Here is a 72,089-nt window from a genome sequence, read left to right as displayed (position 1 = left end):
ATCACCGATGCTGTTTAACCTGGCTCTAATTGGATTACCAACAAAACTACAGGAAATCGATGGCCTCAATCATACCATTTACGCTGACGACATCACCCTCTGGGTGAGCGATGGCAACGATGGACAGGTTGAAAACACATTACAACGTGCAATAGAAGCAGTTGAACAATACCTAGCAGGAACCGGACTGGCGTGTTCGGCTGAGAAATCTGAGCTCCTCATTTATATACCATCGCGACGTGGCCGAAAACCACGCAACTACGAGGAACGAAACAATCCGGAAATTCGCCTAACTACCGCGGATGGTATGCCCATACCCAAGGTTGACAAGATCAGAGTATTGGGGCTCAATATTGAAAGTAACGGCTACAATGGAGAGACCATACGTAAATTAGACAATATAACACCTCAAATCATGCGACTACTGAAGCGAATGGCCAACAAACACAGTGGAATGAAAGAAGGCAATCTGCTTAGGCTAGTCCAAGTGTTTGTAATAAGCAGAATAGTATACGTCGCATCGTACCTACGATGGTACTCGTCAGAAAGATACAAATTAGACTGCTTAATCGGAAAATCTACAAGCAAGCAATCGGACTCTCCATCACCACCAGCAACGATAAAGTACTGCAGCTAGGCCTTCACAATACACTGCATGAGCTAATCGAGGCACAACGCATAGCACGATATGAACGCCTGTCCAAAACTAAAACAGGTAGGCAAATATTGGATCGCCTGGGTATAGGGTATCATGCCCAACATGGTGTCAAAGTAGATATGCCCAGACACATCAGAGGCATGATAACCGTCCCTCCAATGCCCAAGAATATGCATCCCACCCACCATCAGGGTAGTCGGGAAAGCAGAGCACGCGATATACAAAAGAAATTCGGTAACAGCAAGGACACCATATTTGTAGACGCAGCTAGGTACAGACACAAGCGCGCCTACACAGCAGTGGTGATAAATTACGAGGGAAAATGCACGACGAGCGCTACAGTCAACACGCCACACGTAGAAACCGCAGAGGAAATAGCTATCGCGTTAGCCATAGCACAAACACAAGCTGATATAATCATCAGTGATCCCAGACGGCAATACGAAACTTCGCCAATGGTCGAATCTCCCCAGAGGCACTACGACTCCTAAAATTAGGTAACAACCACGACAGAAGTGTCAATCTCATCTGGACACCCGTTCACACACTACCAGACGGTAGCAATGAGGTGGCGCACCGCGTGGCTCGAGAGCTTACGGACCGAGCCTCGGTTATTCCCGCTTCAGCGACTACGGACGCGTGGGAGTGGGAAGATCGAATGACCAAATTTCATGAAATTACACAACACCATAGATTGCAGAGGCGCACATTCCCGCCGCCTCATCCAAAATTAAACAAAAAACAGTCTCTCGAAATGCGGCTGTTACAAACCAGATCCTATCCGAGTCCAGCTATCATGCACATAATACACCCATATTTATACACGACTGACAAGTGCAGACATTGCGACTCTAGAGCCGCCCTAGAGCATCTCCTATGGGAATGTGCGGGTATAACACACGATAACAGTGATGCAGCCTCAAACAGCGACAGCCTCCGCGCGCGCTGGGAGTCTGCGTTGCTCAGCTCGGACCTGCAGCACCAACTCTGGGCCGTCCAGCGAGCCGAGGAAGCCGCCAAGGGCCAACAACCCTTGACCGAAGCCTAGGCGGGGTCTAGGCCCACCCCACCAAATCGCAGGGCACTCAATAAAGTTATTTGAATGAATGAACCTCCAAAAGTATCTCCAAGCGACGGCAAACAACATTACCTTGGTTTTATCCAGCTACGAGGCATCGGCCTATTCTTAAATCTTGGTGCATTATAGTTGACACCCCCTTTATACAGGAAGGTTGAAGGAAGTTCTCATAAATTTGTAGTTTCGTGCTTCATTTTAAAACGGTCACGTTAACCGAAATAATCTGCCTGCAATTGTTTGCCGAAATTACCTGATTACCCACGCAACACTGGGAAGCGCGTTTCGTGGTATAGCCCTCTTGCGACGTAACAGGGTGGCAAAAAATAAAGCTGCGCTATACGGCGCGATAGAGTGGTCCGTCCCGTCTACGCTGCTAAAGGGACTATGCAGATTATTGGGAGTTGCGCACAGTGCCAATCGGAATAACGTCGCGGGAAGAAGGAAGTGCGACGGCAGCTTCATTTTGCGCCACCCTGCAACGTCGCAGGAGGAATGCACCTTAAGCTGCGCTTAGCAGTGCTGCCCATGTAAGCAGTTAAGTTCAACAAAAAATAAGAAAGATTTACCAGACCAACTCCCATTTTCGTATTCAAGCACATGTAAAACGCAGAAATGCTTTCATGAGACAACCACGACAACAGTGTGAATGAAATTTTCTGCATTTCATTGAGAAAGGTTCTAGCAACTACACCAAGCCGAATTTTTATTTAAGCCCCGTACGCATTTACATAAGCTGCCGAATATCAGTAAAAAAAAATAAGGAATACGAAAGATTCAGGCATCAAATTTGCAAATCTGTAACGCTCCACCTAAAAACCTATATTTCAGTTATGTAAACGGTGCCTCTAAGAGCATCTAATACGGAGAAATTTGATATATAAATTGACAGCTTAAATGAAGTTATTGCATTGGTCCAGAGGGTCTCGCAAAAGTCGTGCTCACAATATAGTGCTATATTACAAAGTGGTGTATAATGCTTCAATTTTGTCGGCTTTTAGATGCTTCAATCGAATGCGTTTACAGAATTGTGATATGGTTATCTCTTGCATAGTTACACTCGGCACTTTAGTTCCATATTGTTTTGCAAATTGAGCAATTTTTGTAAAACAATTACGCCTAAAAGGAAACACCTGCTTGCTAGATTTACTAGATTTAAACTTTCTTACTTTCAAATGCTGCAAACCTGATCAAGTTCAGCGCAGCGAATTTTTGTCCAGCAAAAAGTACTTTTCAATTTGACGTATTTATAGGGGAGCAACGAGGAAAACCTTCCGTTAAAGTACGAAAGATACGAGAAATGACAAATATATTATTTACACTGGACCCCATTATTAGTCTTGGATACATCAGCTTGCAACATTTTATTACCGTAATGATTTAGTTTGTTAAAGAAGACATTTTACTTTCCAAGCATTGATGTCACGTTGAAAGGGCTCCCCACAAACCATCATAGAGCACGGGGTGAAAAGAAATAGAGAACTTGAAGGATTCGCTATTCAGGTCTGTGTTAAAAAAATCACCGACCATTACAATACTCCCTAATGCTAAATTTGAGCGCAGCTCTATACGTGTTTTCATTTCGTGATATATTGGCTGGCGCTGACAATATGTCCCGTGCAGCTCGTTGTAAACGGAGCGAAGTGTGGCGTGACTTCCTCGCGAATCGGGAGATCGCGAGAGCCAGCGCGAGGGTGACGCGTGGGCATGGTTCACAACAGCAAGCGGAGACAGACCTCCCAGGCAACGTGTGCTGCTCTGGCGCCATCTATACAGTAGCCATCGTCACCGCAGTGCGCGTCTTGCGCGGCACTACGGCGCAAGACATAGTGCCGCGCAAGGTTAGGTTAGGTTAGATTAGGTTAAGTTTTCTCCTCACGATTTCGTCATATGCGCCTCCTAAGTTTTAGAATTCATGCTATCGCTACACCCACCTCCTCCACCTTCCTCCTCGCGCTTTCTTCGTTCTCGCCGCGCCATACCCTCCTCCTCCACATTCCGCCTCATGCTTCCGCTGCACCTTCCTCCTCTGCTTTCCTCCTCTCACGCTCCTCGCTCTCGCTACTTTTTTCATCCCCACCTACGTTTTGCGCTCGTTCTTTGATGCACTGTGCTCGTTCGCTCGGCTACGCCGACGCTAGCCGCAGGAACGGGCGCCTAAAACCTGTTTCACATCCAAGCGATTGAGCGAATGGAGTGAACAGCTGCGCGGCGCTGCGAAGCTTTTTGCGAGCTTTCGTTTCACATGCATTGCCGCCGCGCATTTTCCATCGCTGCGAATATACTCCTATGCGCAGGCTTTCCCGCACTAGTCGTCTAGTGGTCACGTGGCGAGGCGGGCCGTCATTGGTTCGGAAGCCTTGCAGCCGCACCTGCCCCCGCGATGAAATTCCAACTTGCTCGAACCTCGCAGCTCCAACCGCTAGTGCCGCCGCCGCCGCTCAAAACAGGTTTCTGCGCCGCGGCGGCAGGAGTCGTGAGCGTTTTCGCTTGCATGTGAAACATGTTTAAGAGCTGCGCTGTAAAAACTTCGTATCATCGTGTTTTGGATTTTATTGCAACAGTGTTCAAATATCTCATGAACGATATGCATTGGCGAATTGGTCAACGCTGCTGACAGAGCCATTTCTAAGTGTTAGCGGACTATCGCGATTACGGAATTTCGAAGATGTAACGATACCGAACTAGTAACTTCTGCGGTGCATCAAAAGGAGGATTGTAATGTACCCTACTGTAGTACAATGCTACAAAGGAAACCGATACGGTTTTCTCATATCAAAGCTTCGTAGTTGAAAAATCCGTCCTGGTCCAGGGATTGAACCCGGGATTAACGTCTTTCCGGAGTGGTCGTTCTACTATATGAGATCACAAGGGTGCAAGCATATCGCAGAGACACGACGAATTATCCAACAACTCGAAGCACAAGCTCACTGAATATGACAAATCTGTTATGCAGCAGACCGCAAGGTGGAGGAAAGTTCATGAATCTTCCCCCACTTTTCGGGCTTTCGCAGAACTGATTTGCCAAACTTGTTCGGTACTTTATTGGCATCAATACAAACAAGACTAAGATGGAGGCGTCACGTGATGACCAGTGGGCGAAGAAAGAATATCGCTTCAGCCAACGCATCGACAAGGAGAGTTGTTGAAAGGTCGGCTCGAAACTGCAACATATCTATTCTGTGACCTCTGTCCCCGGGTATTAGGTTTTCCTACAAGAAAGACAAGAATTGCAGATGTTCTGACAAACTCGCCGCACTGGTGGGGTTGCTATCAAACTTGCGCGCAACAAAAACAAGTTAATATCTCTAGCAATCAAATACATTTATTAGTAGTTTAGTAATTAACTGATTACTTTTTGACTTAGTCTCACTGTAATTCAATTGCCATTTTAAGTAACTAATCTATGTAACTTGTTACTTTATTGACCATATATGCTTGATGAAGCCCGAGCGTTGAGTATGCATTCCCTTGTGTTACCGTTACAGCACATGTCGGCCGACAAATTGAACTGGGAGTGCAGTGACTCGTTAGCGATGGCCACTTCGTAGGTTGATGCCAGGACACCAGGTAGGGACCATTTGTTCAGCTTTTCATTCGCCCTACCGGGAGCGCTCTCTCCGAACTCCAGCACGAACGATGCTCTCAGCTTCATGGAGCACTTGTCGTGGACATAGGGGCAATCCCACAATCATGTGCGCAAGGGGTTCGTAGGGTAAAACACCACTCTTCCCTTCATCACGCACATCGAGTGTGATTTCAGTCTTACTGCTGGTGTTTTCAGTAGGCAAACAAATGTAGGTGACTGAAGACATTTTGCAGGAACCAACTGCCAGTGAACATAAACAAATTCGAAATGGCTTCAGAGGAAGCACTGAAAGGGACAGATCAGTGCGGAAGTTGTACGGACAGATAGAGACAGCGCAAGAAAGACGCGCTCTCCTGTCCTGTCCCTTCCTTTTCATACCACTTCCGCTCTCGCCTTTGCAAGATGTTTCTAACCCAACAATTTACTATTATTATAGCATTTTATTAACGGCTTCATGGCAGTTTTGCTTCACATAGATTGTAAAATGTGCTTTGGATCTGTATATTTTATTTTAGTGATTTCCCAATAATGTTTGTGAGTCGCTAATTGGTAAGTACCAACTGCATTTTAAATGAAGTAATTGTAATCAGTTTTTTTCCTGCAACCGGTACAAGTCAAGTGGCGATGGCGTCGTACTGCTGCGCACGAGAATGTGGGAACAATTGCCAGTCGCGGTCGCCGAATTCCCACGGAAGCGTTACGCAAAAACAGTCATGCACCATGCTTTGGGTACGAGTTAAAGAACCCAGGTGGTTAAAATTATTCCGGGACCATTCACTACGGTGTTGCTCATATCTGAATGCGCTGTTTCAGGACGGCAACCCCTACATTCTCATTTTAACAGCCCTATAAGAAATGAAAGCAAAAGAGAAAACACGTTCGTCCTTATACAATCTGCTAAGAAACTTTGTAGTTTGCTTCGAACGTCCTGGAAATACGTGGATCTCATTTCTCCGAAAATATATCTTTACTGCAAGCGAAAGACTGCTCGGTAATAGCTCTCCTCTGGCGGCGAGATGCTGCGCTGGGACCCACACCTGAGCCACCACGTGCGGCTCAATGAACTGGAAAATAGAGCACACCGGCGAACGCCTGGCTCTAAGGCGAAGCACTCAGAATGACGAAATAAGACAAGGAAGAAAATTCTGTATAGATTGCTCTTAAAAACATGATATTAGAGAAACGTGAAAAGCGACCTATTTCACAGATGGCCTCGTGTCATATTCCCAGGAAGTGAATAAAAAAAGAATCAGTGAATAATAAGTAAAGTGAAATGCGGCAGCTCTAATACGAGCGATAGCCAGCCTACGAGACATCCTGCACGCAAGGTTCTATGGTCCGTTGCAATGTAAAACAATTTAGGTACACGCGAACTGTTTTTTTTTTCATCGTAAAGAGGTCCCTGAGCGAAGAAACGAATATCAGTAGAACTTAACCTGCCATAAGGAACATACATTTTGCAGTAATAGTTACATTTCTCCAGTAGTTTGCCAATCGTAGGTACTTCCACAAGCGAGATGGCTGAACTTACACAAGCAGCCGCAACAGTAGTATAGGTTTGGGCGTGAATAAGTATTCCATAAGGTTTGAGGAGGGTCGATGACTCGTGCAGCTCATTCTGAAAATGGCCTCCATTATTTGTGCTGTAAAGGACATCCCCAGATGCAAATATCATCAGCGTATCACGAGACATTAGCCGTCTGTGGTAGCGTTTCGGCGAGCCCCACTAGAGCGAGGTTGAAAAGTGTCGGGGTCAATACACCGCCTTGTCGGACACCACGACTAGAGATACATTTGGCGGGCCGTCTTCCGCAAGGAAAAACACAGATATCCGTGTGAGATAGCTCCTAATCCACCTAAAGACGCGCCTTCCAAGTTCTGGAGTCTCAAGATCTAGGAGAACGGCTTCGTCAGTTACGTTATTGCAGGCACCTTTCTGATCTCACAGCTAAGACGGCCACAGAGAGGCGCTTCATAGCTTTTTGTTGCTGCACGGAGGTTACAATATCAATGAGGCTGTGTATTGAAGACCGCCCATGTCGGAAACCAGCCATAGCCTCAGTGTAATTGTTATAGTATTCGAGGTACCATTCCATACGTGTCAGCAACACCTCCTCCATGACCTTACCGCTGCAACTCGCAATTGCAATCTGCCGGTAGGACGCAAAGTCCATCGGAGACTTCCCAGGCTTCAGTAGAGACACCAGTCGGCTACACTTCCAATCGTTTCGGACTATGCCGTCATGCCAAGATTGATCGAAGATATCCAGAAGACAGCATTGTGCTGTTGAACCTAGGTACCATAAGGTAGCGTAGGTCATCCCATTGGGACCGGCTGATGGCACAGTCTGCATGCAGCCAAAGCCTCTTGCAGTTGTTCCATAGAGAAAGGCACTTCCATGCTTTGAGCCCTCGCGACAGGAATGTCATGTAGTGAAAATTCAGCCAGCACAACGAAGTCGCCAGCAACTTTCGCGCAAAAATCTCCCGCGACCTCAAGATCTGTACGACTTTGATATAGAACCAGCGTTGTGAAAGGACGACGTTGTTGTGGAAGTGAGCGAACAGCGTGAAGAGTTCTCCACACGGGGGATAGACTGGCGAGCCTACCAAATTTTGATCGAGGACAAGTGCTCACTTGAACATCCCGAGCTTCATGAAGCCATGATCACACAAGCGCCGTAGGCATCTACGCGGTAGTATGCAACATCTACATGACACACATATTTCGAGCAAGAGTTGGAGAGTCTTCGGATGATCCTCCCGCGGGCCGAGAGGCGCTATAGGCGTACTAAGTCCATTTATATGACCTGAAGGAAGCCCGACGCATTCAGAAGAAAGTTCAGCCTCAGATGAACAAACTTTAGGACAAGCGATGGAAGAGCTTCTGCGATAAGGTGAAAAATGTTAAGCATGCTCAGGGTCTCATAGAATGCAAATAGAGTGGCAGCAGCCATTTCATTCATATATGAATTTTTAATAATCGCACACGTTTCGTATAAAAAATTGAAACGTACCGGATGGTTCATGTACAGGGTAGTTAATCATTCGATGATGGCACGTTCAGGCCATTAAATTACAATAAGGCGCCGGATAGCCGCCGACATGTGTCTCAGTAATAAAAATATGATTTGCTCCTGCAAGTAAGTGGGTATGGCAATGCGCGGTTGAGCACTAGGTCGTAGGTTTCCTTTTGGGACATGGCGGCTGCATTTCGATGGGTGTGGAATACGGCCAGACTCTAATTATGAGTCCCGTCAAACACAACATGTTGTTTAGCAGGTGAAGCTCCAAAATATTGTTAACAATTTTGTGTTTAGGAATAACTTTGATTATGTGGGAAATCACCGTTCAAGACTGTGCCTGTAATGGTCCCTGTCTAATTTAAATTTTACGCACGAATAAGGTTCAATGTAATGTACGAAGATGAGAAAAATTACCATGTTCATCCGGTTAAATTAGTAACCACAAAAAGGAAAATCAAACAGCACGTTGAGAAACACTTTTGATACCTTTAGAATGAGAAAGGTTAACGTGAAGTGCTCCAACAGGTCAACGCCCGGATAAGGGCGACGCATGTCACTCTGACACTAAGCGGGCCGCATCTGCTCATTCTGAACGAAACTAGCCTGCCCAATACGCTCCCAGGTTTTAGCACATGTGACGCGAGGCTCCAACACCACGACGGTAGACGTTAGACGCCTTGCGTAATGTTCTCTTCCAAGTGCGCTAGATTGCCATAATACAGTGCACGCTAAAAAAAGCAACCAAGCTTTCTATATATTGCGTTTCGGCGAATGAGCTGACATCTTTAAGGCTGCTAAGAATTTTAATTTCCGCCGTATTTAAATATTTAGTGTCATATTTCTTTAGCCACACCCTTGTTTGAGGTTATTTGAGTATATGATATGCCGTATTTATGAGTCCGATCCTCCCTTAACAAGTTCCTATTTATATTTCGTTTTCATGAAGCTGTTCTCATTTCTGTACCCGTGTGCGTGTAGTGAAATTTGGAACATATTTAGAGTTACAGAAAATAAATAAATAAATGTCTTCCTCAGTTAGGAATAACCGCGCTGAAACATGAGCCTATTGACTGCTCGGACCTGCCGCTCAAATATTTCAGGACTTCCTCTTAGGCGTCATCTATCGGCGTTTTCGGGAACCGGCACGAGAAGCGCTTGCCCACGTAGACGCGAGATGGCACGCAGGAAGAAGTAGTGTGATGAACGTGGGCGGGTGTTTTGTGAAATGGACTTCTGTAATGCTTTCTTTGGAATTCGAGAAGGTTATGCTAATAAAGGGTGTGAAAGGGTAATTCTGGTGATTATGATTATATGGCTTTGCTTTTTATGCGATACTCAACGGGCCATATTTTAATTACACAGCGTTGCATCAAGACCGAAATATCGTTCCGATAATTTGTTTCATACTGATTTTGCAATATAAAGGCTGTTTTTTACATAAGTATAGCTGGTCTCGCTTCCCTAACTGTTTTTACAGGCGTTGCTATATACTGTTTGAAAGTGTTTTGATACAGAGTAACTTAATTTCCAATTTTCTACGATCCAGTAAGCAATTAGTCTTCTATTTGTAGGAATTAGCTCGTTAAATAAGTAAGTCAGGAGCGCCTAGGTTTTTTGTTTTCGCTGCCGGCGTCCAGTCATCCAGGCGTCGTTTGCCTGGACTTACTTTAAAATGGACTTCTCTCCTCTCAGAGCTGATCGAGAAGCCACATGAGCTACAGCCACAACAAAAAGGCCTATTTGGCATTTCGTAGTTTAGGAGCACACTCCAAAAAGTATTGCGTCCTTGTTGTGGCATTCGCTGATAGGTGTTCCATTCATGACGTTTATTTGTAGCTTCTTGTTTTAGTCTATTGCATGGCGAACCAAATTTATGGTGTTTTGAATAATATTTGAGAGAGTGTATTGTTTGGTGTATCGCAATAATCTTGATAGTACTGGATCCCGTGTTTTCTTCTTAAAATTGCAAAACAAATATTTTGTGTTTACCGCTGCTCTGTTCTTGCTCAAACTTCGCAGAAAGATGGAATAGCACGATCCGGATTGTTCATTGCAAGAGAACAAGTCTGTACCTGGTTTTTAAGAAAATGCGAAATTCTATTGGTATATAAGTAAGCTAGCTGCAGCCACGGCGGCGCGAGCATAAAGTTGTGTCGCCGATTGTTGGCAGCGGCGAAAGAGCTGTTCTGAGAGGGTTCCCACTTGCTATAGAATCAGCGGTAACGCTGTCAGAACGGCGGCTTGCTGCAGCTGCCGTTGACAGAAGTATGTGCTTGCGCAGCCTTGGCAGCCGCTAGCTGCCCCATAACCCCCCCCGAATGTAACTTCGCATATCTACTTTCAAACCAGGCAAGTAACCATGCCAAGTGTTACATTGAACGGTCCGGACTATACAATGCGATTTTTCTGCGATACTAGAGTAAGAACAGAGCAACAGTCAGCATAGAACCTGCAGGCTGATTTTCAGCGCATTACGCACGTTCCTTTAGTGTGCTTTCCCCAATGCCTTTCGTTTCCTTCACCGCGCTTTAATTAAACTAGAATTCAGTGATGGTATGCTTGGCTTAAACTATAGAATGTGGAAATGCGTGCGTTTTCTTTTTTTGATGTAACACGTACTACGTTCCTGGTAAAATCCTGTTCTGGAATAACAAGCTTGAAAATAACATGAATAACGCAGCAACGTAAACGGCAGTTTGTCAATTTATTTGTTTAATTACTTATTTATTTTGTTATTCTGCATACCTCTAACGCCAGACGGCATTACAGGAAGTAGTGCTAAATAACAAAAGTTTGCAGAGTAAAAAAAGTACAGTTATAGTAAGTAAAGAATGGGCTGTAGGGGGCGGTTCGTTACGCCCGAAATAGAGGAGGAGTTCGCACCGCTTCTCCTCTTTTTTGGGCGTAACGAACATCTTCGGACGACCCATGCGCACTGCGCAAACTCACGAGGCAAAGTGTGTCTCCGCGCGTCAGCGGCGCGGAGCTATATACTCTGTAGTGACGTCATTGCGTAGCTTCGCGACCGCGCGGCTGTAAGGAGCTACGGCTAGGCAGAGCTACGGCCGAGGAACGAGCGGCGCTGCTGCGGAGGTTAGGCAAGGCATCGCTAGTTGGCGATGCGGCGGGAGTGGCGGCGGGGCGAGGAGGTGGCGCTCTGTTGCTAGGCGACGCCCGTCACGTCATCGCCAGGCTGAGGAGTTTTCTGCGTGCACCGCCGGATTACGTCCATCATAAACAGCTTCGCTGCTAAAACATGTTAATAATAGGTTTCATGACTGGCAATCTTGAATCTGTCAGTGTCGGTGATGGGGGAAAAAGAAGTGGGAAAGAGGTTCCATTCATTACTTGTCTTCGGAAGTAAAGATTCGCTGTAGGGATTAGTCCAGCCGGATGCCTCACAAGAACTTTGTAGCTATGTTCTGAACTCCATGTTACATAGACAGGAGCGGAAAAAAAGAACTTCTTTTATAATAGGATTATAATGATGAATTTAGAACAACGATGAAAGGCGAAAGCATTTGTGGCACCAAGACAGATCAGGTAATTAAGGCACGTATTGCTTTCATTGATGATAAGCGGGCATGTCTAGAGTATTTGATAGAGCGGAACGAGCAGCGTGATTCTGAATGGACTCTATAATAATTATGCTGACGTATTCTAATTTAGTTTGTATAGATTGTATAGATGTAGTTTATATAAATTGGGTTTCACTAACGAAGGTGATCTGAAAGACATTGCGTTGTAGGTCACCCAGCATGCGGTTAACGTTGTTAGTCATATATTCGACATGTATGCGCCAACAAAGATTGCAACTGATGTGGATGACGAGGTACTCGGATGTCACAGGAACTAGTAGGATGCCCTCATGAAAATATGCGTGGCTAATAATGTGGCCAATTCCAGTTATTCGCATGCTTTACCACTTGATATTTAACCGCATCATTCATTGATTCATCCACCATGAAAAGACACGCACACGCACACGCGCGCACACACACAGACACACGCACGGGTAAGCAATAGCTGAAAATCGGTATGTTTCTTTTTCTTGCCTCATTTATGCCAACGCCCTGGTGCTTTTCTTGACTGTTTTAATTCTGCTGTAACGTGAAGGCTTCGGTACGGCAAATGAATTCGAAGTTTGAAAATGTAGAATGAGCAGAGCAATGTCAAGATATCAAACTATGTGACATTTTATTCGCCGCCTTAGTGAGAAGTAAAGTCTGTTGTTTAGTGTACAATGTTTATCCTGTGCAATAAAGGCTCTCCGTGGGAAACATTCCCAGTCCTCTTCTAAAGTGATATCCGCCTTGTCACCACCAACCGTGACTTCCGTAGGCACCGGTGTGGCCACCACCAAATCCATGTCCGTATCCGCCTCCGGGTACGATCACATATCCTCCGGGGTAGCCTTTAAAGCCTTTTTTCCCATACAGGTGGCTGATAATTTTGATCTTCTTTCCGTAGCCATGACCTCCATATCCACCGCCACCGTAGCCGTGCTTCCAATGACCGACTCCACCGCATCCAGCAGCACCTCCACCGAGCAGCTTGTAGCGGTAGCTAGCGCTTGCATGAGCAAGCGCTACTACCAGAATCATTGTGAGCTGCACGAAGGGAAGCGTAAACATCATTCACCTGACACAGAGACCAATCATCACGATAACCGATTGGCGTTGTGTAGGGGTACTTCGAAAAGAAAGCATTAACATGCACGATGCGCGCAGGGCCAAATTGTTGCGCTGTTTGATGGCTGGTGGCCTCATTGAACACTGGCTGTGCGAAAGTACACCAAGCACATAGCAATGGTTCATATGGCGCACGGGATAGGCAGGCCTTCTGACTGAAACAATGTCTTCATTATTTTGCTTGTGCACACAGATTCGAAGCTATTGTGTATTAACAGCCAACAAAAGACCGATTGCTGGTTTCACCGATGGATTACTTGAACAGATATTCCAGTTTACATATATTGAAGGGTGATTCGCGTGTTTTCAAACCACTGTATACAAGTCTGGCAAATAACTGTTTCTTGATTTTTTTTTATTAAACACACATTTAATAGAGAAACTGTTTCTTGATTTGGGCTGAGAAGAAACCGCTATGAACTGGGACTAAACCCTCCTGACACCCGAACAAAACTATGTGATGTACTCACTCTTTAATGCGGTTTTATTGTCTACCGTTATGTTACGAACTTGAAAAACAATTTTTAAAATTTAAGTACCGCGGTTAGATGCCGAAAAGTGCGTCTCCATGTACGGGAACATCTCCTCATCTCCTCATGTTTCCTTTGGTAAAAACTGCATTTGATTGCTTAAGCGCAGAGATGAAAATTGAACTACGTGTCACATGGTATGGCAACATACATGGCAACATACATGTCACATGGCATGGACACATACATGGTAGTTGCCATGTCACGTGACATGGTAACTACCATGTAGCTGACATGTCCAGTATTTTCACGCTACCTCAGTAATTTATAAACACACCTTAAGGTTGCTTTCCTCCGTCTGGGACGACACAGAGGTATACATGAATTTAGTGTCGAATTTCTCGAAAGCGGTTGATAGGAATATGAGTAAACCACTTCTTTACAGTTACACATGCACCTTACTTTATACCCACAGTGAATATTTTGCGTAATCACTTCCAAGTGAATTTACAAAAAAAAATGTAGACGACAATGCGCACTGTATTGTACAAGGAGTCTTAGGATGATATTTGCAGCCTTTACAATAGGGTGGGGATCATTGCAGCGTTGGCAGCCATTTACCTGCTACTGATTTTAATAGAACGTTCCCGAAGTGTACGCCGGGAATAATAATTTGTGGTGCAGGAAGACGGAAATCGTTTTATAACAAAGGCCTGTACGAGCTGAATTACAGTTTTTCGAAGTGTGGCTACAGATCACATGATCTCTCAACAGCCGCTCATAAACATACCAGTGTAGCGCCCACCGACGCTGCTATATATGCGGGGACGCTAAGGTCGGCGTTCTCGGCCGGCGCTTTGGGGCCGGCCGCGGATGGCGAGGAGAAAAATTGCCGCGTATCTGCGTGCTTCGCTGCAAATGTCGTCGAAAGACGATAGTCTTCTGGCGGCCGTACTACATGAGTGCTGGTCTGATCCGCGGCCACCCGTGATGCTGTTCTCGTACCATTTACGTCCTGGCATGATAAATGCAATGGAGGTTTGTTTGAACAGATTTCATTTTACCGCATTATTTCATCAAGCGGCCATTTATGTTTTGCCCTGCCTCAGACAGCGCTTCCTTTATGTTGAATCGGCCGCATCTGGCTGGCATTGATAAAATTGAGGAGGCGCTGCGTGAGACATGGACGCCATCTGGCAATACATCGGGAAACATGAGCTTGTGCAGAGGGTTTCCTTCCTCCATGGCAGAGGGTTTCCTTCCTCCATGGCAGAGGGCGCTCATCGGCGCGCAGTCGGGGAACGTCGTTCGTCGGCGCGCATAGCATGGCATTTTCAGCGCAGCTTAAGAAACTAGGGTCTTTAGAGTTACGTATCTATGTATTTTCTATTAAAGGAACACACCTCCTAATACTTACCTAGTGATGTTGCGCCTCAGATATGCGTAATATTTACTTTGTGATCGATAACGTTCACAAGTATGAACAGCCGTACCAGTTTAAGTAGTGTGGGCGGTAAGCAAGTGGTCCAACTTTGGCCGGGTGGCTGAATCGGGTGACAGACAGACAGACAGACAGACAGACAGACCAAATTTTCAGCGTTTAAGTTCCCCAAGAAAGACTATCGTCTTTAATAAAGTTGGGCAGCGCGTGCTAGCGGCGCAAGCACGGCACGCACCAGTCCGTTCTAAAAAGTCTGCTGAGCTGGTCCTCTTGGTCGTGCGCTCCGCGGCGACCCCTCGATTTCTTACATTGGTGACCCGGACGTGATCCTCAGAGTATCAACAAGGACCGATTCAGCATCGCCTGCTACCGAGCCCTGCCCGCGGCCATGGACCAGCTGGAAGAAGAGTGGCGCCCACCAACGCTCGACGACCCTTGGCGTTTGCAACTGTGGCCCTACCGTCCGCACAGCCCTATCGTGTGGTTCGCGCAGGTAGACGCACAGCTATACGTAAATGGCGTGTCGTCACAGCTCTGGCGGTACCTACTCCTCAAGCGAGAAATTCCCACCGACGTCTTCTCTCGTCTTGACCTTCCGTCATCAGACCAGAACATGTACGAGGGCCTCAAGACCGCCTTCTTTCAACACTTTGGCGTACCAGTTCCCGATTACTTACGCAGCACGACACAGTTTCCTTCAACGGCTGACGCTTGCTTGCTTGCTTGCTTGCTTGATCCTCATCCATGGCGCCTACCCACTACGGGGGATTGGCCAAGCCGGCGGTTAAAGGTTAAACGGAAGGGGGAGATGGAGAAAAAAAAAACTAGACGGAAAACTAAATCAGGGTGGAGTATAGTGTTTATGATAATTTGGAAAGAGATTTACAGGGCAGAGACAGAATTAAAATCATTGTAATTGTATAAAAACAGCACAAAAATTTTGGTGGTATTAGAATAATTTTGAAACACCAATTAGCGATTTAATGAGTTATCGAATTATTTATTTCGAGAATTAACTGGGTAGTCTTTTTGTGTCACAGATATAGTCACAGAGGGCCACGCAGATGTTCCTGTGGCTAAAGCCCAATGAAGAAGCCCCGAAGGAGAGGATATTTTCAGTAGTTAGTGAAATACCCAATTTACGGAATGAAAATTCGAATTTCTTCCTCTCATTCCTAAAGCGATGACAAAATAATAGAAAGTGGTCAATGTTTTCGGGTTCTTGGCAGGTAGGACACAGAGGGGACGGTGCCAGACCGGACCTGTGTAGGTAAACATTTAATGGTGGAATTCGGCAGCGTAATTTTGTTACGGAGATCTCTAATTTACGTGTGGGGCACCATTTGTTGTCCCACGAAAAGGACAAATGATTAAATTCCGACATTTGGATTTTCAGTTTTGTAGAATCTTATAATAGGGAAAATTTTCGAAACCTAGCCGCAGTGACATAAGCCGAACTAGGCATGACAGACATAACTGGTCCATCAAGAGATATCCGCGCAAGTGTGTCAGCCATTTCATTTAAGAATATACCACGATGGCCTGGAACCCATACCAATCGTACCAGACTTAAGTTAGGAGGGGTTAACAATTTAAATGTATTGGTTACAGTAGTGTCTGCAGATGAAGTGAGAGATGTACATACGGACAGTGAATCAGTCACTATAACCACTGTTGAGTAATTTGAAGGAAGTTTCCGCAGAGCTAAGATAATCGCTGCTAGTTCAGCCAAAAATATGGGTGTGAAATCCGGAAGGCGTACTGCATAAGACCAGGATAGTGATTCGGAGAAAATACCCACACCCGCTTTCTCTTCATTCATTGACGCGTCAGTCGCGATGACGTGATCTATTCCTAGTTGCGTTAAATGATCTTGTAACATGCCGTTTAAGTATGTAGTGGGCAGGAGTTTGGCATTCGATGGAAATATACTGTCAAATTCAATCATTATATTAGGTAAGGGTTTGTCTGAGCAAGCAATCTCACGTATATTAACATTTAATGGATCGAGCTCAGCTTGTACAAACAAAACTTGAGGTCGAAGTATGCGGGACCAATGCTCTTCGAAAAATGCCCTCATTTCCCTAATAAATACAAATTGTGATCTTCTCAAAGAAGATGCATAAATGTTTAAATATGTTTTTACCGTTAGAATGCGGAATCTGCAGGGAAGTGTAGGCAGTCGTGCTTCTTGATATAAAACATTGTTGGCTACAAATTTTGGCAAACCGAGACAATTCCGAATTGCCTCCCGCTCTAGAAGAACCAGGGGGTTAATTTTGTACGCTGGCCCACCAGAGAATAGCACGCATCCAAATTCCAATATCGGACGAACATACATACGATAAATCATCATTAAAGTGTCTCTGCGTAGCCCAGAGCGATGTCGGCCAAGTTTGCTTATCATGCCAATCGCGCGTGTCGCCCTAGATTTAACATGATCGATGTGATTTCGCCAGCTCAGGTTTGTGTCGTATATTACACCGAGATATTTGATAAAGTCAACTTGCGGAATAATTTCCTGATGATATTGGAGAGAGATATTAATTGGTACATTCAATGGAAACACAATCAAAGCGCTCTTGTTAACATTGAGCGACATTCGAATATTCGCAAACCAGGTTTCAAGTGTTCCCAAGTATGACTGTAGTGTACTCTGTAATGAGTGAATATCACTCGCAGACGCAAAGAATGCTATGTCATCTGCATAGACATATACTTGTACACTACCGCACAATGGGATTGAACTTAGTAAAATGTTAAACAAAATAGGAGAAAGGACAGATCCCTGGGGAACTCCTCTTGTTTGACTATATTTTTGTGTCACCAAGCCACGCTGAGAACAATAAAATTTTCTATCCTTTAAAAATTCATGTATCCAATTGATAATATATCTAGGGAAATCCATGCTATTTAAAACGTTTAGAAGTATAACATGTTCTACACTATCGTAGGCTTTAGCTAAATCAAGGGTCACTAAAGCTGCATACTGCCGCCTGTGCCGTGCAAGCTTAATGCGTTCCTCTAAATCGACATGGGCACACCATATCGAACATCCGGGTCTAAATCCAATCTGACATGGGCTCAATAATGTATTATCCGTTAAAATTTTCATAATACGAATGTGTAATACCCTTTCTATTAATTTCACAACATTTGAGGTTAATGCGATTGGTCTGATATTATCTTGGTCCAATCCTGCTCCTTGGTTTTTGAGCAGGGGGATTATTTTTGCGAGTTTCCAGTCAGGAGGAATCCATGCGTTCATGAGGGAGTAGTTAACGATATTGGAGAGGTCTCGTGGGGAGAGGTCAAACAATATTTTTAACATGCCTGATGTAATGCGATCTGGACCTGGAGCTGTGCCAGGGAGCAGCCGAATAACGTGCTGAAGTTCTTCCATTGATACCTCTATAAAGTCATCCCCTGATAGAACCCCTACGAAGTTTACTTGCAGCTGAGTTGTAAAACGCTCTTCTAAGGCTTTTGCGATCTTATTTAATGATTCTAATAATTCTTCTGGTGGCAAAACCACTGAATCAATATTTATGGGCACTGGAAAGGCCTTACGAGAGCGAAGAAACCTAAATAATGCTTTTTTATTATCACTTTTCGATAAAAAGTTGTACCGTTTTTCATCATAATTATCTTTCGCTAAGGAAACTGTTCTTTTAAACGTAGCAGCAGCATATTTATAATTACTCCAATTAGTAGGGCACTGATTGGAAATAAGTTTCTTCCATGCAGCTTTTCTGCGTCGATAATCTCGTGCGCAATCACTATTCCACCATGGACAATCAATGCGCTCTTTTGTTGATGATACTACAAATTCTGATTTTTTAATAGTACCCTTCAAAATTGCACTAAGACTCATCGCTTTAATATCTGTTTCCATATCTGTTCTAGAAGACAAGGTTGACTGTAAATTGTTTTCAAATTTTGAATAGTCCACGAAAGTATGCGTATGTGTATTTAAAGAAATGAGGGGGTTGTTAATTTCAATGACAATCGGGCGGTGGTCACTACTAGTGGCGGCATCCACCACAGTCCAAGAAGAAATGGAAATGCCTGAGCTAGAAAATGTCAAATCTAGGACAGATCGCGACTGCGAACGCACGAAAGTGGCAACTTTAGCATTTAAACATGTTAAATTTTTAACATTAGCCCAATCCCATAATCGTTTTCCAGATGAGTCTGTGCGGAAGCCCCATGACACATGATGTGAGTTGAAGTCACCCGCAAGCAATATGTTCTTTTTGCAGTATGTTACTGCGACATCAAGTGGGCGAACGCTTTGCACTCCAGCGGGAAAGTAGGAGTTAATTATAGAGAGCGGGGCGCAACCCGGAATAGTTATTTCTAATATTAAGATTTCACATTCGGATGATAGGGTATGATGCGAAATTTTTGCTTTATGACAGAATTTAGACGAAATGAAAAAAGCTAATCCGCCACCTCGTGAAGGCCTATCCAATCGAAAACACTTGTAATTGTTTAAATGAAAGTCTTGGTCAGCGGACAAACAAGTTTCTTGTAATAGTATAACGTCTGGTGATTGTTGGGAGATTAAATATAACAAATCTGTAGTTGCAGAAAGTATAGATCGGCAGTTCCACTGCAGTATCCTTAGGCACCCTATGTTGACGGTATACAAGCAGCCGCAACTGCTTGGTCCAGGATACTGTCTTTTTGAAAGTCAGTCCTCGTAAGTGATTCTTTCACACACTTTTTTGTTTTGGAGTTAGGAGAACGAGGCATTTTGTTGTTAGGCGATCTTGTGCGTTTAAGAACTCGAGTGTCCATATCTACATCTCGATTGCCTAGAGAGTCTGAATCGGAATGGCATTCATGATCAATCTGAGCGGAAGTCGAAGGACGTACTGAATCGTGACTGTTAGAAGGAAGAGGTGTCTGATATTTAGGTGATGTTGCAAGTAGGGCGGCCGTATTGTGTGCACTGTTTGTTAGTGTCTGAGATATACCAGCCAATTGCGTTGATATTACTGAAGCCAAAGATTCAGAGAGATTTAGTACAATTTTTTCTAACGCCTTTTCCATCGCTTTTTCTATTGCTGCTGTAATTGCCTGGGGCAGTGACTGATCCATGCCGAATGACTGACGGGCTGTTACACCGGCATAACCCTGGGTCCTGCTCTGAATTTCTTCAAGAGCTTCTCGACGAGAGCACCGTCTCCTCTCAATTATTTCAATCACCTGGATTTCTTTGGATCTGGCAGGGCAGTTGGAGTAGTCTGCAGCATGATTCGCATTGCATAAACAGCATGACTGCTCCTGAGACGTGCAATCGTTGGCATCATGGTCTTCTCCGCATAATCGGCATCGAGCAATTGAAGGACAGGCATTAGCGCTGTGTCCGTACCGCCAGCACTTGAGACATTGTAGTGGTCGTGGAGATAAGGGTTCAACCCTGTAGATTAACGGCCATGCCTTTATCTCTGATGGGCGAGCCGTCCCTGCAAATCTCGCTATGATTGTTTCTGTAGGGACCTTCTTATTATCTACAAGTCGGGTACAGCGGTACACGGAAACTACACCTGCTGCAGAAAATATCTCTAGGATTTCTTGTGGAGTTAAGCTTATGTCCACACCGCGGACTAGGCCTTTGCAGCAAGCTAGATGAGGAGGGATGAAAGATCTCACCGGCTGCGTGGCAAAGTTAGTGCACTTGAGTAGATCCTGTACACAGGTCTGGTCTGGTGAACAGCAAAGGATTCCCCCACGTCCAAACTGTCTGACCTCGGTGATCTGCTGAAAGTGGGATGAGATAGCTCGAAGTTCTGATTGAATAGCCTTGGGGTTCTTCATACGGATAATTCCTCCACTGTTAGGTACCAAAGCCACAGGAACGCTACTGGCTCCACTGCGAAGAAACCATTCCACCGGTAGATCCTGAGGGGGAATAGAAGCAGACCAGAGGGTAGCCCTCTGGCCTGGAGATGAGACAGACATCACCTTATCAATAACCACCACTGTCTCAAGGGGATTAGAACAAAACAAAAAAAGGTAAGAAAAGTAACCGCCGGCTACTTGTCAGCAAACCCGGATGAGGACCGGCTCAGGGCACACCAAGGCAGCGTCCTTGGAACTGGGCTGACGCTTCTGAAGGAATGGCTCAAACTACGTCGTCCTCTTCACCATCGGCGCCGGGTGAACGCTGCGCCACAGCTCGCGAATCTTGCGCCGCACATACACCACAGGAGCCACTGTGCCGAGACAAGACAACTGCGCCTCCCGCGTCTTGTTCGTTCCCCGACGACGAACAACCTCCCGCCACACTGCCCGCACCATCAACTACACAACTGGTGAGCCCGCTAGTCCTCAGCAACGACCACCTTGCATCCACGCCCGAGCATACTAAAGAGTCGGCATGCACTCCACCCCCACCCGAGTTGCATGACGTCGCCAGTCCAAGCCGTGGAGATGACTCAACAGCGAGCCGTGCCTTGACGGCTGTCGAGAAGCATATCAGTCCACCTGTTCCGAGTGAAATCCTGCGGCAACACTGCGGTGAGACTGGTCCGCCAGCTATCACGTGCACTGCACTTCCCAGCTACGCCAGCGTATTTCCCGTGGAGCCCTTGTCGCCTGCCCCCTCTCGCAGCACACGTTCCGTGTCTCGGCTTCAACGCCCGAACGACACTGCCTTGACGTTTGGCCACAAGGATGCCTCCTCGGCTTGCGGTGCTCGGCGTCGGAGAACTCGTGCCCAGCGCGGCTGGCAGCCCCGCTGCTTCGCTGGTTTTCATCGCTGCGTCCACCCGATTTTACACAGGTGGCAGGCCGGACGCTGCTACCGCGCACTTCGAAAGCGCCCGCCCTCAACACCGAATCTATGTTCACGGGTCCGACTCACATTCACACGTTGGCACCACGCTAACTTCGATAGAGCGAACCTGGTCCCGTCGTCGCGGGCTTGTCACCACGGTCGCAACATCAGCGGGGGTCGGATTCGATGTTGCTGTCGGCGCCGACGCACCCCACGATCGGCTTCACCGCTTGACCAGCCCAAACTTGGACGATGTCATCGTGGCTGCCGCGTTCCCCGCACCGTTCTGCGATCGACCGTCCATGCTCACCGACCATACAACATCTGCATCTGCAGCTTAGAGCGCCAATGGCGTCGCCCCTGCGCCCTCCTAGATGCAGGGATCATCGGGGCCACGTTCCTCAAGCTGCCGCCACCAAAACGTCGTCCGATGCTGCACTCACAGGCCAGACCACCCCAGTGAATCGCGCACATTTCGCCGTTCCGTCTGGACGGGGGGCCCTGTAGCGCCCACCGACGCTGCTATATATGCGGGGACGCTAAGGTCGGCGTTCTCGGCCGGCGCTTTGGGGCCGGCCGCGGATGGCGAGAATAAAGTTGGGCAGCGAGTGCTAGCGGCGCAAGCACGGCACGCGCCAGTCCGTTCTAAAAAGTCTGCTGAGCTGGTCCTCTTGGTCGTGCGCTCCGCGGCGACCCCTCGGTTTCTTACACCAGCAATGAACCAGGGAGCACTTGTGTAAGGTAATAAATTTACAAGCAGGTATATTCACGATGGAAGGCAAGGCCCTGCAAATCGCGAAGCTTTATGAGCGCTTCGACGCACGGTGATATATTTTTCAGAACGCAATGAAATAAGTACCGCCTATTGTCACTGCTTTACTTAAGGGCACTAAAGGCTCAAATCCGAAAAAAATGATAACACAAGGCAAGACACAAAAAAATGTTCTAACATGACTGTTGAGTTGTTTACTGAAGGACAGCCTAATATTATATACCTCTAATTATATGTTCAATAGTAAATACAAACGTATTACTCCGTAAAGTTGTTCTGATCCCAAAGGTTCGCAGCTTAGGGCGGATCTGCACTACGGGCTGCTCCGCATGTACCGAGAAGAAATCGAAGTGAAACTGAACGAGAAGTGGACATGGTGAAACAAATTTTTACATACCATACAGAACATAAACAGAGTGTCCTGGCTCTCAAGCAAAGAAAAAACAAAAACAAGCGCAGTTTTTTTTGTAGTTGAAACAAACACTGGGATTTTTTAGTGATACCTTTTCCGATGATATTCCTTTTCGCACTTTTCGTGTTTCGTCAGTGGTAAGAGCGACGCTCCGCCCGCGTTATCAACAGAATCAGCCTACCCGGACCAGTGGGCGATAGTGGTGCATGTAATCGAGAAGAAAGAATTGTCGCATCACTAGAAAATCGCGGCCCAACCGTGTATTATAGCATGTGTAACCTCTAGAAGCATCTAGTATTTTGCTGTTGTTAATTAATTAGCTGTTAATTATTATTTACGTTGCAAATCACATTTACGGTGCTTATGTTCACACTAGGGTATAGAGCACATTCTATAGCATCAACTTCGGTTTTTCTGTAGTGCATTAACTCTTGCACAATTCTTTCTGTCTTTTTTGTTTTTATTTTTTTACTGCCTTTAAAAGAAAGCACATGAAATAGAAGCTGACCAGGCTTTCTGCTCGCCCTCTGCAGATGTGCTGCCCTAAAAAACGCGGCTAACGAACTAATTCTTTCCGGTTAATGGAACGATTCGTTTATAAATACAACATGCTGGCTTTCTTCGAGGTGGCTACCATAGTCATTTAGGTTGATATCACACGGCTAATCAATAGAGTGCTCTGGGATTTTTGATAACTTGACTCTGGCACTTTGCTTACCGGTGTCACAAATGGCCGTGCGCTGAGACGCGGGGCTCGCCACTGGCAGAAGCTTTGAGGCCATAAAAAGATGTGTAATAGTGATACAACCAATGAGTTCGGCATAGGCACAGATTAGCTTCTTTGCAACGTGCTTGACAGTACAAGTTCTGCACCGCATAATGCGGGACGCCGGGTCGGTATTTTTTTTCGTGGGCTGTCTTATACAACGCGGTATAAATAACAATGGTGCCACACAAAAAGTAACGCGAAAAAGACAGTCAAAGTCGATGTTTTAAAATGAGACATAAATAGTGCACTTGAATATCTTTAGGAAGGACAGAAGTTCAGAATTTAATTATTACAAACTAATCAACTCCGAAGAACGCAAGGAAAATTGGACGTGTCTGCTGGCCGCTGCTAACAAGATACAATTGGTTTGATATTCACAAAAAGCACCACTTTCTTTTTAAAACTTCTTGCAAGATAGCTGGCACACCTCTTTCATCCGGAATAGTACAGTGCCCTCTACCTTAGTGCGCAGCAAGCTTGGACCATTGTTATGCGTTGCTTTCGGGCCTGTTCATGCACTGGAAGCCGGGCTCGTCAGAAATTCAGGGCCCTTCCACTACTGTGAAGACGGAAGCCAGCGAAGCTGTGACTATGGTGGGTCTCCAATAGGAAGGCTCCGGAAGAGATGCACTGCCGCCACGCACCCAACGGCTCTTTCACGCTGTTGCGCGTCCCGCACGCCACCGATCGTGGGCAAATCTCCCGCGAACCGAAGGCGGTCACTGACGGCACACGTGGCGCCGTACGGGCTGCCGATCAACTCTCGTTGAAACCGACGGTTTTGCTCGCGTCGATGCCAGAGATCGGGCCAAGGAACGGGCGGAACATATCATGCCAACTTTTTATCTTTCTTTCTCTCTTCCTATCTTTTTTTTTTTTTTTGTTCGGTCTCCTACCCGCATATCTCTGGCTATTAACCCGCATATCCAATGCGGGTATGGGCCACACGTGATTTCATTATCGTTAATCGTGACGTAACTGACGAGCATGTGATGTTATTAATGTCATGACCTATCAGTCATGTTAGTCATACATTCGTACCCTTCCATGCCAATTTCGGTATATAGCAAGTGCACGAGACGCGAGTTTTATCCCCCAGAAATTGTTGTTCTGCGCTTCATTTTGTCCGCGGAGGCGATCCGCCAAAACCTAGCCATATACAGCTTTGCTGTAAAAACACTGCCACGAAGCAGCAAATGACCTAGTCAATCACTGGCTGAAAGACACTCTGTAAAACTCGGTTGGTCATGGCTCCCCTTGTGCGAAGCACGATTTGCCGGTCCATATTCTCGGATGATGGCTGTTGGCAATGGATTCGCTTTTGCGGGACGTACGAGTAATGTTCAGCGCGAAGCCTCAGTGGTATTGTGGCCATCGCAGGATGCCCAGCATGCCAATCGACATTCTGTCCACTGGGCTTGTCCTATGAATGCGCAAGGAAAATGGCGTTCTCGAAAGTTGTTGAGAGAGGACACCGTCACCCGTCGCCACCTTGATCGAGAGAAATGAGTTGTCAGCCTCGAACGATGGCACCTTCACATTTTTTTTCTGTTTTTGTCAACCGCGGCTTTAGTGCAGGCAACACTGTGTTCATTTAGCTATGGGGGCTTCAGATTGGAAGAGAAAGGCTTATTTTCTCTCTATATCTATTACAGGACTCGACGGCACAGTTCACCTACGAACGTATGGTCAAATCCTCAATGCGTTTTTCGGTAAGAAGCATTGTCGATTGACCGTACGCCTAAGATAATGGAATTCACAATCGCCAACAGTGCCCTGTACTTAGGAGCACCTTATCTTATGAGCTTTGTGTATGCAAGGCATTGGTCCCCTACTTTTTTGTTCTTTTTCAATCGCGGGGCCAAGCACGTGTGGTGCATTAAATAAACACCTGATTTTCTCGTCGTCAATACACTGGACGACCAGTAAATCAGTTGCAACTAGCAAACATGGTTAGCAGTTCTGAATGTGTTCTTACCAATACATCTGTAAAAGTGCCGTCCCTCTAAATCTAACATGCATGCGAAATGTAACCAATAGTCAATCATTGCGCAGCGTAAACTAAAGTCACGCAAGCAAAAAAATAAATAAAAAAACGACCAGGAAGTGGTTAACCGGCAGCCGGTAAGCAACGTCGGTCCGATTATACCGCTAATGATATGGTGGCTCTCATCATATACTGCAGCCTCTTCTACTCAAGTTACTACAAGCTACTCTGTGAATACGGGCCCTGCGTGCATATTACGAAGACTCGCAATCCTGCGGTTACATATCTAGTTCATACCTTCGTCCTCTTGTTGGCCTGCATATTGGTCCGTCGGCAGTAAGAAACTGCTTACACATGCTGTAACCCGAATCAGCACCCTTATATATATAAGACAGCGGCGCTCTACACCAAACGGCAAGGGAAACAAAGCCAGAGAACACGCCCGATGTAAAACACGGAAGAGGACGACAGACATACGCGCAGTGCACCCGAAAGTTTACTCTTCGCGGTTTCGCAGCACTTGTGAATTGAGAGAAATTTCGGAGGAATGGACGAGCTCTTGTCGGGCACGGAGGCTATGCGGACGCCATCCCGTAATGAGCCAGGAAGGAAGTTTTCATCGAGATAGCGTCTTCAATGTTTGCTTATCCGAGTTATTTCTCGCTCGCTCCTGAAGAAACGTGAAACGCCATTGCTTGCGCCGCTTTGCTTCCGCCTGACACTTTTCAGCGGGAGGCACGGAATCCTCGAAACAGCAGCTGTTTGCGGTAGTTGCCCTCAAGGCGCTCTTTATGATCACAGAACAAACGTTGCCTAAAATGTGTGGCTTCCAACTGCTGATGCATTTTGCAGACGCGAGCTGAGTAGTCGCACTGAGAAAGCATCGACAAGGATGGGAATCTTATTTTTACGTGGCACACGCTGGAGACATTGAATCAAGTGAACAAGGAAGGAAGCGCGCACTCACGCACACGCACGCACACACGCATGCACATACACTTTGTTCTATAGTGTTTATTTTACTTTAAAGACTATTCTTTATATACCTCTAGATTTACTTTAATAACGTCACTACAGATGAGTTATGTGTCAAGGTGGAAATCATTTGCTAGAAAAACGATGGCAACAATTGGCTAATTACACCAAATATCGTCTTAAATACAAACTTCATGGCGTATGTTTACATTGGACCGCAGAAGGGAATCGCCTTCAAAGTCTACTTGCGCGTATCCCTATTTCAGGATGCCCATGTAGACCAAAATACCTGGTGTGAAATTATTCATTGAATTGGCCATATTGCTCACGCGGCATCGTGAAGCGCAGCGCGAGATGCTACCCCCTTTTCGCGAGGTTGGGCGGCGTAAAATAAAGCTTGGATCTACGGCGCGACACCACGGCCTATCTCTTTATTTATTTATTTATTTATTTATTTATTTATTTATTTATTTATTTATTATTTGTTTATTGATTTATTTTTATTTTTACATACTGCAGCCTCGATCAGGCTATTGCAGGAGTGGGATGAACAAGCATAAGAACATTCATGAGCATGAACAAGCTTCCAAGAATTCCTTCAATGGAAGTGAACAGATGCTTCCCGGCAATGAGTTCCAGGTTTCAATTATTGACGGAAAAAAATGCTATATTTGAAGAGGTCGGAGCGAGCGAAAAAGGTTGAAACGTTAAGGGCGTGCTTGCTCCTCGTAGATAAAGGTCTGGTTAAAGTAAGATAGTTGTCTAGAGTATCGAAGCTGGGACAATTGATTGAAGTGTAAAGGAATTTCAGGAATTCAAGATGGCGACACATAGCAAGTGTAGTGAGACCAAGCTGGGGAAGAAAACTGGACCGTGAAAAATCTTTGACATATCATCTGCAGACAAAGCGCACTGCCCTTTTTGAAGGGATTCTAGTTTTTTTATATCACGTTTTCTATAGGGGTTCCATACAACGCAACCATATTCGAGAATGGGACGAATGAAAGTTTTGTAAGTAAGACGTTTGGTTCCTTGAGGAGCAAGATGGGAGCGTACGATGTAATAACCTAGTCGTTTAACGGCCTTGTTACAAGTGAGATCAATGTGTTTGGTCCGTGACAAATTGTGTGTTACAAGGATACCAAGCTATTTAAATTCGAACAATCGATGCAACGTAACGTTGTTAAAATCATAGTCAAAGGACAAGGGGCATGCACGTCGGGAAAATGAGATGATGACAGTCTGGAAAAGTTATTCATTTTCCATAATTTCGACCAGTTACAGAAGTCAGAGAAGGAATTGTTAAGGGTGACGTGATTAATCGGATATTTTATGGCATCAAATAAGACACAATCATCTGCAGAAAGGCGTATCTTAACAGCGGTGTGTAAGGGGAGTTCATTAATACATAGCAGGGACAAAAGGGGACCTATCACTGAACCTCTGATGAAGCAGGCATGAAAGGTGAGTTAGTAAAGTTGAAACGTACATATTGTGAACGTTAGGAAAGAAAGTGTGATATCCAACCAACCAAGGATGCGTTTTTAGTATATCGAAGAAATTGTGCAATAGTTTAGGATGTGATACACTGTCGAAGGCCTTAGCAAAGTCGAATAAAATGGCGGCAACCTGATTACGTATGCCTAAGGAGCTGCTGATGTCGTAAATGAATTTTCTCAGTCGAGTTATAATGCTGAGACCACGTCTAGAACCATGCTGGAAAGTGTTTAAAATGTTGTTCGTTGCAAGGAATTTCATGATATGTTTAAAGATAATGTGTTCTAACAATTTACATGAATGCGCTGTTGAGGAGATGGGTCTATAGTTAGACAATAATTGAGCATTACCTAACATTGATAAGGGGAGAATTGAATCAAGTTTCCGTGAGGACGGAAGCGTGGCTGATGAAAACGATTCTCTAAAATAATTGTGAGGTATCTGCTACACCAAAGAGAGTATTTAACTAGAAAAGCATAGTCATGGCACCATTGCTTCGGAAGTGGCACTGCGTCCAATCGGGAGTTGCGCCATCCGCCACTCGTGATCCACTCGTGCGAATAGGGAAGTGAGGCGGCAGGTTCAGTTGAAACCAGCATTTTAGTGTATACACAGAGATATAATTGTGTAAACATGGAAGCTTCGTGTATATTTCTATATTTTAACAAAAGTAATGCTTCTAAAATGTTAAGAGTAATGTTTACGTTCTCTTTTTAATCATCATTGTTGCGTTCTACGCTAGCTTTTTTTTCTTCTTTTTTTATACGGGGTGATCAGTTTTATGTTTTCCAAAATGTAAAAAAATCGCCTGTGGCAGATAGAATAATTCTTGTCCCTGAGCTGGATTATTCGAAGAGGCGGACATAGCAACTACGAGAAGTGTGAGGACACAAATTCGACTAATTTACAAATAAACAGTAATAACTTCTTCAAATAATTACTTTAAAGTACATATTGGAATTTAAGAATTGTTGCCGGTGAGATTGCGGCGCATATCCACTTGAAATGAGTCTCCATGAGGACACCAGTTTCGAGATAATATTTCCCAAAGTGTGGGACGAAATACATGGGTGTTCCAGGTAATGTCGTGCTTCAATGAAATAATGGGCGTTTGGTTATCAAAGTAGGACGACAGTGCATTTTTTATGGCGAGTTTGATGGCGCATGCTTCCAAGCTGGTGTCATTCTGTAACTTCATTCCAAGTTATTATACGCAATTAAATTCATTCTCCCCGGCAGGTCCGAGTAGCCAGTACCCAATCGATCGGGGGGCAGTCATCTTCCTTTCCCTTGGGGCAGTATCCGGCTATTCAGAGAAAAAGTTCAGTCTTGTTCGGCATATTATTCTACCTTCACCGCGTGCAGGTCACTTTGACGCGGTGAGCTTTTGCGGTTTTGTGACGTCGCGTGAGAGACAGGCGAAGTGGGCGCAGCCTGAAAACGTTTGACCAATAGCAGAGGGCTAATGGCGAAAAAGACGTCGAATCATTATCATTTTTCTTTCGTTTGATTAATCATGCATATCATATCATGCATAATCAGTGTGCAATTATCATATCTGATGGGATGCTTCCGCGGTTGTCATGACGTCGCTTGACAAACGGGCAAAGGGGGGGGGGGGGGTTGGCCCGAAAATTGTTTGACCAATCATGGAGAGCTGACTGCAGAATTCGAATAGAGAATTTTGGAATAACTTCACGTTATAGCGCCCCAGCTCTCCCACAGGGCACCACCATCTTTTTGTTGCAAATTGTTGCATCAGCTCCTTCCTTGCGATGTCCACAACGTTGCTGACCTGAGGGTAAGTTATTCTACTCAGCTCAAAAAAGTACTTGCTACCCAAGAGAGATTTCCCTAAATCTAGGAATATTGAGCCTTTATTTCGGGAAAAAGAGAAATTCGTCCAAATCTCCGTAAACTTGGCGCCAAGGGGTTACGCCGACGTCTCCGATACCTGTTGTACGCGTGCTTCAAGGTGGCTCCGTCGACGACGCGGCTGCGACGCTGCTATGGTACATATAACTGCTGACGTCACAGCGTGTCTGTTTCGTGCAACACAAATTAAACTCGCATTATCATGCAAAGAGTGACTTGCGGCCGCACCGGAGCGCAGTGAGCATGCCTCGCCTGGTAAGGGGCAAGGTGTTCATGTGGTGTTAAAGGTGTTGAAGGTGTCCGGCGTTTCTTGTCAAAACACTGCTACTGCGCCATTGACATACGTACAGTGTTCAGCGACTTCGGAGTGATACTCGGTTCAGCGATACTCGGTTCAGCGATACTCGGAGCCGTTGGCTGCTAGGGGCCGAGGGACACCGATCTCATGATTTTTTGTCTCACACGACACGGCGTGCCATTGTGATACAATGTAGCTGCAATCTCATGTTTGCCAAATCGCAAACATGAAGCTAAGGTTCATGATGACACGATAGCAACGATGACTCGTCGTCGTGGTCGATAACAAGGACGACGACGGCAGGACAGCATCAGGGTAACGAAAAAGGACTAACAGACGCATTTAATGTTGAACATTACCATGTTAAGGCTACTTAACTGCTTTCGCAGTGAAAGTAGCCGTCGAATGTTCACGAAAATTGTTGCAGAGCTCAATAAAATAGATGAGGATTGTGCGTCGAAAAATTTATTATCTGTTCAATTTTTTAAGAGGTAGCAAATAACATCGCATAACATAATATAACTAATCATAATTTTCATCACTTTACGAATAAAAAAGTGTAAAGTAAAACGAAAGGCAAGAATATTGTTAAAGCAAAATAATTTCATTGCCTTGATTTTTCAACCCTTTAACTGGCAAGATACACAAGACTTGTAGAATTTTTACCTTGCTTTATTTCTTCTTTATTAGGGACAAATAAATACTAAATATAATATAAAATCAATTTTCCAGTAACTTTGCAAGGTTAAAGAAAGAAATACTAAAGAAATACTAAAGAAATGCTAAAGAATTACTAAAGAAATAAAGGTGTACTTATGATGGAAAGGAGCGTAAGAGTTGTTAGTACTCTTCAAACACCGAAACTCATTGCATTTCGAACATTTGAATCCAGAAGCACATCTGTGCCTAGGCAACGGTGGCTTCTCTTCTAAATACCGACCGGAGGAGAACTAAAGGTTACTTTGCTACAACGACTAGGCATCCTGCCACGACATTTTCGGGGATAGGTGTTTAGAAATTTAGATTTTTTTATGATCTCGATTTTGTCATATAGAGCTCCCTTTGCTCTTTGTGGTATGTACTGTGCGGCTTGTCGTCAGTAAAGGGATCGATACAAAAATTTCGCTCTTATGTGTCATCGAAAAATTGCGAGTTTACTTAGCCTACAGAAATGTTTACTGCGTGGTGTATTAGATCCGCAAATAGGTAAGTCAAAGGATATTTTTTTCAGCCTGCTGACTCATTTGACGTTTTAGGATCTGCATTTCAGCGTGGACTATTTCTACAATCATCTCATTATCGCCATTTGAATAAAGCTCTCAGTGGGTAAGCAACCGTGTAATTTTTATACTGCCCTTCGCTGCCCTCTTTATCTGCCCAAGAATGGCATTTTGTTGATAGCTAGAATGAAAGACAACACTACCGCAGTTACTAGAAGCTCCCCGAAAACATTTTTATGAGAGTGTATATGTTAGCTGCCCAAGATATATATATATATATATATATATATATATATTTAATGCGTACAAAACATCATGTGAAATGCACAACTGACACTCTCTGTTCCATGTAAATACGAATATCCAGTACATAAGGCGGTAGACGTCTGCGCGAAGCACGAAAAGCATGCTTCCATCCATCACTGGTAGCTCAACCATTCTGTTGAGTGTGACCTCAACAAAATGGGTTGAGTCTCCAAGATCAAAAATATTTTGACAACGTTTGAGTGAATAAGATTTATTTTAGAGATCAAGCTGTTAATGGCCGAAGGTGGGCGGCGCCACTATCACAGGTTGCCGTGGCCCTGTGCTGATAAAATGCCCCTGTTCAAGGCCTAGCTGGTTATCAGCACTTGGACTTGTCGGCTGGGCCTCCTATTGGTATTCTGTTGGTGCGTTGATGGGTGTCGTCCATGCGTTCTTTTTGCATGCGCAGATCATGTGGTAAAAGGTATTTGGCACATTGCAGAATTGGCAGTTTATCGTACGTCAATCTATATTTTTGAGACGAACCTATATGCAGATAAAAAATAAGAGCTCACTTAAACAAAGCATGCACTTTTCAGAGTGTTGCAAATGCGACCACTACGTGCGTTAAGGGAGCGAAGATGCCTGCAGGGTTTGTGACAAATAAATGTTGCTGGTGCTCAATCTCGATACTTTTGTGAAGGCCAAGGTTGAGCAGGTTACTAAAGAAATACAAATTTACAGGCACAGGACTCATATTTGGATTTCTCTTGTTTTTGCAGAAGCTTTTCTCAGGTCGAAAATATTATAGAGCTCACAGTTAAAGGGTTCCCCAAAATAGCTGTCACAAAAAACACAGGAAAACGAAAATAACGTTGTGCAAACATGAACAGTTGCGTGAGTGTTCTACGAGTTTTCGTGCTTGTCAACCGTCTTACCTTCCGCTGTAATACATGTATTTATTGCCACTGGTGGCTGCGGTTCTTGACCAGCTGACAATGCAGTGGACAGTGCTTGGACAACGATGGTTTGGCTGTATTTGGGTGTGCACGCTCTAGTCTTATGTGAATGCTGCGGCGCTTTGTTGCAACTTGCTTTATAAGTGTGTGCCAGGTGTATAGTTTCTGCCCTTAACAATATTATCAGCGCAAAATAAGATGGGCAACAGAGTGTAGACCCATACACCATAAATGCCGGGATTTCAATGTCTTCTTTTTGTGTGTCGGTTTACTTCGGGCTCATAAACATTGATAAACTACCAAGCAACCAACTACAGCCTCGCTTAACATCATCCCTTCCATACTTTAATGCGGCCTCTTACACTATACGCCGTTTGCAGTAAATGCTTTTTCTCGTCTTAATTAAGGAGCAGCTTGAAAGACTGTCAATTTTTAAAAACTGGCTACGTCTCATGTGAAATGACTAAATCTATATTTTTGCAATTGTTTTCAGTCGCAGAAGTCTGTTACTATCACAATAAAATATTCCAATAAGTGTAAGATGAGTATAGTGATGAAGTGTGTGTCAGCTGGTGTTTTCGCAAGATCAGTTAACCATTTAAACATGTTACAATTATGCACTTTGTGGCCGGAATAGTTGTCACATCAGCGTGGTATTGCAGTAGCCTCTTGTCACGTGCTTAACAATTTAGGCATAACCAATATGGCCGTATTATCAAGCATTTATAGCCTCAGTAAATGTAATCATATCTAGAAAATCTCGGAAAAACAATCTTACTGACACTAGCTATTACTGACACTAGCAGCTCCAGCGTGTTTTATTTTCTGTCACTAGCGTTCCTATGCATGATTATTGAAATGTTGCTGAAGACTAATGCTAAAGAAAGCAGAGCTAATCTATTGCCCCTGGTGAAACCGAGTGGCCGCTGCACTTTTCTAGAGTAGGCATTCGCGTATACATTTCTGTGAGCAGTGGTTAATAATTATTCTCAGCAAATTCTTCGCCTCAATTATTGTCTAGATGTTGCTCTTGTCTACGTAGGCGCAGTCAGCAGCAAAATTTTAAGGGCCACGGGATCTGACAAAAGATGCATTTTTTCAGAAGCATGGACACGGAGCTTGGTAATTGTATTTCTAGTCTGTACCAGTATTTGCGAACAACAGACTGCTGTACGCTTCTAATGAACACTTTAAGAGCCCGTTTTGACGAACTGGTAAACTAAACTTTGTATCACACACGCCGGTTCGTAGATTTTTATGGTCAACTGCACCTTAAGAGCCATGCACTTTACTGCGGGCAGGTAATTCCCTATCAAATGTTCACCTTTGTATAGGCCTTGTAATGACAGGAATCATACGATGGTTGCAGCAGTTATACCGCCAAGGCAATCCGATACATGCCAGGAAAGCGTGAAAAGGTAGACACACAGACGCTACAAAACATGTTCTTGAGAAAAAGTACTTTATTTAAACTGTAGTCAACCTTGTTGAACTGCTGTTTTCACCCAAAGTCATTTGTACACACCATTACTGTGTTCCGGAATCTCGGTACTGCAGCCTTCCACAAATCAGAGAGCAGTCATCTGGGCGTGGCTCGTCTACCACCACCCGTGCCCACCGTAACCACCACCATATCCGCCTCCGTATCCGCCGCCGTAGCCACCACCGCCGTATCCACCGTGACCGTGAATGACGATGACCTTGCCATATCCGCCATGACCGCGACCGTACCCGCCGCCGCCGCCGCCGCCGCCGCCGTAACCTCCTCCGCCATAGCCTCCGCCGCCATAGCCGCCGTAGTGGTAGCCCGCGTTCACGGACGATACGGCGAGAGCTACTGTCAACAGTAGGAGAGTCTGCAGTGAACAACGTAGAGCACATTTTTCAAGTGACCACTGCTTCAGAAGCCGAATTTGTGCCATATAAAAATGTTTGGAATATTTCGCTATGTATCAGAGTGTTACACTTCCTATTTAACAAAAGAGTCGCTGGTATCAACTGAAATGTCTTGGAAAACAAGGTAAACATAAAACATACTAATTGACTTCACCTTTATTTTCTGGAACTGAACTCCAGTGGTGCCTCATATTTTAGTAACATCCTGGCGAGTGACATTGCCCTGTACAGAGGAGAGTTGGGGTCATTTCTGCCTATTGCAGACTACGAGTTCCTGATCCTGTCAGGACGCCACGTAAACTATAATTCTGTCTTGCCTTGCGGGCATATGGCAGTTTCCGGAAAGAAATGTAACAAAAACACCGAGAGGATTTGTTATTTGCTGAACTGCGCGAAATTTATAATCGAATATTTGTATACGTCCTAAGTGCTGCTGTCTATCAATAGATGAAAAAAAGAAGAATTCAATTGCAGTGTTTTTTGTTTTTTTTTGTGGTCACCTTGCTACGTCATTTGAAGACACTCTGCACCACCTCGTAGTCTCGGCGCAGCAACTGCCTGCCTTACACCTTTGTTTTCTTATTGCACCTACCGGGTTTCACGAACATAACTGCTGTCGTTCTTGATATACAACTAACTTTCCGCAATCTGGTTCACTCTTTAAGTGATCAAGTATTATAAATTACATTTTCTTTTGCTTAATTTCTTGCTTCCTATGGATGTTGCCCATGCCTTTTCCTATATGAATGAACTAACAAAAGACGGACAAAAAAGGAATATGTCGTTGCGAAAACATGACTACAGAACTTGAGTTAAGGTTATCCTAAAAGCAGTCTAGTAGCGGTGATTATTTCATAAGTATTACTTCCGCATTTCCGGTATCACTACCCCAACATTGTTCAAGAAACTAGACTAATCCATGAAAGGAAAAAATTGTCACTCCCAAAGAATCCCTCCTTTAAACGATACGTGTAATCGTTACTTTCCCGTGCTAACTTCACATAAGTTACACAAATTTCAAGCTGCGAGGGGATATCTAAGAGGAATTGCACTTCATCGGAAATTGTGCTCCTCGAAAACGTTTGTGATAAGCTTAGCATGATCTCGGGCGTTAAGAGAAATGTTTAGATCGAGTCCAACGGTTATCCGTTTATTGGAATACATGTAGATCGCAAAAATGCTTTTATGAGTTAACCGTTTAACTTATTTGAATAAAACGTGTTGCATTTCAGAGAGAAAACGTAAATTTTAGTGAGTGTAAGAAGCAGAACCTTGATTTATGGCCTGGAATTCTTTTATAAAATTGTCAAATATCAGTAACTTTCAACAAAAATAGACGCATCAAGTTTACAAATTCGTATCACTGCACCAAAAACACATATTAATGTTTTCTTAATTGTATCTGTTAGCACTTTTAGAGCGCACAAGGTTGACATAATAATTTATAGCTTACGTGAATTCATTACAACGTTTGCAAGGGTTTGGGAAAACTCTTTCTCACATAATAGTGGTATTTTGTTAAGAGGTGTGTAATTCATAAATTTTGTCCGGTTCAGATACTATTATGTGGAGCTTACAGAGTTTTGATATAGCCTTTTCAAAGCTGAGGTAGGGATTTATAAAGCTGAAAAGTTTCGCTTCTGCGAATCTGCAATTTTCAACAATTTGTATAAAACTATTTGGAGGTCTAAATAAAAAATGCGTTTCCTACAGTCACTGTACTTGAGTGTTTCATTTTAAATGGGACAAATCTAATCACATTCAGTGCAGTAGCTGCCCAGAAAAACAATTTATCCGCTTCCATGTACTTAGTTGGAGCCCCCGAAATGAAGCTTGGATCTCCTTAACGTGGTGTTATGGCCGAATTTCTATTGCTAAGAACAAGATGTAAGACGTTCACCTAGTGTTAATAGATGTGTGATATGTGGCAGGGTGCCTATAAAGCAATTTCATATCGTGATGCCCGATACAGTGCTTGCGCAAATGGACTTCCATCGTACGACCTACGCCTGCCGCCAATCCGCGGCCATTTGAGGCGCTTGTCTCTCGTTATTTGTCTAGACATAATGGCGACATAATGGTAGGAAGAGGCGAAAGTCTCTTTTTAATCTATGACTGACGGATTCTTCAGCGCGATGGTGCCATGTAATGGCAAAAACATAGCAGGCATGAAGACTTTACACCAAAAGAGAGCAGACCGTCTGCTCAATCTATGTATATCGTAGTGCAAATGTTTCAGTAGGTATACACAAGTGCAGTTTGCTAGCCTTTCAAGTAACTCCCAATGAATTCAGCGCATCTATTGGTTTTCGCTAGAGGAGTGATGTAAACGCCTCCGCCTATCTATAAGTGAAGTTAAAGGTACAACGAAGAGTGATAGCCCAAGTTAGATTAGCACAGCCGGGAAGGGTGCGAGTCGCTTCGGAATCCTCCTTAGTGTACATACAACTACAGACACAAAGCACTCATGGGGCCGATACGATACTAAAATATCACTGGAATTACTTTATACGCTGTTAAACTGCATATCAAGAACAATGCGCCAGGACCATACCGTTGTCTTCATACTGGCCTGAGTTTGACTCGGAGTTATGAACGGAGCCTATAGGTTGAGTAGTCAGTCACTGAATAGCTGCCAGTTATGCAGTACCTGGCGTTCTTATATACCATTCTTCCGCCGTAAGGGAGAGCGTAAGTAAACCAGCACACGTCCGACATTGCATTCGCAAAGAGGCGAGAGATCGACGTCGCACCTTTGAGAAGCCGCGCACCGGTGTTTGTGGCGGCAGCGGCGCGTAACGGAGTGTCTGATAAATCGGTGCTTCGCCACGGGCGCATTCAGTCCGTGCAAGCGCCAACTGGATATTGCGTACAGGAAGGGGCACCCGACGACATGGACAGCTGTCATGCGAGAGAAACCCATTGTTCGGACGTTTGAAATGCGTCACTGCACGAGCGGCGTCTGGGCTGATATTGCAGTGAGGAGAGGGGCGGGAGAAAGTGCACGGAAGCGTTCGACTTGGCCACACTGCAGTTTGAAGGTGAATGCAACAAGGCGGCGTTGTGAAGTGCTCGGGCCCTATTTTACAAGGTTCATGTCGTAGTAAATGATTGCGAATACCCGATATATTGCCTGCATAAAATTATTCTATCTTTTTATTAGCTGTCAAAGCGGCAGCCATAAGTTATTATAAAAGAGGAAAAACAATAAAAAACAAAACAAAAATAAAAACACTTTCGAAAAGCATCCATAAATTGGACACACTGCTAAGAAAGGAAGGAGGTCATAAAAAAAGAACAAGTTATCGAAACACCAAAAAACGCACACAGAAATACCTGTTAAAGAAAAGATAAGGAAGTCACTGTTCATCCCGTAGAGCATTCAGAGCCCATCTTTGCTTCACCTGTGCTAGCTGCTACAGCTTGTTAGCTCTCATTGAGAATGCGAAAGGACGTATACCAATGGAAAATTTCATAGCGGTATTTTTCTGTACTATAGACATTCAGCACGGATATGAATAAAGCAGATTAAGCTAGCCCAGATTGGTTTTAATGGATGGTCTTGGTTCAGGAGAGACAAGTTTCAATAAAGAGAAAGTAGAAGAGGTTGGTCGAGTGAGCGCGTATCTAACCTGCGTACAAATTCTTGTCCTCCCCAAAGGGGTGGGAGTCCAGTATTTCTACCGAAAACTTGAGTGTCCTTCGCTCAGCTGCATATTGAGGACGCATGCAAAGTATGTGGTGTATTGTCTTGGAATTGGCACAGAGGCAGTAAGCAGTCAGGGTCCCGTTCTCGTCCAATCTTGCGAAGGTATCGACGAGTGTACATAACACCAAGCCGTTATCGATGGAGTAGTGTTTCAATTGCCTCGACGCCGCCCAAGTGGAAACATGCAGAATCCACAGGCTAAGACACGAGCAGCTGTTGTAACGCTAACAGTGTCAAGCAAAACTAGAAGTGTGCCGTGCTGAAACCGCTACTAAACTATGGTTAGGCGAGGATATATTTTTTTCATCACGCAAAATCAATGCTGACAGACTTGATAGAGCATGTGAGTTGCTTGTCCTTCCATAGAGGCGGTTAGATGCGTGAAGTCACCTGATTATCACCAATTATTCATGAACACCGTGGTTAACACATCAGCAAGATCAGAAAGACTGGGATATAATTCCTTCATTGCTTTGTTTTTTCTTCATTTTGGTCAAATAAATAGGAAATGAAGTATGAAAAGGTTTCTAAAATAACTAAGCGATATACATTAGGTCAAAAGCATTGTCTAGCTGCCAGTTAGAGGTAAATGTATAGGCCAAGACTGGTATTTGGTGCTTGCTTTGGAAATGTCAATGTGTGTTATTGAGATGCATCTCTAGGGAAATAAAATATCAAGAGCTTACTTAAACAAACGAAATCTGCCACAGTGGCGAAAATATGATCACTATGTGGCCAAAGGAAAGAACGACGAAACCGGTGGTTTTTGTCGCTAAAATATCTGCTGCTGCTCACGATTGATATTTTCGTAAAAGGCACTGTTGAACAGGCACATAAATAACGGTAAATTTAAAGGCACAGACTAATATTTGGATTTTTATAGTTGTTGCAGTTGTTCCTGTTAGTTTAAAAATTAAATGGGGTTTTACGTGCCAAAACCACAATCTGATTACGAGGCACGCCGTAGTGGGGGACTCCGGAAAATTTGGACCACCTGGGGTTCTTTACCGTGCACCTAAATCTAAGTACACGGGTGTTTTCGCATTTCGCCCCCATCGAAATGCGGCCGCCGTGGCCGGGATTTGATCCCACCACCTCCTGCTTAGCAGCTCAACACTGCTGTTAGGTTAATAATATAGTGGAGCTGCCAGCTAAAGGGTGACATTAATATTACGCTTAATTTTTGCATTTACTTTCTTTGTTTTCATGAGGTATGGAAGAAGCTAGTACACAAGAGAGTTACGTAGTGACGTTAGGACATTTTGCGTACAGTGAAATATTTTCTGAGAAATATTTGCCGGTGTAAATGATGAATCAAGGTGATGGCAAATCAGTACTGGGAAAGCCCCCAAACTGCGGGAAGATTCATGAAAGCGGAAAATTGTCTTCCGCCCGACTGTAGCTCGAAGCTACAAAGGAAAGTTGTACGAGTTTCTTGGAAAAATCCTTTCTGGCTTTAATCGCCTCCGGCTTAATACAGCTTAAATGTGACCCTACTTGTACAGAATGCAATGCGTTACTAGCCTGCATTGCTCTGGCTGCAAAGTGGACGAGAATTTACAACACAATTAATGTACCGAGCAGACAATACTGCGAGGCGAAGAAAGAGGCCTCAATTTTGGCCAGTTCGTTGAGCATTGATAGTGACATTAAATTATGCGGCCAAAACGCACAAGTACAAATCTGTATGAAGTGAAGCTTTCATATAAATTCCATACAACTAAATGCGATGCGCATAATAAGTCTGTTTAGGTTCATGCTATGCTAGGTGTAATTTCCTGCAATATTTATATCTGCGCACCCCACTGGTCATACATTCAACCTTCTGCGATGTTTACGTTACGCACTACACTTTTCACATGCAGTGCCGTAATGGATACACCAAGTCAGGGAATGCTCGTTGTGAGAAGAGGACGCAGCGATCACATGAGGTTGAAGACAATGTCGGATGCTTGCTGAGTGCACGAATGCTGCGGAGTGATGTCCGCACAGAGAATGACGACACATAACTAAATACATGTAATGCTTCTATAACCCTTTTGTCACAGTGACACACACCATATCAGGTAGCAAAATATAACCCGAAGATAAGATTACAACCCAAATGTAACATATGTCAGTAAGTCAAAAAGCCGGTCAATACCACGCGGTATCTCGCTAAAAGAACTGTGTGCTTAGCGATTCATATGAAAGTACATTGTGTGGGCGCACATCTAATGCCGTCATTTATTGTCTTATTAGGCAGAACAGAGGTGAGATCATCGGCATTACTTTCTCGTACAACATTCAGTGTTATTCGTGGTGTTTTTTATATAACACAGGTTTTTTTTATAGAAAAGCTACGCAAGTACCTAACGTGGCGTCATCACAGAGGAGTTCCTAGGTGAAACGAATTTGCTTTGCCGCCAATACCATATGTTTGGCAACACTAAATAGCACAAATTTGTGAATTATCATTTTTTGGAACCTTTGGGGCAGTTGTTCATGGTAAATTTGCAGGCAGCGACATATAAATTCACATTATAAAAAAGTTAGGCGTGCGGAAACGGCCACAGGAAGAGGGAAACGGGCAACGCAAACGTCTACTATCAACTGAGGGGGGGGGGGGGGGCACAGCGGCGGAAGAGAACTTAGACACAAAATTTATGTGCGCATGCTCAGGAATGGCATCGCCACCCGTCACACTTATCTACTCAAGTTAAGGAGAGGTCCCACTAACCCTTAATCAGGAGCACGCGTTGCCCTACGTGAACGACAACTGCTGAGGCATGATATTTCATATATATCATGCACTTCCGCTATTATTGTTATGCCAAACCTCAAATACGCAGGATTTTAAATTCGATTCGTGGGCGCAGCCATCTTGGGCTGTTACACAAACAAGTTCTCAGTTTTATGACAAGTGAAGTTACCGTAACATGCTCATGGAACGCCGAAAGCATTTATACAACTATTTTCATGCTTGCGAATCGACCGTAGTAATGTGCACTTCGCTCTTAAACACAGAAACCAACAGCGCGTTAAGCGCCCAAGATGGCAGCACATAAACGCTTCTGTAAAATAGTCCATAAAAGGAGCTTCTTCGTTCTTATGTCTGAATAAAACTGTACTGTGATCAAGTATTTCAGCGCATTTTCCAGACTGACAGCGCAACGAAGAGTTAGATGGTTTGTTCCTCCGCATAACAACCCTTTACGCTCAATTGATCCCTGACTGATGCAACGATCTTACCCTAGATAACAGCAACTACAGCTATATACACTTTATATACAACGCACATACGACAATCTGCGAACTTGTTGGTACGTTTTACGCAGCACCTCTTGGGCCTTAATTTTCCGTTAACCTGTTGTTCCTTTCTCTGTACGGTGACGCACAACTTCCCCAAATCCTTCGCAGCCGTCAACACAACGTTAACCCCGTATCTACTCCGCGCTTTCTATCCGCCGAGGTGCCGTAAAGGCTATGGAGTTGCGCTCCTATGCCTGAAGGCACGGGATCAAATCCCCGCGGCGGCGGCCGCATTTCTATAGGGGCGAAAAGCAAGAACGCCGGAGTACCATGCATTGGGTGCACGTTAAATAACCCAAGGTGGTCGAAATTATTGTGAAGTCCCTTTCTACGGCGTGCCTCATAATCATATCGTGGTTTTGATTGGTGAAACCCCTGAATTTAACTCCCTACTTTCTAAAGCCTGTGCGACCACGAATGGATGCAAGGTATACCCACGGCTCTCTTCTTATTCTCAGTACTTTCGGCAAGTGTTTGCGCACATGAAGAAATAATGAACTTCTTGAAGCGTTCCGAAACATTGGCTACGGAACGCGAGAATAACCTGCTGCAATTAGGCGCCTCAATTTGGTGCACGCATGCCTTGGTGAGTGAGGACTTAAGGCAAGACATGAATATGCCTATTTTTACATCGTTAGAGTGCTTCGACGGAATGCTTAGAAACGATTCTGATGCTCTTCTACAGTATTGTCAACACACGGTTATCAGGAAACGTCAATGTGTTGTCTAGAAATTGTAACCTGTTATGCTAAGGCAATTCTTTAGTAAACCTTAGCCCCCCCCCCCCCCCACCCACCTCTTAAGTTGAATTCCCTAGTTACAGAGGTAGTGAGATTACAAAAATGATCACTAGAAGAAACAACCAAGTAATTGTTCGCATAAAGAAACATATTTAGTATACGGTCACTGCAGGAACGCTGTAGTTAATTGTCGACCTTAGTTGAGTGAATATCACTTAGCAAAGGGGGACCCTTGCAACCAATGCAAATTTCCGGCTTGTGTAGAAGCACACCGTCCTTCCACCCCACTAGCGTTGGCTTTAACTACATTGAAACGATCTCCAGGAAATCAGCCTTTGAAACATCACATTTGACCGTGAAGCCTGATTTAAATGCACCTAACGGAGCAGCCACCAGCTCAATCCTCTCCCATTTAAAAAAAAGTCGGCATTTATTGGGTGTAAAGAAATGCATTACAAAATTATTTTGTGTGAAAAATGTAATGACATGACATGACACGCATGTCATTACATATATGTCATGAGTCCTATAGGGTCCCTTTAGCTACACCTACACAGTCCCAAAAATGACGTAACACCACTGTTTGAACAAAAAACGAGCCGAACAAAGGAAAGCCTACGGCGGTAAATATATTTCTAGATGAAAGAAGAGTAGAGTTACACGCTACACATTGAAGCATGTTTTTTAAGAGGGCGTCAACCCGGCTCTCTCAACGCGCGTAAAAGGAGGCGAAAGTTGTGATGCCGTACATTGTTATACCACACGCAAGAGCCTGCACAATTGTTTTTTTTTTTTTTTGACCGGAAAGGGAACTATACTTTTACAGTGATAAAGCACCCAGGCAACACTACAGACTTGAGGGACTCTGGCTTTGAATAGACCCTTGAGGGTCCCTGGCTTTGATAGGCCAAATAGAGCTAGAGTGATTACCTGCCTAAAACTACTTATTGTGATCGATTGAACAGATAACTTTTAAGGATGCCATAAAATGGTCCCCGGAAGCCCAATAAATTTAATTTGTTCAACAGAATGTCGCGATTAACTCTCTCAAAGGCTTTACTTATATCCAGGAATCATGAAATGCTACACAAATTTTGGTCGAACGCGGAAAACATTTCAACGGAAAAAGAGTCTAAGAGTAATGTAGTACCTTTACCAGCAATAAATCCCAACTGATGAGAGGACAAAATTGAGAACTTGTGAATGAAGGGAAGCATTACTTTCAAGAGAAACTTTGCTAACACTTGGGACACTATAGGCAAAATAGATATAGGCCTATAGTTTTCAAATACGTCCTTTTTTCCTCCTTTGTGAAGCGGCTTGACTAAAGCGGTTTTTAGTTTTTCGGGGATAGAAGAATCGTCCAAAAACCCGTTCCGCATAAAAAGAAGAATGCCTGACAGCATCTCAAAGTTTCCTTGGAGCATGCGCGCTTAAAGGCCATCAAGACCGGGCGGTTTGATATTTCTGAAGCTGAAAATAATCGTACGTAGCTCATGTTCCGATAGCTTCGGCAGGAAGGTGGAGGCAGATCGAGATTTTTGAACAGTGCAGTCCAGCGCATGCCCGCAAGCTGCTCCATCAGGCGAGTGAGCAAAGTGACAGTTGAATGAGTGCTTTACCGTGAAGGTGATATATTATTATGGACACTCCAAGCCAATTTCTGCCGTCGGCGTCGTCGCCGACATGAGGTTCCGTATAAAGTCCAACGGCGATGAAATCGTCGCCGCGCGCCGTATGTTGTATGTGCGAGTGAAAGTGCGCGAGGGACGCGCGCTTTCGCGGGGAGCGAACGCACGGCGGAGAGCAAACGTAACTTCTTCCGTCGCGCTAAAGGTCATGGGGGGAAGGGAGGGCGGGAGGGGAGTTAATGTTTCGCTGTGGCACCAAATGGGTATTTATATAAAAAATGTGTCGCAGTTTCACCCGAAAGGCGAAGCATCAATTGCGATAGCAAATTAGTAGAGAGCTATACGGAGTAAGGATAGTAGTTTTATCAGCTCTATAAACTTGGACATGCAGCAGCACCAGCAACGCGCAGAACTGTTGTCGACGCCGTCGGCATTTTGCCCACATTCGCACCGAACGCGCGCGGCGTTGGTGACGGTTGCCGGTGCCTCTGGGGCGGCTCGGCGGTTTTCGACGAGATCTGAATGAGACACTTGTCGAGCAGCCTCGGAAATCTTACCCACCTTCTCGCCTCGCAAAGTCTTTATATAAATACGCATTTGGTGCCGCAGCTAAACGTCACCTCCCCTCCCTCCCTCCCTCTCTGCCGTCCCCCCACGCCTTTCGCGCAACGGAAGAAGTCGCGTTTGCTCTCTATATATGGTGACTGTAAATGAGGAAAGAGACGCTTAATTCTGCAGACCTTCAGGGAGCACGGCGCAGAACGCGCGTTTGCTATCCGACGTGCGTTCGCTCCCCGTGAAAGCGCGCGCCCCTCGAACCCTTTCACTCGCACATATAGCGTCCGGTGCGCGGCGATGATTTCATCGCCGTTGACGTCATACGGAACCTCACGGCGCCGGCGACGGCGACGATGACGCCGATGGCAGAAATCCGCTTTGGAGTGTCCATATAATTGTTATCGCAATAAAATGTTGCGAGGCAACGTGGTAAAGACTTCCGACGCTGCTCGACGAGTGTCCCGTTCTGATCTCGTCGAAAACTTCTGAGTCGCCGCCAGAGGCACCGGAAATAGTCACCAACGCCGCGCGCGTTCGGTGCGAACGCGGGCAAAACGCCGATGGCGTCGACAACTGTTGTGCTTGTGGCTGGTGCTTCAACATGTCCAAGTTTAAACAGCTGATAAAACTACTATCCTTACTCTGTATAGCTCTCTACTAATTTGCTATCGCAATTGGTGCTTCACTTTTAGGGTGAAACTGCGACATTTTTAAAGACCTTGTCTTTGCCGGGTTACTCAAGGATAGAATAAATTGTTGCCAAAAATACTGTCGTTTTGCATATCTAATAAGGACAACAACCTTATTTATAGCTGCTGTGTACTCTGCGAGATGCGTTACATTCTGGGGGGAACGTTTCGAACGTTTCCACAACGCATCCCTTTCCGCTATAGCATGAATTATGTTAGCATTTATGCAGTTGTAATTCTTTCGGCGTTTCCGTGTTACTTTTCTTTTTGCCAAGTTTTCAAATATTTGTACTTGTTCAAAAAAGCAGTCGTAGACCACATGTGCAGCCTTTGACTTCATTTGCGCAGACCAGTCAAACGCCCTAATTACATCATCCAGCTTGCGCTGGTATATTATACAAATTTTAACAACGTCGTTAGGCGAGTCGTCTGCGCAAGCACGTGTTGCTATTTGGACTGACAACGCAAAGCGGCAACCACAAAATAATGATCTGTCAAACGTTGTGTTATGACCTATGAGTCAAAAGAATGATTCGAAGTAGGACCCGCACTATGATCTGTGCGTGAACTGACTACATGTCCATTTAGTTGCTCTGGCCTGGTTGGAATGCTTATAGTATTTCAAATCCCGCGGTAAGCTAAAAGTGATAAGTAGTCCACTACCATACCCTTTGTGTGGCAAAGATCATTTATGTTAGTCTGGGAGGCGCAACTTCCACAAGTGAAAAGGGCTCACTGTTTTTACTTTTCGTAAAGAGATTGCTTGCTTGCGCATGCAAATGTTCACTCCTATAACGTCCTCAAGAAGCAGCCTAAGGCTTATTGCGCATTATACATCGCCATCTATTGCAGGACTACTTCGCTTTACAGCCGACACAATTTTTTTTACCTCTTGCATTCTAATTGAAGTCACAGGACCAAACCACATCATCATCATCACTAGCCTTTATTTATGTCCACTGCAGGACGAAAGCGTTTCCCTGTGATCATAATCATCATTTATTGTCCCTTAAAGACCCCTTTCAAGGTATTACACAAGGGGGGGGGGGGGGCGAAAGGCATCAATAAACACTAAAGTCATTATTATACAATGGTTCAGTGGTATACAATGATATAAATGACTAGTTACCCAAACAATCGCAAGCAAACAAAAACAAAACTGCTAGCACGATCGGCAGTAAAAGAGGCAGCACAACCGGCAGTACGACAGAACAGTACAAAAGGAACATGTTAGGGTCAACAGCGCAGTGGGTCAATTAAAATCCGATTGAAACGTGGTCCACAAATAATTGTCACCGACATCAGCAACTGCAATGTCGGAGCAGTCATTGAAGCACGACTAGCTAGTTGGGGGGGAATAATTGTAAAAGCAAGTCTTTTTGTTTAAAAGGAAGAAACGAATTGATATTATTCAACAAAAATAAAATTTCTTTTCAATCTTATATACTGGGTGATCATTTCTATATTTTCCGGAATTCTTAAAAATTGTCTGTGCCAGATATATATACATATATATCATATAGATCAATATGTAATTCTCCTATATTATATACATAAATATAAATAATTCCTGTCCTTGTTCTGGAATATACGAAAAGGCGGACATTACTAGCACGAGAAATTGGAACACATGTTTAACTAATTAACCAAATCTCACAATTTATCTTCTTAAATATATACTTTACGGCCAATATTACAGTTTACGAATTGTAGCCGATGAGTTTGCAAGGCGTATCCACAGGAAATGAATTTCCAGGATGACAACCATTTCGAGATATTCTCCAAAGTATGTGACGAAATACGTGGGCTTTTCTTCAATGCATAAAATAACGTTTTATTAAAAAAAGGTAAGGCGGAACAGCAGCACATTCGCGGCAGCGTAGTTGAGCGGCAGAGGAGTGACGCGCGATGTGTAGTCGGCATAGGAGAGCGGTGCCATCAGAGATGTGAATAGCGGCGGGTAGTCCGCATAGGAGAGCGGTGCCGCCACAGGAGCTGGCGGGCGAACGGGGGGAAGTGCGTCAGATATTTGGGCACGGATGGCTTGTTACACGGCCGGAATCAGTGTTGGGGCAGGTTCCTGGCTGTGAGGAAGCAGTGACAGCTGGCAAGCCAATCCTCGCGAATGAAATCCTTCAGCTGAAGGACGAGAGCAGAAAGGTCGGTATGGCCAGCGGCTACTGCAATGGCCGAGACGGAGTCAGCCTGTAGGACGTTTTGGCGGGCGATGGTACTTTGGTGGCGGAATTCGTCAAAACTCTGACACAGGTTGAAGAGTAGGGCATAATGTTTCGAACAGTGACTGTTCGAAACATTATGCCTTACCATCTCAGGAGAGATGAAAACTGTTGCCCCAGATAATGTGAGGACTCATAAAAAGGAGGATGAGATGGTTCGCGGAAAGAAGAGAAATAAAAGGAGTTAAATATGAATCAGAACACTCGGCAAATAAGTGATGCAACGACAATTTTTTTACACCTGTTTCACCTGTCTATGTTTTCTTTTGCACTAGCGCATACTTATTGTGACAAATTAGGCGTCTCTCTCGAAAGCCAAATTACTGATGACGAGTAGAACAGCTTCACAGCAGACAAAAAAAAGAGGTCCCGTCAAAACCGTAGTCCTGTGAAAACGGCACACCGCAGGGCGCAACTCAACGTCCACTCAGGTACCGCTGTACGCAATACGGCCAACATACAAACCACCCTCTCGGGATACAGTTCGAAACTGGGTGCCCCGTAGGGCATTACTCGGTCGGGGACACTCCCCAGGCCATACACCCCAAACACTACCGGGCGCCTGCGGTTGGGGAGCGCCTGTACCCATGTTTATTTCCGGTGGGTGCCGGCGGTGGGTTTCGAACTGTCCACCTACCGTAGCCGTGCCGGACGCCCTATAACGTAGGCCACGACTGCGGTGAAGGAAAGCGCTCGAAAAAAGTTATTTATCCTTGGCACATCCCCATTCGCAGATTTCTTTTTTTTTTTTTCATTCTTGTTGTGTCAAGTGTGAAAGCAGCTCTGAGTGGACAACACGTATTACACAGAACGAATTTCAGCGCAGCCGCATTCAGACACAAAGTAGTCGACGAATGCTGCTATCAACACGGCGATAAGTATCTGCGGCAAAAGATAGAACCATCGAGCCTGGATTTTGCACACGCCGCACAATGGCACCGTTCCGCCACATGTGCTCAAGCGTGGCTACTTGGGTGCCTACACATGCAAGCGCTGTTTTCTTGCATGCAGGCTCCCTTGAGGCTACGCGCTCCCACTAATGAGCTTCGCTGACATTCTTTGATCAAGTTCTTCAGGGCAAATTGCTTAAATGCGTATCGAAGCAAAACTTTTGACCTAACTCGCGAAGGCTGTGTTGAAGACCGCTGCTAAAAAAACGACCTTAGCACATCACCATGACAGCCGATCGATACAGCGTGCTGCCGTGCCAGACTCAGCTTTGGCGTTTACGCCATCTGACATACTTGCTCATCGCAAGGCCTTATTTCTCCCGTTCGCCATCCTCACTGTTAGGTCTGAATCCGCTTTGATACCCATCTGTAATCCGCACCGGTATGCAGTGACCGTACTGCACGGTCAGACCTTAGGATTTGGGCAAGCTGTCACGTGTATTGAAGACCTTGAGGATCACGATGGCGCCACCCGTTTACATCTGAATGCCATAACTTCCGTCACATCAACATCACCTTCAGCAGTTTTAGACAACGCCATCGCCGCAGACCTTTCGCCGTCTCATCGCACCCAACTTGTTACTCTACTGAACGACTTCGTTTCTTCGTTTGACTGCAACCAACCATCCTTGGGTCGCACGACCAGTGTCTCTCTTACTATCAACACCGATTCTCATGCCTCCTTGCGACAGCGTGCGTATCGCGTTTCCGTAGAAGAGCGCCGAGTTATCACGGAACAAGTGGACGACATGCTGCAGCGCGGCGTCATTCAGCCTTCAAAACAGCCGTGTACTTAGATTTAGGTGCACTTTAAAGAACCCCAGGTGGTCCAAATTTCCGGAGTCCCCCACTACGGCGTGCCTCATAATCAGATCGTGGTTTTGGCACGTAAAACCCCATAATTTATATTTTTTAATTCAGCCTTCTCAATGCCCTTGGTCGTCACCTGTCGTTCTAGTGCGCAAAAAAAAAAAAAGATGGCTCCATCTGTTTTTGTATTGATTATCGCCGCCTAAAGAGGATTACGAGAAAAGACGTCCACCCCCTGCCTCGGATCGACGATGCTCTTGACTGTCTGCAAGGTGCCGAATACTTCTCGTCTTTAGATATCTCCGCTCTGGCTATTGGCAGGTTCCCATGGCTGAGGCTGACCGCCCAAGGACAGCTTTCATCACTCCCGACGGCATGTACGAGTTTAACGTTATGCCGTTCGGGCTCTGCAATGCTCCCGCTACGTTCGAGCGTATGATTGATACCATCCGTCGAGACTAGGCGCGTTGAGATGTTGCCATCAAGCACTGGCGGCTCCAGAGGGCATGCCCTGGAGGACCGAACCTTTTAGTTGTTTCATTAGCAATAACAGTTAACTTCCCCTATGCATCCCCTGGCTTTGTTGCCTGGTAGCTTAATGTAGCCGTGCCTAAGAAATCGAGCCCGGCGGTTCTTATTTTTCTTTGTCCAAGCAAGTCGTGGACACGTGATTTGACACCGAGTCAAAGCACAAACACGTTCAGTTATGTCAATCTTATATTGTTTATTTACACGTAGGGTGTCGTTCCGTGAAAACAGAGTGCTTAGCGTTCTTGAAAGCAGGTTTCCCATCATCGACTTCCTCAGGTGGATCGGCACGCAAGGCCGTCTACACGTGCGTGACCAGGCTACTACCATCCATGGCCGCCGTAACCACCTCCACCGCCGCCACCACCACCACCGCCACCGCCGTAGCCGCCGCCGTGTCCATGTAGTACGATGACTTTCCCGTAACCTCCATGTCCGCCATAACCTCCTCCGCCGCCGCCACCACCACCTCCACCTCCGCCACCGTAGCCTCCATAATGGTAGCCCGCATCCACAGTCGACACAGCAAGTGAAACAGTCAGCAGTAGGAGGACGGCCTGTGTCGAAAAGAGAAATACATGTTCACGTGGGAGTGTGCTGGTCTGGGCTGGTTGGTACATCATTAGGTCGGGAACAAACAGCACATGGACTGGAGGAAGTCTGTTGTACTGACTTCGTCCCGTCGAAGCACTGTTAGTTCCCGTCTTAATGTTCATGTGATACAAGTTTTTATTATGCTTAATTTCATTTACTTTTACCATCATGGTTTCACAGCATTACAGAGGGGAGCACATGTGTCCACCATTGCACTGTTGGACAACGAGATATGCTAGGGCCGTTCAGAGGTAACCAGAATTAAAATCCTTACAACGGAAATAAAAACAACATTTTTGGGAATGCAAACTCGAAGTATTCCTTGCATACATTTACGTAACACAGTCATCATTTCGACAGGTGTCTAACTCTTGCGTCCTCTAGAATGAACCTTGTTGCTGTCGTAACCGGCACTGCATAATTTTTTCGTCGAACCGAGGAAAAGGTATCCACGAATCTAGACCATCGCTACCACCCTCTTTTTCCATGCGGAATCCTTAGGAGGCCTCACGCTATCCTTGAAGTGAGTGAGTGAGTGAGTAAAGACTGTAGTGGAAAAAAAGTCGCAGTTTCGTCGAAAAGGCGAAGCATTGATTGCGGCAGCAAATTATTGGATAGCTGTACGAAGTTAGGATAGTAGCTTTATCGGCCATATAAACTTGTAAACATATAGGCATACTAACTAAATGAACAGGCATGGTGTCACGCGCGCAGAAGAAAACATGGACACATGTCACTCAATGAGCGAGATGTGTTTTGTCCGCGCAAACTCGCTGTCAAAAAGTTGGAAAGAGCAAACGGGAAGCAGCAGCGAGCGATTTGACCTTCGTGCTGCCTTTCGCATCAACAAGAAATAAGCCGCGAAACCACAGCGCACGGCGGACTCTGTCACGCATCGTGGATTTCTTTCAAGATACAGCGGCCCGGGCGAGCGCTCGCGGGCACCGGCGCCGCTCCGAGTACAACACCCTCTCCCTACACTGTCACCGGAGCGGTGCGCGCGGCGAAAGACGGCGCGCTTCCTTCCCGCTTCCCTCACTTGCGTGCGCGAGATGGAGGTGCGATCGCCAGCTCGCACTCTTTCACTCGCACATACAGCATACGGCGCGCGGCAACAATTTTATCGCCCTTGCACTTTATAAGGAACCTCACGGCGACGGCGACGGCAGAAATGCGCTTGTAGTGTCCATATAATTTCTATTGCAATAAAAAAGTTACTAGGTATGTTGTGCTTCACTTAGGGATGTTGAATGTTTCCTTACGTGACATTTCGTTATGTAGCATAGGCAGCAGGGGTGCATCTCAACCGACTTACTATTCGCGCTTGAAGCAGCGCAAAATGCTTATTTCAGATACAGTCACCGACACACAGCGACCTCTGTTTTCAATCTTTAAACTCTGAAACATGATTTGGCGCCCACTTGTGCTCTATATAGCTGAAATATTTATACAGAATATTTATTTTTGGTCATTCTATTTCGCCTTGTACATGAGGCACAATTTACTATTATATATGCTATTTCGCGTCCCGAATTAAAGCTCGAGCACACACTCAGACTTGTTTCGCCATCTGAAAGCAACTAAAAGTTCAGGCAGACAAGCAAACGTCCGCCTAAAATTTATTGTTGAACGAAGCAAAAAAAAAAAAAAAAAAACAAAAAACAAAAAAAAAACATGGCAGTTCTGTCTCAAAATTCAAGTGACACATTAAATCGGCAGGGAGCTTAAAACGGGCATTTAAAGTTGTTTGCCAACTTACAATACCTCCTGGCTAACCGGCTGTTTTTTAACGCAGAGCTGTTAATGCCGAGCGTAATATGTATGTCGTAGACAAAACATGTGGGCCGATCCTGGCGGTACTGCAGAAATGGTCCAAGCGCAATGGCACATACCTCTGTAAACTAGCGAAGCTGAGCCTGGCTAAGTCTAGCAAAGCAAGGTTGGAATTCATGGATAGCCAATCGATAGCCAATCAACTCGATAGCTAATCGATAGCTAATCTATAATTGATCAATAATCAATAAATTCGGGAAAATCCTGGGGATGACTTGATAGTGCTTAGGCTAGCCCAAATACGTAGCCAATACCTTGCGATACTCAATCGATAGCCAATAAATAGCTAATCCAAAATCAATGAATAATAAAGAAATTCTGGAAAATGCTGGAGATGACTTGGTAGTGCTTTGCCTAGCCCAAAAGCGAGGACTAGCTAGGTGCCCATTAGCTCCGCTGTCTCTTTAGCATTGCGCCTCCAGTGCAAGCTACGCAAGTTTGTTTTTTCACTTTGATTCTTGAGAAACACTACCCTCTCGACGTACAATATGCGCCTTTGTTTCTTTCGTATTTCTCACGTGGTGGCAAGGAAAGAAAATTGTGGCAATTAACGTCGGGTAAAGTGAACTCCCTGAGTACCCAACCTATTTATTTATTTACATATTTATTTATTGACCCAAAGGGCCTTCGGCCTTACAGAAGGAAGTCGGCTGCTGAATAATTAACACGGGTGATATAAATAACGAAATTATGTAATTTATTTGCTGAATATGCAGTGCAAGCTTATTAAATAAACCTTGCACTGAACGTTGCACTAATAAACCTTGCACTGAATGTACAGTGCAAGGTTTATCAAATTGGGCACTTCAACACAGCCTAATTTAAGTAGCATGAAAACAATCAAGATTATTTCACACAAATGCTTGCTTTTAGACAAGCTTAGCTAATGTTTAAAAATGGTTATTTTTAATTTATACATTGCCAGCGGGAAGTTCATTAAATTCTTTTGATGTTCGTGGCCAACAGTGATAGTAAAAAACGTGTTACATGCCCAAAGTTTACCTTCATGCTGATGATAAATTCAGGGAGATGACTGATGTGGTCGTGACATGAATTTTGGAGGTCGATTACGGTAGTGATATCGCCGTACGAAACAAAACAAGTAGCAACAAGTAGCTTCATTTCAAGGTGCCAAGTTACTGCTGCAAAAAATCGCTTTTCTGAAGGTTTGGCGGGATGATCCACGTGGCGCGTTCGGTTAGCACAAGTGTAAGAAGTGCCTTCCTTTTCTCACAATGCTAGCAATCTATTACAACTTGTGCACATGCTCAGAGACGGAGATTCAATTATTTCCCTTAGAACAAGCAGCGGGATATACTGTACAATAAATTGATATTACATCACTAGGGACCGGATGTGTACGTACTACGAAAACTTTATTTGAGGCCGCTCTAACAGGCACTAAAGCTGTGCTTTATTGGGTATATAGGTACCGAATGTATTCCATTAGGCCTATGCATAAGCACAAATAATGAGAACTGCTACTGTGCAACTGAAGATAAATTATTATTTTCTCAGGAAACAAAGCCCACTTTCACTTTATTTTCTCGATATAAAGGAATGAGGCAAGCTTGGTAGGTTACAACATTTATCCGAACTTCAGTTTACCTGGGCACAACGAGAAATTTTGTGAAATAAGTGCACCATCTTAAGAGTTTCACGTTTTCTGTTGAACATTTATTTATTTATTTATTTATTTATTTATTTATTTATTTATTTATTTATTTATTTATTTATTTATTTATTTATTTATTTATTCAGTTACCTCACAGGCTCCCGAAGGAGTATTGCATGAGGGGAGGATAAAGGAAATTAGCAATTCACTCAGTATTGGTTTGTATTCTGAAAGAAACGCTCAACATCCACTGAAGTTTGGGGCACATACCAGTACTTCGAAACCTTCTATGATTGAACGTTCTCTGGGGTAGTAGAACGTTAGCTGGTCAAAAGTTTTGACAGTTCTTTCAGCACCGAAAAGCCGGGATTTTTGTACAATTCAGATTGAAGTTTCGAACTGACTCTTTCCGCGGTAAGTCCATCGCGGATTTTGGCGAACATTTCCTGAACATCTGAAATAAGCTCCACATTCTGGTTCAGTGTTGCGCCTGAGCATTCAAGTTTCTCGATGATGACGGCTAAAAACGTGAAATCAGTGCACAACTACGCTTAGTCACCTTAAAGTGTAATGAGCTATTCTCAAAGCGATGTTGTCGTCTGCTTTAAAGTTGTGAATGAGTGCATTTACGCCGGCTAGGTGTTTATAGTAAGACTCGGCTGCCTATAGCTAAGTTCCACAGGGCGTGATAACACTCTAAACAAAATAAGGCTTCACCAAAGCACATAAAAAGGCATTTTTAGGCTCTGAACATCTAATATGGGCATTAACATCCAAATAGGCATTTATAGGCACGGTAATATTGCACAAAATATCTCTAGACCCATAGTTCGTTCGTATATTATAACTATGCACGTTAAGGGTATAGGGCAAAACTAGGCATCTTGCCTAAATATCGGTCTCTATTTTTTGCACCGTATTTATGAGAACTGATTAGAAAACTCAAAATACGTTGTCTTATCACTTTGCTTATATATATACAGAGGAAGCACTGGCCAACAGTGAAAATTTCATGTGAGTTTGACATAATTATCGACAGTAAGAAGGCAGGGCAGGCAAATGTAAAAGTGGCGTTCTTCCCCTGCAAGACTACAAAATGAAGACCCATACATACCGTTGTCTTCATACCGAACGTAGGTGCACTTCGGAGTTGTCAAGATCCAAGCGTTAGCAATGTGTCACCGACTGAATGAAGCTGCTGCGCCGTTTCTCTCCTTATATACCAATGAAAAACCAAGGAGTGAGAGCGTAACTAAACTAGCACATGCCCGACAAATGAACTGTAGAGAGCCGTGAGAGTTACGTCACACTTATTCTGCGCGCTACGCTCTTTGCGGCGGCGACGATGCGTAACACATTTCGGAATCAGTGCTTGTGCTCGAGCACCCATATGAATTAAAGCGAAATCACTGACTGGGACGGAGCTGGCGTGGTGAACGTTTGATTACAGCCTTAGCTCTAACATATATAGTTGTACCGTACGTGTCAGTAAAAATAAAAGAATAAATAAAAAAGGAGTCCGCGACGCGGCTCTCGTGAACAACCACATGGGTGGCCAGCGCCATGCGCTGTGATGCGGTTGTTCTGTCTCACCTGTTAACGGGAGCAATACCTTTCGTTAGGAAAATAATGGTCGTCGCAAATTACCCACACGTCCTTGGTTGGTGCGATCAGCGGTATCGTATATGGGTGTTAAGCGGCATAAGTTTCGTAACAACCATTTTTTTTCGTCTACAACATTTCTTAAAAGTGGGTTAGGCATACTTCGTGCAATGCACTCCACTTTGTATGTTAGTCGATACAGACCCAGTAGCTTATTGATCTGATGCCAGAGCTGCGATGGCAATCCAATTGGGTCGGAAGGCAAAAAATGCTCCTGTATCGCATTTTCCGTACAAAATGAAGAATGCAGCAGACGGAATTACTAATTAGTCTCAATCCTGTTACTGTAGCGTCTCTCATAGCCTGCGGGCACACTTCATCTGTGTGCCGCATGTTACGCCTCTACCAGTTTCAATGCATTTACTTTTTTAGCGCTGACACTACAATACAGCGATATGCTGCTTTCACGTTTGCGTAGTTTCTTGTAAAGGAAATGTAGGCACGCGTGCCTAAAGCGCAGTGTCAGAATTGCAAACATTAAATGTTGGGCATGTCTCTGCCGAACATGGCATGTCTCTGCCGAGCATGTGCATCGGCAGGCACAGCGGAAGCTTGCCTTTGTGGTATGCCATTACCTATGGCTTTGCGGGAACACGATCAGAATCCACGCGGAGAAGTTGGGGATGGAGTTACTGTGCTGTTCTTCTGCCGTGCGCATTATGCCGTTTGATACGGATTCTCACCCACCAGCTCCACCTCGGACGGGGCATGTGCGATTGGGCCAGTGGTCGTGTTATCCTTTATATTCGCTACGCTCCTCATGACTTCCGGAGACATGCTACGTCACGACACACAAGTCGGGTCAGCTTCTTTTGCGGTCTCGGTGTGTCGACCGGTGGGTCTCTGCAGCCGCATGCTCGGTGGCCGTGTTGGGTGCTGCCACCTGAGGCACGAAGTAAGTGCGAGCAATGATCGTCGGCATCATGTCCGCTAGCTGTTTTCCTTTCATTTTGATTTGTCGTACATTTTGTTTTTGTTCGTTCTTATTTCGGGTATCTGGGTGTGCGTTGGAATTTCCCGGTGCAAAGTGGTCGACGAAAGTCCAAAGAACTTCACACGTTCCTCTCTCTCTGTTCCGTGAATAGAGCGTTGTGATGGTCCCAATCGGTCAAACTTCCCTCGCGTACTGCATCCGTCCCACTCAGCACCATGGGAACGCTATTCACTTCGAACGCAGAAGTCCCATGCCTATTCGTCAAATGTAGAAGTGCCTGTTCCAATAACACTATCGTACTCCTTCAAAGCCTCTCTGAAAGTACGGACTATGTCATACTTGAGTTCTTCCGTCACTTCCTATCGCACCGCTGCCACCAAAAAGTGCCACGACACAAAATAACAGTAAGGCTAACACGGGTTTTATAAACGCATAGAGGCTTCGTAGCCACTCATTCTGCCCGCTGTCATCTTCGTTTAAAGCGAAATTTTCACGCCGAGTTACAGGCACTTTTTCTTACTTATCTGTGCTCTAACGCCGAACGCATTTAACCCTTTAACTCGCAAGATGAGAAAGACTTGTCCTATAATGTTTAATCGCTTTATTTCTTCTTTATTTTGCTCTAGTATACGTACCAATTGAAATAATATTCAACGGTTTCTCTTAAAAATAACCTAGATACAGTAGGTCAAAATTATTGTTGACCAGGTGGTGAAAGGTACATGTACGGTCCAAAACTGGTCCCTGGTACTTGCTTTGGCAAGGTGAACGGGTGTTCTTGAGATGTACCTTTATGGAGTTAAGAAATAACAGCTTGCTTAAGAAAGAAAAAAATCGCATTGGCGAGAATATGGCCCGCACGTGCGCGAAGAAGATAATGACGAAGCCTTTTGGATATGTGACAAATAAATCTGCTGCTGCTCACGCTCGACATTTTACTGAATGCAACTGTTGAGCAGGTACAACAATAAAGGTAAATTGATAGGCACAGTCTAATATTTATATTTGCCTAGCTTTTGCAGATGCTTTTGTTCGGTCAACAATACTGTTGAGCTATAAGGTAAATGGTTAACGGGATGGCGCCATCTAGGAGCTGTGCAGCGAAATGGTTTACGAGTTTACCGTTTCGAGCATAGACGTTCATACAATAATTGCTAGAGGGGACTATGGCGTTAGTGTCCACGGGAGCTTGAAGCAGGGCGACTCAGGTTGATGGTTAGTGCATGGATTTCCCTCAACTTCGTCCTTCTCAGGCTTCAAATGGCTTTGTAACTTAGCAAGGCCACGATTTCCAATAAAGTACGGTGCTATTGAATGTACATTATTATAATTGTCCAATGGCACGTTTCCGCGGTATAGGGTTCAGCGGTGGATGGCTGCCATGTACTTGATGGAGTGCGGGACTGCGTTTGCGTCGAAGGTGATTAAGAAGGAGTAAGTCTTTTCCATGCGTCAGGCTGCTAGTATGGTGTACTCCGGATTTATTCTGACCAAGTCTTTGATAGAGCTGCGTTGGGGTCTCGTCGTCATAGGCGTTTGTGAGGACTCCTCTGGTAGCCCCCGGTGGGGGTGCCATGTAATTCGCGCCAGGGTATGTTTGGTCTCCAATTGCGAGGGAAATTAGCTTCTTGAGAGTATCGGTTGTTGGGAAGTGTGTTGTTGTCATGGTGAAAGTATTGTTGGTGGGGTGGGTGCGCAGGCAGAAGTCGTCTGGTAGAGTGATTTGGAGCTGGGTCTGCACTGCCTTCCTAAGTCGAGGTGTTGGGACGTCTAGAATTCATAGTTCACGTCGCGGGCGAACGACCACTCGAATAGCGTTGGGTGGGAGTGGTGGCAGCTGCTTGCTACGCTGCATTGTGTGGCAACGAAGTAGTCTAACGTTGCTGTGAGGCCCGTCTCTTTGGTCGCAGGAGGTAGGCGGGCCGGCGTCTTACCGCTGCGGGTGGCGGCTGCTGCGTCATGCACCGCGTTCCTGGCGTTCGGGTTAGCTGCCTCGGAAGTAGCGTTGCCCCAGTGGTGAGGTGGTTTCGGCGAACTGGCTGGTCGGGAGGCGTAGGCTTTATACAGCACTGGTGTCCAATCGTCCCACTGGAGCTCTTGTGCGGTTATGGTGTGGCCTTCAACTAATTGTTACTTACATCACAACGGCAGTCGTCGCCGGCGGTGTCGGCGGAGAGGCAGAGTCCGGGTGAGGCTTAACTGGGCAGCTGAGCGTCTGGGTCCGATAATCGTTCTCAGCCCAAAAAAGGTCGGATTTCGCCCGGAATTGGCGGTTCCCTGTCTTCCTTAGGCACTTAGGTCGCTTCTCGAGCAGATTAGTGGCCGTAGCAGCACGTACCGTTTGTCGGAGCCGACGTTGCAGGCATCCGCTCGCGTTGGCCCCTACGCGCCGTCCAGTTGTGTGCGTTGTTTGTGCGACCGGACGCAACCGCTGTCAAAACGCTGGCTACGTGACGAACGGCTAAACGCTGTTGTCGACACTGTTACGGGAGGAAGACGCGTCCAGGTAACGGGCGAGTGCGGACGCATGCAACATCGGCTCCGTGAGACCAATGCTGCCCTTCTGGTAAATTGTCATCTCGTTTCAAGAAACTTGCCGTGTAGCTACCCGAAGGTGAGTGGAAGTCACTCACCAAGTTTGGCGAACATATCGTCCAGCAAACGTGACTTATTGGACAGAGAAGACCGACACGCCGTACAGGCCGCGCCATGCCAGGCGCGAGTCCTAGCTTCGCGAATCACCGGCAGCCCACGATGATGGAAGTAAAAGTCGAAGGAACTACCCTCCGAGAAGAGGACTACGACCCAGCAGACTGGACTAAGATCATCGGAACCTATCAAGGCAAGTCCCAGTCAAAAGCCCAAACGGAAGATACAAACGAGGTACGCGGAAAACAGAAGGCATCCGACAGGGGCGTAGCCAGAAATTTTTTTCGGGGGGGGGGGTTCATCGGCCCGATGAACCCCCCCCCCCCCCCCCCGAAGCGTCTGCTTTCCTCTACGTGACGTGATCGATAATAAATATCGGTAGTTTAAGCACCCTCTATGTATGTATATCAAAGACATGGGACCCCCCCCCTCCCCCCTCGCGTGTGTGTGTGCTAGAGCACTGCACGGGCTCGGGCTTACCCGAAAGCCCGGGCCCGTGGGCCGGGCTGGGCCGGGTAGAACTGTTTTTTCACGGGCTCGGGCTGAGCTCGGGCACGGCGTGTGCTTTTTGACCCGGGCACGGGCCGGGCTCGGGCTTTCTGGTCGTGTGCATGTAACGTGCAGTGAGTTATTCTCGGGCGACTCAACTCTGAAAAACATTATTTTTCGGTCTCGGGCCGGGTTCGGGCCGGTTTAGAGTCGGGCTCGGGCCGGCCTCGGGCCGGCCTCGGGCCGGCCTCGGGCCTAAGGTAAAGGGGTGGCGGGCCGGGCCGGGCGGGTAACGTAGATTATTTCCGGGCCCGGGCCGGGCCCGGGTCTCGCCATAAAAGTTTTGATCGGGCTCGGGCGGGCCACCCAACGTAATAACGGGCCCGGGCCGGGCCCCGGCTGAAAAAATCGGCCCGTGCAGGGCTCTAGTGTGTGCTTGCGAAGAAATTAAGTAAAAAGTAATGTAAGCTCAGTAAAATACAGTAAGTACGACAGGTACAGTGGGCGTTTGGAGCAACCGTCTCTCATCGCGCCACTGAATGGACCAGTCTTCGAAAACGCATCATTGAGACGACCCGCCCGATCGGAGAAGACATCATTAATTGTTAATCTCCGTTAAGCGTAGATGGCGTCGTCCTCGTCGGGGCGAAGTGAGTTTCACAAGTCAAGGACGGCTATACACGTGAAAATGCACGTGTGACCATGCAGGCTATATACCTACTCCCATAGCAATAGCTTGTTCGCTGCGTCTTTGCGCTAGAAAACTGAAATACGCGCAAAAACGAGTAATGCTTTTTTTACGAAGCTTTCGTCGCCTTGCATTTCCTGCGGCAAGTGCATGGGCCGCTGTGTTTTCCGCTGTGTGCTAGCGTGCAGCCGTCATTTGCATTTACGTCAACAGATTCAGAATTGTACAGAATATTTCACCGCACTGCATAGTTATGGCATGTGTACGCATTTTAAGTAGTGCGTGCGAGTCATTTCTGCTTCACTTAGGCCGGTGCAAACAGGAAGCGGCCTTGTACATCACAGAATCTCGACTGATTGGTGTACTAGTGATGCAGGAATGAACTCCGGTCTTGTTCAGTGCATAGTGCACATAATCAATTTCTCAGGACGCGTGAACTCCGACGAGAACTGTCAGCGCCTGCAACAAGAGTTTACTTACGCTGTACTGCGCACATGTAATCCATGCTTGTCGGCTGTCTGTTTCGTGCATTCTGTTGCGAGTCGGTGGAATTTCACTGCTGGCATCAACCCTTTGGTGTGTACATTGCTGGTTTAGGATTCCACAACACAACAGCAACTACCAGCCTTTCGTAATTGCTGGTTTGAGATTCAGCAACACAACAGTAACTACCAGCCTTCCGTAGGGGCGCAATCGCAAACGAGAGACGTTTTGCGCTGCAGACTATAACAGGCGGCGAGCCCAATTGGTCTCGGACCGATTTTTTCGCCATGGCGAAGCGGAAACGTGGCGGAAAGTCGTTCTGCTCGACCGGAAGCTACACTAGCATGTAAGCTTCCGGTCGTAACATTGAACATGGCACCGAAAGTGGAGGCTGCAATGCTGATCGACGCGATCAAGAACCACCCCTTGCTCTACGACAAGAGAAGTACTAAAACGTACTGTCAGCAATACTCGCGATAGTATTCAACTTCGCGCGACCGGAGGCGCGGCAACGAAGCCAACGGAGTCGCGTGACCCAACTTCTCGCGCTTTTGCAAAGCCAGGCGAACCCACCACCGCCGTTTCCGAGGTTTTCTTGTCTTCCGTTTATTCATTGTCCATTTCTAGAAAACAAGTAGGTAGAAGTATAAAAGCCATTTCTTCTTCCACTTCCATGACAGACAATAGTTAGACAGATTCCTCGTTGGCGCTCCATAATTCTCCTCGCACGTGCACGGTATGTTGCAGAAGTCGCGGGGTGCTTTTCTCGTCGCGACGATAGATTGGGAGCGTAGGTCTCACGTATAGGACGCGCAGGCTTCGGCGAGCCTCAACACAAAGGGCCAGCCCGGGTTTTAGCTTTGGTGTTCCCGTTGCCACTTTCGTGTCCTGGAGGCGCCGAAAATAATACGAAATGATGAAATGTTATTACAACTTGTAAATAAAAGCTATTAACGAAATATAATCACGCCTAGGCAGCAACCTGTGACACAGCGCTACCGCGCCCGTGTGAGGAGAATTGCAGAACGCCAACGAGGAATTTACCGAAGGTCGCAGATGACACGCGAAATTGCGCAAGATGATCACTTTTGATGACGGGTGGGTCAGTGAATGAACATACCGCTCCAAATAATGCGATAATGAGCGCCACCACGCCGACAAACGTACGCAGACTAGATGGATGTGGACGAAAGCGGCAGCGGCGGCCGCGGTGGTAGCAAAACAAATGTGAACTTGGACATGCGCGGAAAAGATTTTCCGGCCGCTTTGGCCTTTCCGGCCGCTTTGGCCTCTCCACCCGCTTGCCGCTTCCCAAGTGTGAACGTAGCCTTATTCAGCCTGTTTTGCCACCTAAACGGGCGGATTTTTGCAAGATTTTGCCGCTTCCGCCAGCTTCGAGACCAAGTTCCTACGCGAACGCGGCCTAACCGGCACCTGAAGGGAAGCGGCGGAAATGTATACCGGAAATTTCGACCACCTGGGCACTTTAACGTGCACCTAAATCTAAGTAAACGGGCCTCGAGCATTTTCGCCTTCATCTAAAATGCGGCTGCCGCATTTGTTGCTTCATTTGTTGCGCATTTGTTGTTTCAGAATGCGGCCGCCACATTCGCGCCCAAAACCTCACAGAGTGTCAAGGCCTTGACAAACACCGTGACAGTTTTTTTCCATATGCAGACATGATTCCCTGTAAATTACCAACCCAAACGGAAGTGCCCAGGAATGAAAATGTGAAAGTAGCACCGGTTTCTTGAAATATGTCAGCGCGAAGCGACGAGAGCAAAGGGTGGGTTAGTAAGGGGGGGGGGGTGCAAAAAATTTCGGGGGAGTTTGAACCCCCCCAACCCCCCCCCCCCCCCCCCCTTGGCTACGCCACTGGCATCCGAGGAACGCACCGAAACGCTCCCCGCGTCGACGTGGCGTCCGACGTACCGCCCGTACCCGGCGCACTTGCGTGCAACGCAGCAAGTGAAGCGCAAAAGTCGCCAAATGGCTCCACTGCCACAGCATGCGATTAAGGTAGTTTTCCGCTCACAGGGAGGCCTATTCTTACCCAACATACAACCGCAGCTGCTGCTCCGCTGCCTCTGCGAAGCGGCGAAGATACCGATGGGAGAAGAAGTGCAACTACGCGTGCACCCAATGAACAACACGTGCACAGTAGCCACCACTAACCAGGAAGCAGCCCTTAACCTGGTTAAAATCAGAAGCATTACCCTAAACGCAAAAGCGTATGGGATGGCAGCGTACATAGTCCCTGCAGCGGACACAGTAAGAAGCGTGATATCGAATGCTTTTTGGGATGAAACGGAAGAAGAGCTTCTGCAAGATCTACAAGCGAGAAATCCGGAAACAGGCATTCTACTAGCAAGATGCATGGGCAAGTCTAAATCCATCCTTATAACCTTTGCCCAGGGACCCATCCCCCGTAGAATCATCTACTATGGGGGAGTACACCTGTGCACGCCATATAGGGCGCGACCAGAGGCCTGCACGAACTGTCGCACCCCAGGACACAGATATGATGTGTGTCCAGAACCGAAAATACCGAGATGTCCAAGATGCGACGAAGATCACGGCGAAGACAGAACACGTCAGTGCGTGCCCCGATGCATTCTGTGCGGCGGAGAGCACCTTACAGGAACAGGATGATGTAAAGCAACGAAGCGACAACAAACAACGAAGCCACCGGTAAACAGGGAAACAACCGGAAGACGCCAGCTACACCCAGAAGATTTTCCAACATGGAATCCATCAGCCCCCCCCCCCCCCCCCCCCGAAGGCCCCCGAGGAGCTCATATGGGCAGAACGAATCGTCCGCAAACCAGACCCCCGGGACAAGGAGATGATCCGTCTTCGAGAGGAGGTAAGAAGCTTGCGACAGGCGATCACCCAACCCCACCCATCACCCATCACCCAAACCATCATCCAACCCTCACACCCACCCACTGATCACCATTTACCCCTAGACACCCAGAGTTCATCTCCCGCAGAAACCTCAACCTCCACCCCACCTACAAAAAAGAAAAGAAAAGACGTTCCTCCGCCATCAGCCAAAACAACAGAGCTGGAGCAATCAGACAAAACAGCTGAGATGGAGGCTCAGTTTGAAGCCAAACTTGAGGCAAAATTAACAGCGAAACTAGCACACTTCCAACAGCAGATGCGCGATGAATTTCAGCAATTCCTAGACAAGCGTATGCAAACACTCGAGGCTGGATTCCCAACTCTCGAAGCTCGGATCGACAGCCTCATTGACGAACGCTTCAAAATTTTAGAGAACAAGCTAGATACCTTCTGTACCCAGCTCAGGACACAGATGGGCCTAATGGTGGTGGAGGCAACCAACCAAATGCAGGCGGTGCCCCTACCCCATACCACTCATCCCTCCTCCACTTCCCAAACTTCTGGGCAGCAAAATGGCAGGTGATTCAACTAATTCTAAGACTCCTCCCCTTTTAAACTCTGGCACTGGAACTGTCCCAGCATACGCCGTAAGCGAGAAGCGCTAATTCAACTCATACTAAATGAGGAACACCCACCAGACCTAATTCTGCTACCGGACCCTAAAACAAGCATATCGCTCCCAGGATATACTGCTTATCACTCACCAAACGATGCTACTCCGGTTCTGTCCACCTTTATCAAGCGGTTCATAAGGCATAAGCAACTTTCATTCTCCCACATGGTACAAAATGTAGTCCTTGAAGTTATCCCACTCGACATTCAACAGGATTCCTTACTCATCGCCAATATATATAATCCGCCGAGTATGGCAGCAAGGCGCTGCGCTCACCTAATAGCGCAAATTACTGCAGCTGCAAATAAAACACCAATAATAGTGGCCGGAGACTAATTGCGCGCACATTGATTGCGGATACCAGAGAACTTCTGGCAGAGGGGAGGTTCTCATGACACAAGCTAAACAGTCCCAGCTCACGGTGTACAATGATTTCGACTGCCCCACCAGACAAGGTACAACAGGAATGATGGACACAAGTCCGGATCTCACGATGGGCAGACGCATCCACAACCTTCAATGGAATAGCACAACACATACTTTAGGCAGTGACCATTATATTGTCGAAGTTCAAGTCTCAGGTCCCCAAGCGTCTCGAAAAAGAATAGAGCATAAATTAATCAACTGGGATAAATTCTGAAAACGGCGGGAAACAAACCAACAAACAGGGCCGGTGGATGCGCTAACCTGGACAGCACAAGTCCTTGAGGACCAAGCGGCGTGCACCAAGGAATATAGCCCAGAACAGCAAGTCCCAGTTATGGACTCAAAATTGGCGCATATGACAGAAGCGCATGAAAGTCTCATGAAAACATATGCTAAGCAAAAACGCAACAAGAAGCTCCAAAGCAGGATATCTGAGCTGGCACAGCAAATTCAGGATTACAGCCAACAACTTTGTAGATAGAATTGGCAGCAGATATGTGAGGGTCTCAGAGGCAATCTCAGTACCGCTCGAGCGTGGCATCATTTAAAACATCTAATTGATCCCATGAAAAGTAAACAACACACTAGAAATCTTGTCGCTCGACTAACACACAACCATAAATACGACACGCAGGCGCTACTACAGAAACTTAAGAGCCTACACACCTCGCCGGGAACTTCCACTCCACTGCCGGATTTCGCCGGCCCACCAAATAATGAACTAGACAGGGACATAACTATAAAAGAAGTCCGAGCAGCACTTCATAGACTCAGCAACACCACGCCAGGCGAAGATCGCATAACAAACGCCGCTCTTAGAAACCTAGACAATTCCCTGCAAGAACTTACCGGTATCTTCAACAAGCATTGGCAGAGCAGCGCACTGCCAGAGGAGTGGACACATGGAAGGGTCATACTAATACCGAAACCTAACAAACCAGTTACCCCCGAAAATATGCGGCCCATTTCCCTTACCTCCAGCCTAGGCAAACTCTTTGAGCAAGTCATCCTAGCTGGATTGCACGGTCACATGGAAGACACTGGTCAATACCCACACTCAATGATTGGTTTCCGATCGGGCTTATCCACGCAAGATGCCATGCTGCAACTCACAAGAGCTATTCTGGACCCCCTCATACCTGCGCACACTAAAGCGGTACTGGCGATTGACCTCAAAAAGGCTTTCGACAACGTCACGCACGAGGCCATCCTAAAGGCCATGATAGACCTAGGAGTTGGCTAACGAACATAAAACTACATAAAGGCTTTCCTGCAAAACCGAACGGCCAGCATGTGCGTAGACAACCTTCGTACACGCCACTACACACTAGCGAACGTAGGCAGACCGCAAGGCTCAGTGCTGTCCCCATTCCTTTTTAACGCAGTACTTATTCCGCTCGCACGGAAGCTACATCAAATTCCCCATCTTGACCATACCCTGTACGCGGATGATATCCCCCTGTGGACTACATATGGATCGGACGCGCAAATCGAAGAAACACTGCAAACAGCCGCAATGGTAATACAGGAAGAGGTCACCAAGGTAGGCCTCACCTGCTCACCGGAAAAATCTGAACTTTTGTTGATCCCGCCAAAGGGTAGAACGTATCATACTCCTATTAGAATCTACCTACAGGATAGGGTGGTCCCACAGGTCCACACCATTCGAATCGTTGGCCTCTTCCTGCAACAAGATGGGAGAAATACCGAAACCATCAAACGCCTAAAGAGCATGCTAGCAGCTACCACGCAGCTAATACGCAGAGTAACAAATAAAGCTCACGGCCTGCGGGAAGAAGATACTCCGCGAGTAGTACAAGCGTATACCATGAGTAGAGTACTGTACTCTACCCCCTACCTCGACCTCAATATAACCGAAACCCAAACAATAAATTCTATAATCAGACAAGCTACCAAGGCTGCGCTCCGCCTGCCCAAAAGCACCAGTAACGAATGACTGGCGGAGTTAGGCATGCATAACACCATACAAGAACTAACCGAAGCACACCTACACGCACAATATCTCCGACTAGCCAGTACCTCTACCGGGAGGCATATACTTTCAAAACTCGAAATTCGCATCCCTGCTAATCATGACTCCCTAAAAGCCCTTCCTACGGAAATTCGTCAAACGCTACGCATTCGACCGCTCCCTCGTAACATGCACCCCGACCGAAACCGCGAGCGGCGGAAAGCCAGAGCAGCAGCCCTTCATAAACGGTACGGCGATGAACAGAGCGCAATATGGGTAGATGCTGCATGCGATCAGCACGGAGCCACAGCGGTTGCTTACACACTGAACACACCTTCATTAATAAAGGAACTACCCCAGGGAACAGACCCAGAGGAAGCGGAAGAGATCGCTATAGCGCTAGCGCTCGGCAGCTCCAGTGCTACCTACATCCTGAGTGACTCTAAAACTGCACTGCTAAATTATGCTAGGGGCAGAGTTCACCCTGCCACCTTCCACATACTGACCCAGAACCCCCCCCCCCCCCCCCCTTCTCCCGCAGCGCTGAGCTCATCTGGGTGCCCGCGCACTCGGGAAACCCCGGCAATGAGGCCGCCGATTCTTTAGCCCGAGGGTCGAGAAACCGGGCACAGGCGGACCTCATGGGGGGTTTCTCGAGGGAGCGTGCGTGTACCTTCGCTGAGCTCATCGCGAATGCTCGCGCCGAGAGGCAAATATACCCACCGCCCCACTCTTCCCTCACTACCAGGGAGCAACACCTGTGGCGCCGTCTGCAAACGCGCACCCTACCTACCCCATCCCTCCTCTCCCACTACAGACCCATCCCACCTTCCTGCTCTCTGTGCAATGCGCCGAAAGCAAACCTCACCCACATACTCCTGGCCTGTCCGGCTTCTCGTCCCCCTGGCGGCCCGACACCACTCCAAACCTGGGAGGACTGGGAGACCTCACTGCGCTCCGCGGACCCGGCAATGCAGAAGATCGCCGCCATCCGGGCTGCTAGCGTCATGGACATGTTAAACATGAACGTTTGAGTGCAGTGGGGTCGCGCGGGGACCCAGGGGACCTGGGAGGTCCCAAATGCCCTGTCGGAATAAAGTTTTTTCCTCCTCCTCCTCCTGTTAGGGGAGAGGCGAGCGAGAGCTCAGAGAGTGTCGGCGGCAGAGGCCGGCAGGGCTGCGCGCATGCGCCGCAGTGGGCGAGCGGGCAGAGAGAGAGAGATTGTTGTTGTGAAGAAGAAGAAGAGGCGCTATTTTCTGCAGCCCTCTAGGGAGCACGACTCAGCGCCTTGGAGAGTGGGCACGCACACGCACAGTCTAGAGTGCCACGATGCCCTAGGGACTCGCCCACGACTCCCCTTCTACTGGTAAATCGCATTTGCTCTCCGCCGTGCGTTCGCTCCCCTTGAAAGCGCTCGTCCCTCGTCCTCGCGCGCTTTCACTCGCACATAAGGTGCGTTTCCTCGCCGTCGCGCGCATTTACTCGCACATACAGCATACGGCCAATGAGAGTTTTTTAGATGCGGAGCATCTTATAGCGGCGGCCTGTCCCGCGGCGTCGTTGGCGTCGGCGTCGGCGTCCGTCCGCACCTCTCCTCATTCTCCCCACGCCCGCTGTGCGATAACGCCTCTCTCCTCCTCTCCCCCTCTCCACGCCATCTGTTCGATAACGCGCTTCTCCCTCCGTGTCTTCATCCGTCACCTGTGCAATAGCGCGCGCATGCGCGCCTCTCTCTCTCCTCGTCCTCTCCGCGCCAGGTGCTTATATAAACCCGGTGCATGCGCCGCTGCCTCAGTTGCTGCTTCAGTTTAGTCACGCTGCGCCGTCCGATGCGCTGAATGGACGCCAACGAATCTGTCAACGAACTGTCTGGCACATCTTCAAACAGCAGCAGCCAGTTCATTAACAGAACCGCGAGCACCTCTGAAAACAAGACTGCGCAGGGAAGAGCTGCGACGCAGAACGTAAACGTCGGCGACGCGCAGCGGATCCAGATTCAGTTTGCCAACGCGAAGCCACTTCGAAACGTCAGCGTCGAGCAACGGATTCCACACTTCGAGAACGCGAAGCCGCTTCGAAACGTCAACGTCGAGCAGCGGATCCTGAGCTTCGAGAACGGGAAGCCGCGTTGGTTCGTGAACGTCGAGCAGCAGAACCTGAGGTTCGGGACCGTGAAGTTCAACGTAAACGTACGAAGCGAGCGGCGGAACCCGACCTTCGAGAACGGGAAGCAGCGTCGGTTCGAGAACGTCGAGCAGCAGAACCTGAGGTTCGGGACCGTGAAGTTCAACGTAAACGTACGAAGCGAGCGGCGGAACCCGACCTTCGAGAACGTGAAGCCGCGTTGGTTCGTGAACGTCGAGCAGCGGATCCTGAGCTTTGGAAACGTGAAGCAGCGTCGGTTCGAGAACGTCGAGCAGCAGAACCTGAGGTTCGGGACCGTGAAGTTCAACGTAAACGTACGCAGCGAGCGACGGAACCCGACCTTCGAGAACGTGAAGCCGCGTTGGTTCGTGAACGTCGAGCAGCGGATCCTGAGCTTCGGCAACGTGAAGCAGCGTCAGTTCGAGAACGTCGAGCAGCAGAACCTGAGGTGCGGGACCGTGAAGTTCAACGTAAACGTACGAAGCGAGCGACGGAACCCCAAGTTCGAGAACGGGAAGCCGCGTGTAAACGTCAACAACGAGAGGCTGCTCCCGATGCTGCACGCGACGCGCGAACGCCGTTATAACGACCACGATGCTCCACATCAGCCCATGGTTTCCCTCGGGAAGATGGTGTAATTTTTTTTCTATTACTGGAGAGAGAGAATAAACATCTTTAATGTCTAAATGCAGCTTTGGAGAGGCGTCCTCATTCCAGAATGCCTTGAGCTCGGGCCGCGTCCTGGGCCGTCGCAATCAGCCGTTGCTGATCTTCGAGGTCGGAGCTGGCCAAGGCTCTCTCCCAAAGCTCGTTGGTGTGGTAAGGGTTCGGAGGATTGAGTGGTGCCTCTCTGCAGCCCCCTACTATGTGCCTGAGGGACCCGGGCTCTGCGCAGAAGCGGCATTGCGGAGAGAATTGTGTAGGGGCTATGAGGTGGTTTCTGGTTGGGTGGGGGAATGTGTTAACCTGTAGAGCTCGGAGGAATCGCTCCTGCTCTCTAGGTAGTGACTTGTGTGGGGGTGCATATGTTCTGCGGGTTAGCTTGTAGTGTTGTGTGATGTCTTGGTATGAGACTAGAGGGTGCATACGCTCCGGTTCAGATTCCTCGGCGTCGGCTCGGTGGGTCAAATCTCGAGCCACGTGGTTGGCGACCTCGTTGCCAGGAATGCCGTGATGAGCTGGCGCCCTGATGATTATGACTGATCTGGTTGATGGCTTTTGATTTATTATCTTGAGCGTAGTGGCATGAATTCTGCCGCTAGCGAAGTTGCGGCACGCCTGTTGGGAGTCGGAACTATGACTTCAACCTGTGTTTGGGAGAGCGCGAGGGCTATGGCCGCTTCCTCGGCTTGGAGGGGATTGTATCCGGTGAGCGAAATGCTGCTCCGATGTTTTTTGTTGACGATTACGGTGGCTGTTGTGGCTGCGCGTCTGGGGTAAGACCCCGCATCCGTGTAGGCTGTAGAGGGCAAAGTCCCGTATCGCTTGTGTATGGCCCCAGCCCGGGCCTCCCTTCGCTGTGCGTGGTGCACTGGGTGCATGTTGCGAGGTAGAGGAGGTACGGTGATGTTGCTCCGGATGGCATGGGGTAAGCTAACAGTCTGAGGCGGCGGATGGCTGAGAGGAGCAGATAGTCCCAGGCGTAAGAGGATGGACCTCCCCGCTTCCGTAATAGCCAACCTTGTTCGCTGGCTGGATAAATGTGCCTCGATCAGCTCCTCGGCCGTGTTGTGCACGCCTAGTCGTAGTAGGCGTTCTGTGGACGTACTGATCGGCAGGCCCATCGCCTGCTTATATGCCTTTCTGATCATTGTGTTGATTTTTGTGAATTCCGTTGCGTTCAGTAGTGCGTTCTATTACTGGACGCGACCATCGAAAGGTGAGCCCTTAACTGCTTCGCTCTTTAAAAAATAGACCTACGCAAGTCGGCGCCTTGGAGTTTGATCGTGCGGTGCGAGTAAGTAGCGCAGTGAAAGAGAGAGGGCAGCGCCAATGCTTGTTCGGTGCAAGCAGCTACATTTGGCGTGTGCATCGCTATCGCTGACATTCGACCGCTTCTCAGCCAGCCGAGTCAAGCTGAGCCACTTGCATTTCACGAGATAGTGGCTATGTTTACATGAGCTCGACATGAGCGCGTCGAGTCATAAATCTGACTGAGTAAGCCCGAGGTGACCGCGTTGGCGTGAAGTCGCTTCTCGCGGGTCTGGACAGCGGCGACACGAAGCTTTGGGCCGAGACATCAACCTGGTCGAAAATGGCGTCTAGTTCGCACAGCTGTTTACAACAGCCCTATTTCATAGCTCTTATTTATTTATTTATTTATTTATTTATTTATTTATTTATTTATTTATTTATTTATTTATTTATTATACCTCAAAGGCCCAAGAATTAATGGGATATTACATGAGGGATGGGCTTAGTTTAACAAAACTGTGATTCGAGAGCAGCCTTGAAGTGATGTGCGTCGGAGTGGTGCGTGACGTCGACAGACAGAATGTCCCCCCCCCCCCCCCCACCCCAGTCCCTTACGGTTGTCACAAAAAATTTATCGTAGATGGGAGGTAGTCTGCGCCGGAGGAGGATAGACGACTTTTCTGTGGTTAATGCGGCTGGACTAACGATGAGCTGGCAATATTGTGACGCAGCAGTTATCAAGACGTTTATTACACGTCAGATATGCGACGAGCCGACCACACCCAAAGTACAGCTACATTTGGGGCTTTCCAGAGAAAGCCCCAAAAGCGACGATGAAGAACCCTAGTGAACCTCACGTGATGATGATCACGTACAGATGACAATTAACAGCTTAAAAATACCCACACTAATTACCCCCCGCGCGTGAGTGGCAATCCTGGCCGCAATTCAAGGGGACGGAGAACGCCTCGTGAAAGGCTTCATACGGGAAACGTGGACAATCTCAGCAGCGCGACAGCAGAGGTCACTGGAACAATAACAAGTGCCACGCGATAGTTAACCGAAGAGGTTTCCTCCTAGACTTTGTAGGGACCGATGAACCGAAGCTGGAACTTGTCATACAAGGCAGGAGTACGAACTGGTGTCCAGAGCAGCACTTTCTCGCCAGGGTGGAAGCATAAGACGCGATGAGAGGCGTCGTAATGCTGCTTGTGGTATTGTTGCCGTGCTTCGGTGTTGATGCGGGCGAGCTGGCGACAACGCAGAATGCGGGACACATATTCATCCCAGGAGGATGGACATCGATTGACAGTCAGCGCGAAGAAAGATACGTCAAGTCAGGAAGAGGGCCAACGACCATAGAAAAGGTAGAATGGCAA

The 72,089-nt window shown here is 46.5% G+C and overlaps 1 protein-coding gene across 1 annotated transcript; it reads right to left on the bottom strand.

Annotated features, from left to right (window-relative positions):
* Positions 1–34,285: 34,285 nt before the first annotated feature.
* On the bottom strand, positions 34,286–37,485 carry LOC119454397 (uncharacterized). The gene is made up of 2 exons (XM_049668448.1): positions 37,198–37,485; positions 34,286–34,603 (listed from the first exon to the last, which is right to left on the bottom strand). The coding sequence occupies exons 1-2, from the start codon at positions 37,207–37,209 to the stop codon at positions 34,346–34,348; spliced, it is 270 nt and encodes an 89-aa protein (XP_049524405.1). The 5' UTR covers positions 37,210–37,485; the 3' UTR covers positions 34,286–34,345.
* Between the last annotated feature and the right edge of the window lie 34,604 nt (positions 37,486–72,089).

This window comes from Dermacentor silvarum, chromosome 5, assembly GCF_013339745.2.
Source record: "Dermacentor silvarum isolate Dsil-2018 chromosome 5, BIME_Dsil_1.4, whole genome shotgun sequence".
NCBI lineage: Eukaryota > Metazoa > Arthropoda > Arachnida > Ixodida > Ixodidae > Dermacentor > Dermacentor silvarum.
This window is presented reverse-complemented; position numbering and strand designations above follow the sequence as displayed.